This window comes from Manihot esculenta, chromosome 2 (assembly GCF_001659605.2).
Source record: "Manihot esculenta cultivar AM560-2 chromosome 2, M.esculenta_v8, whole genome shotgun sequence".
Taxonomy (NCBI): domain Eukaryota; kingdom Viridiplantae; phylum Streptophyta; class Magnoliopsida; order Malpighiales; family Euphorbiaceae; genus Manihot; species Manihot esculenta.
Window position 1 is genome coordinate 9,043,579 of NC_035162.2, and position 69,070 is coordinate 9,112,648.

At 35.1% G+C, this 69,070-nt stretch overlaps 8 protein-coding genes across 17 annotated transcripts; 4 read left to right on the plus strand and 4 right to left on the minus strand.

Annotated features, from left to right (window-relative positions):
* The first annotated feature begins 889 nt into the window (after positions 1-889).
* Positions 890-11,951, plus strand: LOC110609332. 2 transcript variants are annotated; one of them, XM_021748839.2, is made up of 8 exons: positions 890-1,037; positions 1,114-1,183; positions 1,282-1,512; positions 7,801-8,021; positions 8,132-8,378; positions 8,902-8,987; positions 9,860-9,951; positions 11,418-11,951. In XM_021748839.2, the coding sequence occupies exons 3-8, from the start codon at positions 1,363-1,365 to the stop codon at positions 11,675-11,677; spliced, it is 1,056 nt and encodes a 351-aa protein (XP_021604531.1). In that variant the 5' UTR covers positions 890-1,037; positions 1,114-1,183; positions 1,282-1,362; the 3' UTR covers positions 11,678-11,951. The 2 variants fall into 2 exon arrangements, with proteins under 2 accessions (XP_021604531.1, XP_021604532.1); XM_021748840.2 differs by having other exon boundaries at positions 958-976.
* Positions 11,952-12,702: 751 nt separating this feature from the next.
* LOC110609330 lies at positions 12,703-19,434 on the plus strand. Of its 2 annotated transcripts, XM_021748838.2 has the most exons (8): positions 12,704-13,188; positions 13,306-13,544; positions 13,676-13,911; positions 14,936-15,623; positions 15,799-16,159; positions 16,838-16,932; positions 17,810-18,004; positions 18,577-19,434. In XM_021748838.2, the coding sequence occupies exons 2-8, from the start codon at positions 13,347-13,349 to the stop codon at positions 19,192-19,194; spliced, it is 2,391 nt and encodes a 796-aa protein (XP_021604530.1). In that variant the 5' UTR covers positions 12,704-13,188; positions 13,306-13,346; the 3' UTR covers positions 19,195-19,434. The 2 variants fall into 2 exon arrangements, with proteins under 2 accessions (XP_043810065.1, XP_021604530.1); XM_043954130.1 differs by having other exon boundaries at positions 12,703-13,544.
* A 574-nt stretch (positions 19,435-20,008) lies between these two features.
* On the minus strand, positions 20,009-21,442 carry LOC110609333 (probable aquaporin TIP3-2). The gene is made up of 3 exons (XM_021748841.2): positions 21,054-21,442; positions 20,703-20,953; positions 20,009-20,604 (listed from the first exon to the last, which is right to left on the minus strand). Exons 1-3 carry the CDS (start codon positions 21,184-21,186, stop codon positions 20,212-20,214), a joined length of 777 nt encoding a protein of 258 aa, XP_021604533.1. The 5' UTR covers positions 21,187-21,442; the 3' UTR covers positions 20,009-20,211.
* Positions 21,443-24,818: 3,376 nt separating this feature from the next.
* Positions 24,819-25,535, plus strand: LOC110608732 (PHD finger-like domain-containing protein 5A). Its single transcript, XM_043953773.1, has one exon. It carries the CDS (start codon positions 24,848-24,850, stop codon positions 25,178-25,180), a length of 333 nt encoding a protein of 110 aa, XP_043809708.1. The 5' UTR covers positions 24,819-24,847; the 3' UTR covers positions 25,181-25,535.
* A 16,343-nt stretch (positions 25,536-41,878) lies between these two features.
* Positions 41,879-49,908, plus strand: LOC110609526 (internal alternative NAD(P)H-ubiquinone oxidoreductase A1, mitochondrial). 4 transcript variants are annotated; one of them, XM_021749148.2, is made up of 9 exons: positions 41,892-42,491; positions 43,856-44,069; positions 44,182-44,342; positions 44,542-44,607; positions 44,989-45,152; positions 45,567-45,681; positions 46,054-46,233; positions 46,319-46,483; positions 46,559-46,956. In XM_021749148.2, exons 1-8 carry the CDS (start codon positions 42,036-42,038, stop codon positions 46,469-46,471), a joined length of 1,509 nt encoding a protein of 502 aa, XP_021604840.1. In that variant the 5' UTR covers positions 41,892-42,035; the 3' UTR covers positions 46,472-46,483; positions 46,559-46,956. The 4 variants fall into 4 exon arrangements, 3 of the variants coding, with proteins under 3 accessions (XP_021604840.1, XP_043810068.1, XP_043810067.1); XR_006350005.1 differs by lacking the exons at positions 46,319-46,483; positions 46,559-46,956 and having other exon boundaries at positions 41,879-42,491; positions 45,567-45,896; positions 46,054-46,195; XM_043954133.1 differs by lacking the exons at positions 41,892-42,491; positions 43,856-44,069; positions 44,182-44,342; ... (2 more) ...; positions 45,567-45,681; positions 46,054-46,233 and adding exons at positions 48,438-49,442; positions 49,543-49,908 and having other exon boundaries at positions 46,464-46,483; positions 46,559-48,300.
* A 1,201-nt stretch (positions 49,909-51,109) lies between these two features.
* LOC110609094 (zinc finger CCCH domain-containing protein 66) lies at positions 51,110-54,377 on the minus strand. 2 transcript variants are annotated; one of them, XM_021748434.2, is made up of 2 exons: positions 54,174-54,377; positions 51,110-53,675 (listed from the first exon to the last, which is right to left on the minus strand). In XM_021748434.2, the coding sequence occupies exon 2, from the start codon at positions 53,629-53,631 to the stop codon at positions 51,508-51,510; it is 2,124 nt and encodes a 707-aa protein (XP_021604126.1). In that variant the 5' UTR covers positions 53,632-53,675; positions 54,174-54,377; the 3' UTR covers positions 51,110-51,507. The 2 variants fall into 2 exon arrangements, with proteins under 2 accessions (XP_021604126.1, XP_043810066.1); XM_043954131.1 differs by lacking the exon at positions 54,174-54,377 and adding an exon at positions 53,986-54,165.
* A 4,018-nt stretch (positions 54,378-58,395) lies between these two features.
* Positions 58,396-63,467, minus strand: LOC110608625 (phosphoinositide phospholipase C 2). The gene is made up of 9 exons (XM_021747892.2): positions 62,804-63,467; positions 62,528-62,724; positions 60,209-60,344; positions 59,909-60,109; positions 59,612-59,820; positions 59,393-59,510; positions 59,137-59,289; positions 58,956-59,042; positions 58,396-58,724 (listed from the first exon to the last, which is right to left on the minus strand). The coding sequence occupies exons 1-9, from the start codon at positions 63,113-63,115 to the stop codon at positions 58,431-58,433; spliced, it is 1,707 nt and encodes a 568-aa protein (XP_021603584.1). The 5' UTR covers positions 63,116-63,467; the 3' UTR covers positions 58,396-58,430.
* Positions 63,468-64,863: 1,396 nt separating this feature from the next.
* Positions 64,864-68,974, minus strand: LOC110608574 (phosphoinositide phospholipase C 5). 4 transcript variants are annotated; one of them, XM_021747839.2, is made up of 10 exons: positions 67,340-68,974; positions 67,052-67,248; positions 66,803-66,938; positions 66,469-66,717; positions 66,151-66,386; positions 65,956-66,073; positions 65,864-65,870; positions 65,718-65,776; positions 65,549-65,635; positions 64,864-65,416 (listed from the first exon to the last, which is right to left on the minus strand). In XM_021747839.2, exons 1-10 carry the CDS (start codon positions 67,637-67,639, stop codon positions 65,108-65,110), a joined length of 1,698 nt encoding a protein of 565 aa, XP_021603531.1. In that variant the 5' UTR covers positions 67,640-68,974; the 3' UTR covers positions 64,864-65,107. The 4 variants fall into 4 exon arrangements, with proteins under 4 accessions (XP_021603531.1, XP_021603530.1, XP_043808882.1 ...); XM_021747838.2 differs by having other exon boundaries at positions 65,718-65,870; positions 67,340-67,688; positions 67,779-68,966; XM_043952947.1 differs by having other exon boundaries at positions 65,718-65,870; positions 67,340-67,917; positions 68,305-68,962.
* Between the last annotated feature and the right edge of the window lie 96 nt (positions 68,975-69,070).

The window sequence follows — 69,070 nt, forward strand, 5'->3', positions numbered from 1 at the left end:
AAATATATTAATTTTTTTTATTATTATTATATTTGACATCTCTCACTTTTTAATCTATGTTTTTCTTTTTAAGAGAATTTTTAGAAATTTGATTTAGGTCTAAAACATAAAAATGAGTCTCATCATAAACTCAAACTATAACAAAATGAATTTAATATGATTTTCTTATAGACAGAATTTACATAAATTTTTATTAATTAAAAAATATTTAAAAGTAAATTTTATAAGTTTAATTACAAGCATTAAAAAATAAAATTATTTTTATAAACTGTTCCATTTATAATAATAAAAAATATATATATAAAAAAAACTGTTTTAGCCTTCAAATAGTTTAAGCTATAATTTGACCTACACTAAGTTTTTTAATTAATTTTTCATCTTTTAGTTATATCAAAATTAAACGCTTTATTTGAAAATTCAGTAATTCATTATCTATATTTTATTTTTATCAAATTAAACAACGTTTGATTAATTATCTTTAAAATAATAAAAATATTTTAAAATATAAAGTAATATTTATTTATTTATTTTTTGAAATGGAAAGTAATATTTAATTATTGGTTATATTAAGATTACCGTATATATTATAATTTTTTTAAAAATAATTTAATACTTATATTTCAATTTTATTTAAAAAATTATTTTAATGAAGAATTTTTTTAATTTAGTAGAGTTAAAATATAAAATTAAACTATTTAATTTTAATATTAGAGGAATATATATTATTTTGTATACATATAAAAATAATTTTAATTTTAATTTATGTTTTTAGACAGACCAAAACTGACTAGTTTATTTTAAAAGAAACAATAAATAGAAAGGAATGGATGACGATGAAGAAGAAAACGACAAGAAAATGATGTGAAAGGAACGACAAGCCAAGCCACCTGACATTTTTGCCCCACACGCGGCGAAGTGAACGCCCGAGGCTCCGACACCACTCTTCATTTCGTGGACTCTCTCAATCTCTCCGCCTGTATGGCTCTATATGAATTTTATTTCGTTTTCCCTGAAAGAAATAGACACGAAAACAGAAAGTAAATTGCTTTTGTCCTCTCTTGCGTTTCTGTACCCATTTGCTTATAATGATCCCACCTCTAATTCAACATATAGGAGCTTATAGCGCGAGAAGATCAAGTGTTTGATTGTTTAACAAGCGCAGAAAGGAAAGGAGGCCGTCAAGGTGAGTCGTTGAACTGCTACTATTAGTGTCTCTTATACTCTTCCTTTTGAGGCTGCTTTATTTATTCGTATAATGGAAGCAAAATTTGGGGTTTTTAGGCATGTATGCAACTACACCGTTCAAGAATAACATATTTTGAGAGGAAATAGTGATTGTTTTGCGACTTGCGAGTGAAGTGAATGAATCTGCGATTGAAGAAGAAGAAGGAAAAATTGAAAAAAGAAAAGCAGAGAATAGCGATGTCGTCCCCTTCAACAAGGCTGCAGTCAAATCTGGAACGCTTTCTTCAATGTGTGACTCCAGTTGTTCCTTCCAGGTTCCTTCCTCAGGTACTCTCACTCTCTTTCCATTGTGTTCTCTTAATTTTCATCTTCTCTTTGTTACCAATCTGATCTGATATTACCTTTCTTTTTAGCTTAATTCCTCTTATTTACTGCAAATTTCGCCTTTCTTTAAGAAAGAGAAAAGAAATTTACAGATTTCTTTCCATTATTATTCTGTGGCATTATTGCTTAATTCACTTCTGAGATAGATGTTGTTTGTCTTCAGTTCCGTGGCCATGTGTCACACGTTCTATTTTTTTATTTTTTATTTTTAACTTTAGTTATTAACTTTACTTCAAAAAAAAATAGTTTAGTTATTTAACTAGTCGTTTTGCTGTGAGCGGATTAATTATTATTTCACTTTAATTATATAATTAATATATTCTTTGTAGTTTATTTTTTAAAAAACATGGCTATGGACAAATATGGCTACCGTTATTTGCCCGTCCTCGATGTAGAAAGGAAGAATAAAATAAGTGAAACTAATTAAGTAATTAATGGTGCGCTTGTTTTTTTTTCTTGAAAATTGAAATTGGGTAACAGAACCGAGGCTTATCATATTTATTTTTAAATGCATTTACGAATTGGCTTAGTACAAGGAGCTCTTGTTAATCCCTTACTATATCTATTTTTTGTTTTTTTAAAATTAAAACAGTTATTTAGTTCTTGAAAATTATTTTCTAAAAATTATTCGCATAAAAATAAATTTATATTTTATTGCATAAAAGTAAGTAATAAATTATATTTTTTTTAAATATGATATAAATAATTTTATAAATGATTCCATATAAAAATAAATATTAAATTATTTTTACAAAGTATAGGATATTATAGTACAAAATTACTATTTGGTCCAAAAGCTCATTAGTTAGTCTATCGCCTTTAAAAATATATTAAAATATTCTTAGATTTTAAAAAATAAACTAATTAGTCTTCATTAATTTTAGTTGTTAAGTATTGAAAAAAAAAATTATTTAGTCCATGTGTATATAAAACTTACTAATTAGTCATTTGATTTAGAAAAATACAATAAAATATCATTGAGATTTTAAAAAAATTATTAATTAATTTTTTTATTAATTTTAGCTATTAAGTGTTGTAAAAAAGTTAAAAATACTTTTAAAAAGACTAATTAGGAAATATTTATACAAAACTGAGGGACTAATTAATGAATATTCTCTTACCATAAAGCCAAATTAATAGAATGACTAATTAGTATATTTTTTAATACCTTAGTGATATTTTAATGTATTTTTAAAAATCGAGAGATTAACTAATGATTTTTATCATATTAAATGGACTAAATGGTAAATTTTCTTGCAAAAAGTTTAAAATGCTTTTAATACAAAGAAAATAATTAATAGATATTTTTACAAAACCGAAGGATCAACTACTATATTTTTTCATATTATATAGACCAAATAGTAAAATAAGACCAAATAGTAAAATATTTAAAAATTAAAACTAATAGAAGGATTAATTAATAGATTTGTTAAAACTTCAAGCATGTATTTTTTAAAATCAAGGAGCTAATTAATGAGTTTTCTCATAATATAAGAATTAAATAATAAATTTTTTATAATAATAAAATAAAAATATATTTTATAAATTAATTGAATGAATATAATTTGATTAATGAAGATAAGATTTTGAAATTGTTAATAATAATAATAATCTGATAATAGTTGGAAAGAAATATAATGGTTTGATAGAATATGTAATAATAAAACTAATATATGTGGTTTTCGGTTTTTATTTTTTATTTTTAATTTTAAAAACACTTTCTAACAATTAATAAAAATAAAAACAAAAGTATAACAACCAAACAATTTTTATGTTTATTAAATAAAAAACGAAAAATAAAAAACCACAGCGAAATGAAAATGAATGCACCCTAAGTTTTATGATTTTGAGGGGAAAGGTGGGCTACTTGAGACAGTTGTGTGCTTAGTGCTAAAGTATAAGAAAAACAATCTTTCTCTCTATGCTCAATGCAAAAACAATCTCTCTCTATGCTCAATGCAGAAGTCTAAGGACCATATCTTTGTACTTCATTTTTGGTATAAAGTACATGGTATATATAATCATTAAGAGATAGAGAGATGAAATCTTGTAAATTTAAATGCAAATCAATCTTCAATCTCGTCTCATAATTGTCAACTGCCACCTGATCTAAACCGTTACCTGTGTACATTAGAAAATAGTATGCATACCAGATTACTTCCTTTGCAAATTTTATTAGTTTTTGCCTTTTAAAGTGCTCATTGGATCTAAGACTTAATGGTTTTTTATGTAAATTAATTAGGCTTTAATACGGCTTCCAATACTTCAATCAACATGATTTGTTGTCTCCATTGTTATATATTCACTTCTGCTGAGCATTGTGGTATATATATATATATTTTGAAGAATTTTTTGGAGGAATTTTTTATTCTATTTCAATTGAATTGATCTTTAAAAAATTTTGAGTATTTATACACAAAGAATCAATCTAAAATAGGAATATTTACAATAAAAATAAGATCTTTATAATCAAACCTAATTAGGATTCCAAAGATTTGAATTCTCTTAATTAGAAATCTTTTATGTTGGTCAACACTCTCCCTCGAGTTGGTGCATAGATATCACACATACCCTCGAGTTGGTGCATAGATATTACACATGCTCAACTTGGAAATCAAGGTGTGATAGGTCTTGTTGTTGAGTCATTTGGTAAATATATCAGCTAGTTGTTCATCGGAAGTCACATGATCTAATATCAAGACACTATTATTTAACTTCTATTTAATGAAATGTCGATCAATCTCTATGTAGTATTCGGATTGTGAGCTATATGGCAGCTTTTTTGTCACAGTACAAGAGAAGTTTATCCCTTTCCAATAGTTTCAATTCTTCCAATAATCTCTACACCCACAAGAGTTCAGAAACACCTTGTGCCATTGCTCTATATTCCGCCTGAGTACTTGATTGAGTAATAACACTTTGCTTTTTGCTTCTCCAAGTGTCAAGGTTTCCTCACAAGTGTGCAGTAACCACTAGTCGACCTCTTATCATTAAGGGATCCAGCCCAATATATATCTGCGAATACGTATCTGTGGATACGTGTACCCAGAGATTACCGTGTTTAGAGAATAGGAGACCTTTTCTAGAAGCAGACTTTAAGTATTGTAAAATGCGAAAAACAACTAACATGTGAGACTCATGATAGTCATGCATAAATTGACTAAGTTAACTGCGTATGCTATATCTAGTCGAGTATGCGAAAGATAAATCAGTCTGTCTACCAACCTCTGCCTACCAACCTCTGATATCTGCCAATGTCTACTGATTAACCAATCTCTGCTTATAGCTTGTGATTGCTCTCAATAGGAGTTTTTACTGATTTGCAACCTAACATATCAGTTTCTTCCAAAAGATCCAGAATGTATTCTGTCTGAGAGATAAATAATTCCTTCTTTGACCTGACAACTTCGATTCCTAAAAAATATTGTAGTTTTTCTAGATCTTTAATTTTGAACTCTTGAGCTAAAAACTTTTTCAGCCGAGTCATCTTTTTAGTGTCATAATGTAGATTATGAGAAGAGTAATTTTACCCTTGTGATGTCTGATAAATAAGGTATGATTAACATTGCTTTGTTGATAGGCAAAGGAAATCATAGCTCTGCTGAATCGATCAAACCAAGCTCGGGTGACTACTTCAACCCATACAAAGTCTTCTTTAGCCTGCACACCTTTTCTTGTGTTTTTTCATTAGTAAATCCAGGAGGAATTTCCATATACACTTCCTCCTCTAAGTCTCCGTGGAGGAATGCATTTTTTATATCAAATTGTTATAACTTTCAGTCAAGGTTGGCAGCATAAGATAACAATACTATGATCGAGTTTATTTTGATAACAGGGGCAAATGTCTCCTGGTAATCCACTCCATAGATTTGAGTATATCCCTTGGCAACTAGTCTGGTCTTGAATCTTTCAATTGATTCATCTGTTTTGTGTTTCACAATGAACACTCATTGGCAACCAACTGGTTTTTTTCCAAATGGAAGAGACATCAACTCCCAGATTTCATTTTTAGCCAAGACTTTCATTTCTTCAATCATTGCTCCCTTCCGGTTAGAATCTTTGAGAGTTTTCCTTCCTATTCTGTGGGATAGACACAGAAGAAATAGACAAGGCAAAAACTCTATAAAATGGAGATGAAGAATCATAAGAGATAAAGTTAGAAATAGAGTGTTTTGTGCAAGATCTAACTCCTTTTATTCGAGCAATTAGTTTATTTAGATCATCAATGCACTCCAGATTTAGGGATGACTCACTAGATGGAGAAGAGAAAGATTCATGATATTGAGTAGGCTGTATAATGACTTGTTTTGCTTCTGTTTTGTCTCTTTTTGAGTATCTCCTTAAATTTGGTTTATCCAAACACCCAATTTGGTCACCAATAGTCTTCCCTGTATAGTATTCTCATCTAGAGTAAAACGTTCTAGAGATATAAGATTAGGAATCATCTCTTCTATCTCATTGTCCTCCCCCGAAGAGGTGATGGGGTAGTAATGTTTAGTCTCTCTAAACGTAACATCTATATTAATAAAGTATTTTCTAGATTGAGGGTGATAATATTTGTAACTTTTCTGTGTGGGAGAATACTGAACAAATACACATTTAAGAGCTCTCGGATCAAGTTTTCTGCCTGTCCTAATATGAACAAACACGTGCGTCCAAACACTTTTGGTGGAATAGTATAAGCTTTTTTCTCTTGCAGGAATAGTATAAGCTTTTAAAGGTAAGAATTCTGAAAGACATTCTATTAATGAGATAACCTGTGGCTAAAACTGCATTTCCTCAATAGATTTTTGAAAGATTCATGGTGAAAATGAAAGATCTAGCTACTTTCAACAGGTGCCTATTTTTCCTTATGATAATGTAAGAACTTCTGATAATAGCTACCTTCAACAGTGTCTTGTGAGGGCGCATGAGCCTCACGCGCGTGGCTTTCCAGCGTCGGAGCTGGCCGACGACGGTCCGGCAATCCTGTTGGTGGCGGTAGTGAGATGCAAAAGAAAAAAAGCTCCTAGATAGAGTATTACCAAAAAGGTAGATCTAGGATTTTGGAAACCCTAAAAAGCAAAAATTGAATTTAAACTCTAAAATCAGGAGAAATCTATGATATCATAAAGAATTTTTGGGAGAAATTTTTTATTTTATTCCAATTAAATTGATTTTTACAAGATTTGAGTATTTATACACAAAAAGTCAACTTAAAGTAAAAATATTTACAATAAGAATAAAATCACTGTGTAATCAAATCTAATTAGAATCCAAAAATTTGTATTTTTCTAATTAGGAACTTTTTATATTGGTCAAGTATATATATATATATATTTGTTGAACTTGGGGCTAATTTCTCAATTAGTATTGTAAAGAATCAAAGAATCATTCAATTTAAAGCCTCCATCTACATTTGGGTTTGTGGTTGGAGACCAATTGCTTTTTGGAAATGCTGGTTTCAAATTGCTTTTGGAAAAATCACCTCACCATTTTAGATACTGTTAGAAAAACATTTTGAAAATGTATTTTGCTGTTTTAAAGTTCTTATGTTTAAAATATGCCAAATTTAAACGAAAATGAAAATTTAAAGGTCTTTGATAGAAATAGTTTTTTTTCTCAACAGCATCTCAAACAATAATGGCAAACATACTCTAAGTGATGGTATAGGATTAGGAATTGATGTGATACCCTAAGTGATGGTAAAGGATTAGGAATTGATATGTTGTTTTCATGCCTATGGCTGCTTTTTTAGACTTCTAATTGTCAATTTTATGTAGGAACCTCTCCCAACTGTTCTACAATATTTTAGTGGTTAGAAGGGCTATGTATGTGCAACCCTTCTCCTCCAGACCTTCTTTGAAATGAACAAGACAACAACCTATAGCTCATAATGAACAATACCTTGAAGAAGTTGATTGAATCCGATATGGCATAGAAATCACTGGCAGCTGTTCATGTGTGGAAAATCATCCCTTAAGTCCCTCTTTTCCATCGAGTTGCATATAGACTATTTGTTCTTGTTTTTATTAGAGTATATCACGTCAAGGGACACAACATTCTGTTTAATAACATTACAAGTTGCTAGAGCTGGGAATAATTATTTCAGATGTTCGGTGACAAGTTTCATCTATTAGTTAATGATCCTTGTAAATGTTCTCCTCCCTTGCTGAAATTTTATGGTTTATTGGCAGCACCCTTGACCCTTCTCCTTGACAAAATTTCACTCTTATGTTAAATATTTCGCAGAGCTGTATCCATGATCTAACCAGCTCATGGCAGCCACCTGGTAGTAAAGACATGGTTGAATATTTCACTTTGGGAGATCTGTGGGATTGCTATGATGAATGGAGTGCGTATGGCTCTGGCACCCAAGTACTGTTGAATAAAGGCGAGAGTGTTATGCAATATTATGTCCCTTATCTGTCTGCCATTCAGATCTACAGTAATAAGGCAGCTTTAGCTTTCAGGTCTTTATGTTTCTTAATGTTTTATTTACCAAAAATAGACTCATTTGTTGCTTCTCTTCTGGACCGTTTCTTGGAAGTGATATTCAACTGATCTGCTTTTCATCTTGCAGGAATTTGAATCCAGGAGAACACATTGATGCAGTAGAATTTGAAAGTGATTCTTGGAGTGATGACAGCACAAATGATAAACTGTCAAGATCTCTAAGCAATAACTCCAGCCAGACTTGGGAAACCAGTTCTGAGGATTTAAGCGTTGACCATGAGGGTTCTTTGCTAACAATGGAAAGGTTTGGTTATCTTTACCTACAATACTTTGAAACGTCTTCTCCCTGCTGGAGGATTCCACTCATAGAAAAGGTGAATTTTTTTTTCTCCTATTGATATGTTCGCATCTATTTACAGTGTGTGAGCTAAATTCTAATAAAATCTAGGACTCAAGAAAGCTTCACAGTTGCTAGTTTGTAGGTTAGAATTGCATCAATCAACTAAAGAAGTGCTCCTGAAATGCATCAATCAACTTACTAAGTATAGTTGTGGAAATTTTGTTCGCATTCAATAATAAGGAATATAAACTCAAATAGCAACTGTAATTAAGTGCATGTACTCGTTTATATATGTGTGTATGCATGTGTGTGCATGTATACATACATACATATATACATAAATACATACATGTATATGTGTGTGTATATATATATGGAGTTATGTATATACTTTCCAGCATAACTGTGAAATTACTAAAACAGTCACTTACCTGGATTTTCTTAAGTGTATGTTATCTGCATCATTCCCTGCTCCACTCACCCCATCCTATCTGGAGGCATGCCATTGTAAAAAATGAATATCAAATTTATTTATCTGTGTTGTTCTTCATTCTCAGATAACTGAATTAGCTAGAAATCACCCGGGACTGATGACACTAAAAAATGTGGATCTTTCTCCAGCAAGTTGGATGGCTGTTGCTTGGTAATGCGGATTGTTTACATATTCACACGTGTTTGTCGTGTTTATTTAACTTCTTCCTACTGCTAGTGACTTGTTCTATAACTAGAAATTTTAGGAATATTAGGCATATTATACAACCATTGTTGGGTTTCTTTAACCAACCTCGCAACCCCATCTATTCATTTGCTCCTGCCAGTGTCACATAATAGTTAATAAACTCAGTAAAGTTATCCAAGTCCTGTCATTGTAACATATGACTAAAAGTAAGCATCTCATATACACTGCTAGAAAGTTTCACAAACACTATTCATGTTGACGTATGTGTGAGGTATGATATCTCAATAAAACAGGATTTAGGGAGGTGGAATTACATTTATATTGTGGAAGAGATGAAAATTTTAAGATAGTGCAGAAGACTGGAATTCTGTTTGATGGTCATCTTTGTGCATCTTTTTGGAATTAAGACTAAAAATTGAAGGATAATATGAATGAGCACTTAAAAGTAACATCGAACAAGAACTTCCTATTTATGCCTGAGCACCTACAAATAAAATTACTTCATATGTGCTGTCCTTGATGTCTCCATGATATTACCTAGTAACAAGAAGATTCACTGTCTATTTTTTTTTTTTATATAAATTTTATGAGTATATGATAACCGACATCAATCTTTCTTGGGACTCTGATCACATTAGTAAAAATCCCTTTCCTAGGAGGACATGTGAAATAGGAGACATGGGTCAGTTCAAAGCAGATTAATTCTCTTGGTCAATAATTGGTTTATTTTCCTGCTTTGTTACACTGTTTTTTTTTCCCATTATTTTTATTTATGCTATATTGGAATCTTGAGTTCGACATATTTCAATAATTGCATGTGTTTCATTTTTTATCAGGTACCCTATTTATCATATTCCCACTAAAAGAAATGAGAAGGATTTATCAACAAGTTTCCTCACATACCATACATTGTCATCATCTTTCCAAGGTATCTCTTGTTGCTTTTCATTGTTTTGAGAGTTTTTTTGGCTGATTGTTTATGAATTAAAAAACGTGGAATATTAATAATATTTCTTTCTGAGTATCATTGCTTTAAGTTAATTACTGTGAGGAGTTGAATGATGTTTGATTACAGGCTTCTTGCACTCTATCTTAGGCTCCGTTTAGCAGGGCTTTTAGAAAGTTAAAAGTGGCTTTTCAAATTAATAAACCACTTTTTGAGTGTTTGGATAAAATTTCAAAAGCTCTTTTGGAAGAAGCCACCTCATATTGGCTTCCAATAAAAGCTATTCTAAAAAAAATAAAAAAATGTCATTTATATTCTAAATAAGATATAGTCACTTTTCATATTCTCTTTCATCTATCATTATTTTTCTTATCTAGATTATAATTTGTCTTATCTAATATATAGATTATAATTTGTAAAAGTTATGCGCAGATAAATTTTATGTAATTTATAATTTATAACTATTTTATTTTTATTTAAAAGGTTTCATTTTATGGTATTAATATCATATTTAAAGACATCATGATCTTATTAAATTAGAATATAGCATAATTTTTAATATTGTTGGATGGTTTATATTTATTTATGATGTTTAATTTACTGTATCATCATTAAAATAACTAAAAAATATTTTATTAAGTGATGAGATATTTTAATTTATTTTGATATCTAATTTAATATAATAATTATTATCCATATTATATGAGTTTTAGGTATATTCAATCCAAAGAGACGTAAAAAGCTCTTTGAAATAAAAAGCTCCTTTATATTATACTTCAACATTGAATGGAAAGCTCTAACTTTTACTTCTCTTCTTCTACTGCATAAAAGCTAAACAAGCTCTTAGTTTTCCATGGCTTCCTTTGGTTTTAGAATCTGGATCAAAGGCTGAACAATGTGCAAAACCATCTTTGGTTGCCATAAGCAAATGTGTTATGATTGAAACTCTCAGGATTTACATTAGAACATAATCACAAGCTTCTTGGAAGATAGTTAATGCTTCTCATTACAAACAAAAGATCAGGAACCACAGAAAGATGAATAGAATTGGCGTTCCTTCTCCTTATTAAAGGAACACCCTTTCCTTATCTAAATTAAGGAGGAAGTGAAACGGTACTACATTACCTGTAAATTACTCTTCTGCTATGGAGTTTCACTCAGGTGATTAATTTTATTTTAGTATGTTTAAAGAGAAGCACAAAGAAAACAGTAGAATTCCCCACGTAGCTCCTTGTTTTTGTCAACAATATAGCTATGGAGTGACAACATTGGCAGCATTGACTCATGCTTGTCTATTTGTCCCTTGACCTTGACTACTAACATGAACTTTTTTTTCAAAATGTATTTGGCTAACTTGTGTATGCATCAATGGTGCATCATCTATTTATTTAAAGAGTTTGTAATTGCTACTGGTTTTAAACTCTGCTGTTCTTGGCTTGATGTTGCAGATTGTGGGAATGAGCATGCTGACATGCTAGATTCTATAGAAGCAACAAGAATTAAACCCAAAGATGACAGCAGTGGTGGAATTTCGCTTCCTCCCTTTGGAATGGCTAATTACAAGTTGCAAGGTGATCTTTGGGTGAAGCCTGAAACATCTGACCTTGAAAGAATAATATATCTTCGTAGCGCTGCAGATTCGTGGTTGAAGCAGCTCGATGTGTACCACCATGACTATAACTTTTTTACCTCCCACTCTACCGTGTAAAATGTTGTGTACTCAAACTTGTTCCTTAGATTTTCTTCCAAATGGTCTGATAACTGCCATTAACCCAGTTCCCTCTTTGTAGCAGTTCTGAGCACATTTAGAATCTGAGCGTGATGTCATGGAGTTGATGTAAATTATGTAGCCATGAAACTGAAGAGTGTGTAACCATGTCAATAGCAATGGCTGGATCCAAAACAGTGTCAGAGGGTTGTTTGTTTTCTTCTTCCCTTTTTTCTTGAGAATAAAAGGATGATAGAGGAGTTGGGTGACGGAATCCAAGAGGAAAACTCTACTATAGCTTTGTGGACTCCCAACTCTTTTTTTTAAACTGCAAATAAACATTACATTACAGGGCTGATTGAATGTCAGCATCTAACTTTAGAAAAGAGACCGGTTGACAGGCCAACCAATTGCATGAAAGAGAGTCGGAAAGACACAGCTTAGCAATATTGTCTGCTGCATGATTTGCTACTCTACTGACAAAATGATAGCAGAGACTGGCCCTGATATTCCATTGGCATTCCTTTTGCTTCTTCTTAAGCAAGTCAATAAGGATAGCCGAATCCGACTCTAATAACAAAAGTGGCTCCCATCTTCTTGGCTTGATTCATTGCCTCCAAAACTTCTAAAGCCTTAGCCCACAGTAGACTCCCAACTCTACCAACAACTTTATCCTCTAATAAACAGTGCCATAAAAATATAGTATTTCCCCATATTTGACATAAAACCCCTCGCTGACATACCATTACAATCTTTCACTACACCCTCTTCATAAGCGAGGCCTGGATCAGCCCTCTAAATTTTTTATAAAAATTTAAAATGTAGTTGTCAAGCATATATTTAACCTCCCCCAAATATTAATGCTGCGACTACAAACGGGCTAGAAGGGACCTTTCCTGTTTAGAAAGGGTCAGAATAGTAAGAAATATATGCAGTAGAAATAGAGACTTGAGCTCCGAGAAATAAACAAACGGGAGATAAGTTTCTCTATCACTCCTCTTTTGGCCAAGAGAGAAAATTGAAAAAATAAATATAAAAAATAAAAAAGATAAGAGAAAAGGATAAAAATATAAAATATAGAAGAAAATAATTGAATTGCAGCATTCCGTAAATTTTGGGGCCAAATTGTCAAGTATCAGGATTTATATTTTCGGTTAACATTCTATCTAGCCTTTCAATTTAAGCATGGAGTGGACAGCGCAACAGAAGATTACATCAAATTATCTTAATTTGCCAATTTCAAAACCTTTCAACGAACCTTCAGTTTCGCAATTCATCCTGGCAGCCAATTTAGGCGATCAAAATTAGATAAGGGACAATGGTCGATTGAAGAATTGAGCGACAAAGACGGGCGTTAAGTGCGGCACGGCGGCGGCTCTCTCTCTTCGGTTCATCTTCTCTCCAGTCCATTGGAGCGCCAAAGGTTCAAGTATCACCCGATCAGCAGAATGAAGTCTTGGTTCTTCACATCAATGGAAGAAGCTGGACTACATTCTTGTCCACCGAGATAGGTTATTATGCTTGTAGCGTTGTAATTAATTTCATCTTCTTAGTTCTTCCCTCTTCGTCCAGCTGTGCCGAGCTCGGGCTATTATTAGCTTAACTTAATTTGATCTCGTCTGGGACAGGGTTGAGCTATAATATATTCTAATCCACTGAAAAGAAAGTAATGCATTGGTTACTAGTATTTCTTGCCGGGTTTTCTGTTGGGGCATTCGCCGTTGTTGCCTTGGAAGTTCTGGGCGTCTATGTCTTCTTTAAACGACTGAATCGCAAGATTCCACAAGAGCAGCTTAAATCATCACCTCATTCTTCTCATAAAGATCTCGATCCCCAACAGTCCCTCGATCACTTCTATAACAAGAAGGTGAGTATCTTTCAGTTGCCTTTCTACCCATGTGCTTAAATAGTCGGAAATTTTCCGCTTTTTATCTCAATTCAAGTTAGCTGTATGTGTGCGGCTTTCAGTTGTTGAGCTGATTTGCTTTTTTGACTCAGGGGGTTGTCTGGGTCCTAGAATCAGATAAAGTTCCCAGAAATTGGGTGGTGGAAAATGTGCTAAATGAGCAAAAAAAGAAAAAGGATCTCTTTGAGGTTAATCCTGTTAAGAAATTTGCAAAAATCAAGGATCGAGTTCTAATTTTGACAGATTCAGATGGTTCCCATGCATCTTTTTCGTTAAAGGGTTGCATTGTAGAAGCTGTTTCTGCTTCAGACCTTTCTACAAGAAAATGGTAAATACAGCCTAATAGCCTGTGCCATATTCTTTTTGTTGTGTACTATTGTGTATCCGATTTTTCTGGTTTCTTTGTTTTTGAATTTCATGCTAATCAATCCCTTGCTACCGTAGACGGCTTTTCGTTGTTTACTTAATGTTTGTCATACTACATCTCCCGTTTAAAGCTCCTCTACATCCTCCTCATTTTGTCTCTATTCTTTCCTTATTTCTTTTTAAAAGAAATTGTTGAGGGTGACCATATTCACAGGCCAAGCGAAGCCAAGCCAATCATCGTGCCTTAGAATTCTAACTGGCAAAATTGTTCCTTCGTCTGCATTCCACTTGAAAAATAAAAAAGAAAACTTATTATTTTTTAGGGAATTACTATAAAATACCTGTATCAAAATTACCTATTTAGTATTTTTTTTAAAACTCATTTAAAATGTTCTTATATCTTTTAGGGAAAATCTTAGTCAATTTGTTTTAGTTTTATATATTTATATTGTTTAGTTCCTGTAATTAATTATCCGTTAATGTTCTTATATCTTTTAGGGAAAATCTTAGTCAATTTGTTTTAGTTTTATATATTTATATTGTTTAGTTCCTGTAATTAATTATCCGTTCATGTAATTTTTTAATTATCAATATTGTTTAGTTGCTTTTATAAGCTAAAACAAGTTAACTGATGTTTTCATTGATAAAATTTCTTCAGAATGGCTGAAGAGTTTAATATACAAAATGCATAGGTATTTTAATTAAGTTTGTAAAAATAGTGACCAAGTAGTTAATTTTAATGAACTGAGGACTTGATAGCAATTTACCATTCTTTTAAGACTGAAGCTTCTTCCTAAGCCTTCTCTGTCCACTCATTCTCTTGATTGGCCACAATTAAACGTGCATAGGAAACCTTTTGTTTTCTTATTCTTAGAAAATTTCTTGATTATTTAGTCAAGGGGAATTTAGGTGTTATATAACTTCAAAATTATAAGATATTTGCAGTACTTATCTTTATCAGTGTGCAACTATTTTTGACATTGCAGGGCCAAAAGATTTCCTATAAAAGTGGAAAGCAAAACTTCAATTATATATGATGCAAGTAAAACAGTTTACATTTATCTCGACACGTCTTGGGAGAAGGAGTCATGGTGTAAAGCCCTCCGTCTTGCCTCATGTGATGACAAAGAAAAACTTAACTGGTTCACTAAGTTGAGTAAAGAGTTCCACCGTTATTTGGCATCCTTAAATACAGGATACCCTTCATTTATGAAACCCTCAGCAGGATTCATTGCTGAACCAGTAGATAGGGTGGCTAAGTTTGATGGTTCTGCATCAAAAGTTCGCTCATTTCTGAAAAAGCTTGCTAGAAAAGCTTCAAAGACTAGTATAGAGAATAGGGGATCTTTTTCACTAGGCCATGAACATGAAGAGAAAAAGACTATTGACCAGAGTCATTTATTCCGAGATCCAACCTTAAACAGCAATGTGGTAAAAACTGCTCCAACAACAAAGGCATTGCTGAGTTCTGAGGAAAATATTGGAGTACTTTCATCATCAACTTCTTCTTGCTCCACGAGCCAACACCCTATTTCTGTTGTTTCCGATGTGGATTATGATGACAAGTTAAATGCTGATGAAGGAACACTCTGTTGGAATTTGCTTCTTTCCCGATTTTTTTTTGATGCCAAAAGCAGTCCAAGGATAATCAGTTCATTGCAAGCTCGGATTCAGGTATACTTTATTGTGTTTATTTGCATTTATTTATCATGAAGGACCAAACATTTAGCATCATATGCAGCAGTTGTTCTTTGGTCAAGTATGTCTCTGCATTACTTTTTTATGTTGACTGTCATATTCAGATACGGAGACACTTTTTAATTTCTTTTCCCCCAATTTGGTATAACAGAGAACCTTATCCAATATGAGGACACCCACTTACATAGGTCAAGTTGTATGTACTGACCTAGGCCTCGGAAGTCTACCACCTTATATCCACTGTATAAGAGTACTTCCTACAGACATGAATGAGGTATGGGCATGGGAAGTTGATTTTGAATATCGTGCTGGACTGGTGCTAGATATTGAAACAAGGCTGGAAGTTAAGAATCTGCAAAAGGATATGGTGAATACAAACTCAGAATCAAGTTCAGTTGGGGATGTCTCTACAGACCTTCTTGAAGGTTTTGAATATTTTGGGAAACAGCTGAATCTTTCTGAAGGAACTGCTGATGCACAAGAGTGGGAGAATGAAAGGAATCATAAACTTGGTAAGAATAAAATTATATTGAGTCATAGAATAGAACAGGTTCTTGGAATAATATTTGAATCCATACTTTAACTGTGCTCCCATTTTGGGCTTCCACGCCGATGGAGTGTGTTTGACAACTGCAGTTGTGAAGTAAGACCCAATAAAATGCTATTTAAATTCTGTTTAAAATTGTTTTATTGGGGGCTGCAAAAGTTAGGTAGTACGAGTTAGAAAGACCATGAATGCTCATGTATGGATGTTTTAAGCTTAGAACTATTGTAGAATCTTCTCTTTGCTACTATGTAGAGACTCTAATCGAGACAAAATCTTTTCAGAGTCCATGAGCGTATGAAGCAACAATAATTCTCATGAAGAACATATGAATACCCATTTATCCTAGTAAAGATAGGACATATAACTTGCATGGTTTTGCAATAATCAAAGTCCAGCGTGATTAAATCTTGAATTTGAGATGAAATGGAAATAGATCCTGCAGAAATGCCAGATATGTTCTGAGGTGGATCAACAGAGTAGCAGAGATATATCTAATTTCTCTATCCACTTCTTCCAATAACGCGAAGAAGCAATGCAATTAGTCAGTTACTTTATTGTTGGTTTGGGTTGGAGAAATTGTATTGCATTATCAACTGATGATGGTGGATGATACCAACTTGCTGCTGATCTTTCCTTGTTGCAGATGGGTTAAAGAATTCTACAAGTTATTCATCAACATCAACTAATGTGTCTAGGTGGAAATGCATTCTTAATTCTATTGCAAAACAGGTTTCACAGGTTTGTATAATATATATATGTATAGGGTGCTCTGTTCTATTTATGCACTTCTGTCATGTGTCTTTTTAAATGAAGATTTGTATATTTGATTCAATCTGAGGAAATGTCCTTGCTAGTTAGTTTGACCACATGCATAAATAGGAGCAGGAATCTTTGCCTTTTGAAAAAGTAAACCCTTCTAACAATAAGTTTTAGGAATTCGGTCATGGCTGTTGCTAGTAATTCAATGATCATTTTATCGTTAAGTTTGCTTGGGGGGTATTTAGATATTATGATGTCTAGGGAGTCTTGAGAGGCAACTAGAAAGGACGGTAAGTAATTGGCAATTTTAAGACTGGAGGGAGCATGTTTAATATAGTTGTTGGGTGCTCAATGTACATCTTTCCTAGACCTGTCATTGGGCTTTCCTGTCTGAGCTCTGAGGTGAAAAATGAAATCATATTGCTAAAGTCCTCTTATATTGTACTTGATGTGACACTATTTTCTCACAAGCAACTTGTATTTATTCTTATATTCTTTCTTTTGTGGTTTGTCTTCTGAAAATCTTGTTTGTATGGACATATTTTATTTTGACAGGCAACATATGCCACTGCAATAACTGAAATAGATTTTCATTTAAATTATTTTGAGTTAATATGACAGCACGGAAAGAAATTTTTTTTTTTTTTTTTTTTTTTTGCTTTTTATAAAGGAAAAGAAGAAAAGACAAAATCTGTAATGGTCATTTTAGGTTGACATCTTACCTAAGGTTACAAAAATTGGTATGCTTTACCTCCGTGATATAAAATGGTATTATATTGATGGTCCTTTGGTTGAAAGCAAAAATGAAAGCTGAAGCTTCCTTGGTTTTTCCCCAACTAATGAAGTTTCAATTAAGGTACCTCTCTCTTTGTCGATAAGGGTTGCATCACTCCGTGGAACACTGCGTTTACATATAAAGCCACCTCCTTCTGATCAATTGTGGTATGGATTTACATCTATGCCTGATATAGAGTTTGACTTGGAGTCATCTATTGGGGAACACAAGATTACGAATGGGCATGTTGCTTTGTTCTTGATCAATCGGTTTAAGGTATGGAATTTCTTTTATCACATGCTAGTTTATTCTTCACAAGTTCTTCTTCTGTTCCTCAAGTAACACTATCAGAGAAGAGTTCTTTTTGTACCCATTAGATGAATTACTGTGTTGCATGATTTCTTGCTGAGCATACTGCTCTAACTTGCTTCATATTATCTTTCTCTGCTTGATTTTATTCGCCCAAGGAACTGATGCAGAACATCTCGACTTAACCACCGAACCCTTTCTCTAAGCTATATGTGTGCGCCACCTTATTATTTAAAGCTTTGTTCATCAATAGCCAATTAGATCAGTCTTATTAGAAATGTAATTAATGACAGCATAGCCCAGCCCATCCAGAAATACGGAAAAGTTAGTTGTAACTTGTAAAATTATACACCGTTCTCGTCTAAACAGACATGTAATTGACACTCAAACAACTGCAGTTTAGATACCCTTACTGAGATTGTATACCTGCAGTGTGATTATTTCCATTAGAAGAGTTTATGTTTAGCCATTTTCCTGGAAATAGAATAGGAGAAATTGTTATGCTTATGGTTTCAGCAAATGCTGTCTGACTTGTGCAGGCTTCCATGAGAGAGACTATGGTTCTTCCAAACTGTGAAAGCCTGTACATTCCCTGGATGTTAGCTGAAAAGGATGACTGGATACCTCGGAAAGTTGCTCCTTTTATGTGGCTTAGTCGAGAAGCCACTAGTGATCATGCCACTGCACGCGAAGTTGATGGTTCCCAACCCGACAAAGCAAAATCTGAGGCAGCGCCTCACAGGAGAGCTTCTAAAAATGATCCAGAAAATAAGCATTTAAAAGCTGAATGTTCTCAACAATCATTTTCTGATTATTCTGATGCTGTGGAGAGCTCATTGAGCTCCACCAAGCCATCAACACAAAGCAGCAATTTTTCGCAAGAACTAACAGATCCTTTATTGGCAAGCTATGAACCACAAGCAATTTCACAACAAAGTAAAGGTATGTCAGAGCGTCAATCACCATCTAGGTCTCTTGTAGATGCTGAAAAACAGAATCACAGTGCTGTTGAAGAAGACGATTCAAAACTAAAGAGGATGGGAAGAAGGGCGAGGATGCTTGATCTGGGGAAGAAGATGGGTGACAAACTTGAAGAGAAGAGACGCCACATTGAAGAAAAGGGCAGGAGCATTGTTGAGAAGATGCGAGGACCATGAAACTGCCAAAACAAGGAATGCTTGGACATACATAAATCTGGTAGCCAATGCCATTCATGGATGGAGGAGTGCAGCACCCATTAATTTGGATTTGTGTAATATTTTAGGTGCTATACTTCTTTTTTACATAGACTACTACTGAGACACTATTCAATTAACCCAATTAGGGTTTCCATTATAGGGTTTGGTGAAAACCTGTATAACAAAATAGTTAAAAAAAGCAGATGACAAATTTGTCAACAGCGGCCAAAAAGTCATTAATTATGAGTTGCATTGCTTTTTCATTGTCAAAATCAAGGTTAGGAAACAGGAAAAGGGCCGACCAAGCTTGCGCATCTCTTGCGTTTTTATTCGTTGAGCAGCGGTTTTGTTTTTAAGAAGAAAATTCTTTATATCTTCTACAGTGCCATTAATGATTTTTCCACCCAAAGTTCTTACCAGCTCAATACTGAGAACTTACAGGTTCAACACCATACAATTGAAGAATAAAGGCTTAGTAAATAAACCTCAAAAACTTCATGGGCTTTAGGATGTCAATTCACCAACTATTCTAGCCGACTTTAGTGCTTCAGCAAAACTAAAATCTATAGAACAGAAACTCATGGGCTTCTGCTTGGATCTATTTATGTCGACTTGCGAAACATTAACACAAAACAATTTCAAGATTTTTAATTCATCTCGTTGAATAAGAATGTGAGAATCGTAGCATAGTTTTCCATGTTTCACTGAGAAATATATCTTTCAACTCTCACATCAACATGATACTTGATATGTTATCATTTGTTCTGGTATGAGTAAAAAATAAAGGAACGAATACAGTAAAAAGGATTCCGGCATACTTAATTTATTTCCACCATTATCCACAACCAAAGTAGCTAGCACATGATAAGACACCAGCAGAAGAGAACAAGCAAATTTCAAAAGACACAATCAGATAAACATGTATCCAGACAACCAAGAAGAAGAAAATCATTGCCTAAAACTAGCTATGAACTTAATTTCAAATTAATTAATGAACTAGTAATCTTCTGGAGCCAAAGGTTGATGATGAGTATGATGAGGTAATGGCTCTGTAGGGATGACCATGTACTCGTATATCAGCGCTGCCAAGCCGCCTCCAACGAAAGGACCCAGCCAGTAGATCCAATGGTTTCTCCATCTCCACCCAACTAGGGCAGGCCCAAAAGCTCTTGCTGGATTCATTGACGCTCCATCAAAAGGACCACCAACTAAAATGTTGGCCCCAACAATGAGCCCGATGGCTAGAGGGGCAATAATCCCCAAGCTTCCCCTTTTGGGATCAACGGCTGTCGCATATACTGTGTATACCAGTCCAAATGTCAGTACCATTTCCAGTATCAGGCCATGCACCACTCCAACCCCTGATGCTACATAGAATCCCACTGGTCTCTGCAAAAAATCAATATCATATTTTATATATATTACCTGCAAATTCTTAAAACACAATATGCCATCATATATATATGATAGATAAAAGTATTGTATACCATCCCATTAGTGACAAGCCTCAACAAAAGAGAAGCGACAATAGAACCAAGAAGCTGAGCAACCCAGTAATAGAAAGCGCGAAGGACTGAGATCCTTCCTCCAACGAGAGCTCCGAAGGTAACAGCAGGATTCACATGGCCACCTGATATGTTGATGCTGGCTGAAACAGCAGAAAACAATGCCAATGCATGTGCAAGCGCAACCATCACCAACCCAGAAGCCGGAGACCCTGTTTCTGTGTACAATTTGTCTGCACAGGAAGATCATAAAAAAATACTCTTTCACTTTTTACCTTTTAGAGAGAAAAGAGAGCCGTTCAAAGATAATAAAAGAGATGGCAGGAAATATACCAAGAGCAAGAACGGAGCCTTCACCGGCGAAGACGAAGATAAGAGTGGAGACGAATTCAGCTAATGAGGCTCTCAATGAGTCAGGATGGATGGCCTCTTCTGCCCTCCCAAATGCATATGTCCTAGTAGACATGGCTGGCTAGATATTGAAGTTGGTTCTTCTCCTTGATCAACTTGATTCTGAAACTGAGAATATATAGTATGTCAGAGCAAGCCCTACAAACAAGGGATTTCGAAGCTGTTGACCGGTGAGAGCTTTGTTATTAGAGAAGGAAAATATAGAAAGAAAGAGTTGAGAAAATGGAGATAGGGTTCCTGCATGGATGAGAAGTGTTGGCGTTATAGCCTTCAACTAGCCAAAGAGGGGTTGGAGGGTTGTGGACACTTGGGAGACGTTAATGCATGAAGCTTGACACGTATAATGGCTTTTGACTCCAACTGGAGCACACACAGCTGCTTCTGATCTCTTATCCCTTCACTCTTAAGTCTCCAATGGAACTTCTGATTCAAATATATAAATATAAAAGTTAATTTAAAATTATTATTTTTTACTTGGGTATTCTGCACCGACTTCAGTCTTGATAAGAATGAGCTCTGCCTCCGGCGGCAGTAACGATTTCAGCATAATCTGATTTAATAATGGATGCCGGATAATCTTTTTAGTATTGTCTGATGTTTCATCTTTTTAGACATTTTTATTATTATTGTTATAATAAAATAATAATAAAATTTATATTAATTATAATAAAATTTATATATGTGGATATAATTTAGACGTCAATTTTTCTTTATAATACACTCGCATTTTTTTTTAATTTAATTTCTTATTTTTCTTTTCTATGACATATTATCTGTGTAAATTGATTATCAATAAAAAAAAATATATTATTATTCCTATTAAGAATTTCAGAAATATTTTGATGGTCATTTATAATTTCTGTATGGTGGAATGTTTTTCACATACAATCCAATTAATTTTCAGAATATGCAGACATTTTTAGCAGATTTATGATGATAATTATCAGACAGTTATTGTATTAAAAGATTTATTTTCTAGTTATAAATCGAATATTTTATTTTTGATGAAAATAAAAACTCTTAATTTTGGTATAAAATTTTTTCATAATTTTTTACATTTTGATAGTTGTTTCTCGGTTAATAGACAAAAATTGAGAGGAGACCTTTTCGTTAGTGTGGAAGAGTTACGAATCTGTTTCTGTGGTTGGCTTTTCTTCAAATTTTATTGATTCGATGGTTTCGAAATATAATATTCAATGGAGATTTACTAGTTATTATGGGTTTCTGAAATCGCAACGACGACGTCAGTCTTGGGATCTTATTCGAGTTTTATCTCATAGAAACTCTTTTCCGTAACTTTATTTGAGAGATTTTAATGATTTATACTCAAGAGATGAGAAAGAAAAGAGAGTATCTTTATCAAATTATATTATGCAGAGATTTAGATAGACACTTAAAAAGTATTTTTACTAAATTATTTTATGCAGAGATTTAATTTTAAATGATTATAAATTTTTATTAGATTTTAAAATTAATATTTCTGTTAGATGGGCTCGCCGTAATGTTACCTAACTGCTCATAATTTGGCTAAAGAATTTATTACGAAAAATTGTCTCTATGTTTGAAATAATATTTCTCTTTATTTGATAAAATTTTATTAATACAATCGGTGGGTTTATTTAAAAAAAATAAAATTTATATATAAAATTTATTATAATTAATAATTATAATATAATGATTATACTTATAAGGATTGTATAAAAAATGAAAAATAAAAATTTAGAAAGGACGGACTTCGCTATGTGCATGAAGTTAAAGACGCACATTTTGGTTAGGGGGACAGGTACGAGGCCAGGATAGAATTGGGCCACTTCCTAAAGAAGCAAGTCCAAGTGGTGGCTGAATTGGACGAGTTACTATTCCTTACTCCTTTTAGTCCCAGCGACGTCTCTGGAGAGTTCTTGTGGACTCCCGCCCGAGCCCATATATATGGTTTCCGCTGTTAAGAGTCGCCTCTGGTCCTCACCTGTGCGGTTTCCCTCCATTTCTGAGTTTGGCAAACCACAAATCTGCATTCTGCAATCTCTCAAAAGAAGTTAGATAGAAGGCAACCATCCAAGCTTTCATCCATCCCTCAACCCTATACCTGCAGGTTAGTCCTGTTGAACTTCTTTATTACTTTCTCTCTGTTTCTTATTTCCTTCGTCAATAGGTACCTGTTCAAGTAAAAAACCACTATTATAGGGTGCTTTTCATCCATAATTATAGAACCCTAAAATCTTGGATCGGTACGTAATGTGTTCTTTTCCTTTTTCCGTTATGTATGTTTCATCTCTATTTCCATATATTGATTGTGCTATTTGCCTCAAGGCTGCGTATCCATTAAAATTTTAGAAAAGGAAAAAATTGGTAAAAGAATTTGATGTCAGGAATTGATCCAATGCCAACATGAGATTGGGAATCTATTATTTTTGAGGTTTTCTGTTTGTATAGGTCTCTGCCCAACAGGAATAACTACATAAACTTCCGTAATGTCTGACTATAACATGCCCAAAACTTGGTAAGATAACCGGAAGAGTGTTGTCTAATGCAACTACTAAGATAGAAGTCCTGAATTTTGGCGTAGACAGCAGCTGTGTTTTTGGGAATTACTGTGCAGATCTCGCTAGAGTATGAGGTTCCCTTTTTTGCTTTCGTGCTATTGGATTATTATATCAGTCTATGGTATATTGCAATAGCAGTGTCCCTTTTGAAGATTGTGGTCTCTATTTTTAAGCTAGGTAAACAACAATGGACCTGGAATTGCATGAAAAGATAGTGACGTCCCGGAGAGAGTGAGAGAGCTAGTTCATGGATGAATTGCAGCACCAGTGTATAGGCTCTATATGACTATATCTGTTGTTCGTGGAATATGTGCTCTTGTGGTGTGTATTATTGTGAGAATATCCTTTTTTATATATAACTTTAGTTAATTAAAGGTAAAGTACATCAGCAAAACAATTATACAGTATACACCTTTAAAAACCAAAAAATGCTAACCCAGAGTTAAATATAAGAGGAATCATAAACTTGCATTTCAAACAGAAAATCTACTGCTACTCATGGTGCTGTCTTTTAAAGTTTACAGCACAAAAGGTCTAAATTCTGTTGCTACTGCTAGTTCCAAAGATCTTGTTTATCCTACTTGGAGCCCAAAAATCATGCTGCTAGTAATCAAGAAGTTATATATACAAATCTTGTCAAACAAAAGGCTTAAATTTAGCAATATCCACAACAGATAATAAGAGTAAAGTATTGCATTGCGATTGTGATTCTGTCTATTATTCCGTTATCCCCATGCTTCTCAAAAACAAAACCCTCCCGGTTGCTTTGGGAGTATATTACACTATAATGAAATGTGATACAATGGACTATGTTTCCTTGTATTGCGAGAAGAGAAGAGATGAAAATTGTTGAGTTATAGAAAGCAATATTATTTTTTAGTTTTAATTTCGATTTTTTTGGGTCATAAAGCGATGAAAACTACCACAATAAGTTCTGTTCCATAAGATTTTGTGTTGTCTGTCTCTCCACAACTCCTTACTGGCCACTGCAAAGTGTTAATTCAGGCCATTTCTTATAGATTAAATTATTGATCTCTATGTAAATATTTCCCATTGTCATATTTTAAAATAAAAACAAACAGGTCTATTGTTAAATGTTTGCCTTGTAAGCATACAAATTAACCTCTCCAGTTTCACTCTGCAGATTAGAGGCATAGACAAGGAACTTGAAGCATGGCCAAGCATCATCCTGATTTAATTATGTGCCGAAAGCAGCCAGGAATTGCCATTGGACGACTTTGTGAGAAATGTGATGGGAAATGTGTAATATGTGACTCGTATGTGCGTCCTTGCACACTTGTGCGTGTTTGTGACGAATGCAATTATGGATCCTTCCAAGGTAGGTGTGTTATTTGTGGAGGAGTGGGTATTTCGGATGCCTACTATTGCAAAGAGTGCACGCAGCAAGAGAAAGATAGGGATGGGTGCCCAAAAATTGTTAATTTAGGGAGTGCCAAAACAGATCTGTTCTACGAACGCAAGAAATATGGATTTAAGAAAAGATGATGAGGCTATGGGCTGTGCTCCTTGTATGCCCTTGTTTACTAGACTAGAAAAGGCCCTATTTAAACTGTTGTAACAATCTCTTGAGGGTAGAGTAAAAATTGACCCAGTCACAAGTTATGATGAACCGCCATTGATTACTGAACTGTTATGACATGGATGTTTAACTGAACTGACAGTATTGCTTGTAATCCAATGTTCTTGGATTGCTTTTGAGGAATGTTGTACTTAAACTTCTTTGATGTTGAGACTTTCGCAGGCTAGTTTTATACGCCTGAGCTCTTCTCGTTGTGGACCTTACAATTAGGAAAAATGTCTTAATACAAAAATGCGAGACTGCACCACATTAAGTTTTTAACCCATCGTTACCGGCTCAGGATCTCAAGATCCTCCATTTTACCTTTTAATTTGATTTCATGATTCTGTTTGTTTGCCTTTTTTCAGACCGAGTCTACAATATCGTTGGTTGGTCCCTACGTATAGCTTATTTGGTTATATTAAATTTCTAGATGGTTTTTTGTCGAAAGCATGGTTTTTGTTAATGTAATAATTGGACCTGAATAGATATATGCTAATAATGTGAAATGGCGGATTCGGAGCCTTTTAGTTCAAATAAGGGATTAGATCACAAAATGTCATGTTGGAGAGATACGGTTGCACCGAATTACTTTGAAGGACACTTGTGGAAGTCATAATAGTTATCTTTAATGTAGAATTGTATTAGTAATTTAGATTTCAGTCTAATCTTGGAAATTGCCGTTGGTGAACCTTATGATTGTGAAAATACTTGGCAGGTAAAATTGTTGAGGGACGTGGTTAGATATGTATATAGTCTGCTGTCTGAATTTTTAGAGAGGAAACATTCAGGTTTGATATTAGAGTTATTGTTTGTTTTATTTTATGATTTGAGTTATAGGCATCCAGATTTAAGTTTTACTCTTTCAGTTTTGCTTTCCTTTAATTTTAATAAAAAAAATTGCAAATAAGCAAGGTGTAGATAAAACTTTCATTCGTAAAAATAAATAAATAAATAAAAATCAAGAGAAATAGAATCAGTTATAAAAAGAGAAAAGAGTGATAATAAAAGGTCGGAAAAAGATTTAGTTATCGGTGTACAGAGGGCTCTGTTGCCTTTTAGCAGCGATAGCACCTGTTTGCATTTTAAGAATCGTAGATAAAAGCAGCATTTTGCTTTTTTTTAGCTGTACGGCATAAGGTTGGAGTCGGTGATAACCGACGCCAGTGTCTCGTGTTTAGACTCCTTTAAGTAGTTCCATGATTATATTAAACTGAAATTACTATGGGCTGATTTCTAGTTCAGCGAATTGCGCCACTGTATACAGATAATGCTCTCATTTGTTCTGCTCGCCCTTTCTAGATTGTGGAGTTGGTTATTCTCTTACTGGTTTGCTGTGTTAGGAGTATGTTTGATTTCCTCTTGTGGGCTTTTGATGCATGTCGCCTTTTTTCTGTATACTATTAGTTTTTTTTCTAATATCCTTTCTGATTTGGTCATCGACGTGAGCTCTCCGAGCAATCGTCGGCAAATTTCAAGACAGTCGGAAGATGTTTATGTGGCGGTGTGGTCGGTTGGGATTTAACTCGATTTTTTTTTTTTTTTTTTAAATAGGAGTTGGGGGAGTCGAACCTAAAACCTCTAAAAACTACAAGGATGTACTTTCCACCAGGCTAAGTCTCGGGGTGCGAATTTAACTCGATTTTACATGTTGGACATGATACCATCCACCTGTTGATTGCACAATTCACTTTGTTGGGTTTGACTGATTTGATTGATTTGTCAGGTGGCTTTTTGTAGTTGATTTATGTATTGTATATTTAACCTAATCTAAGATCAAATAATCTTTTATGATCAAAATAAATAAATAAAAGTGCCAGATTGCAAAACGGGAGGCAATTCTTGGACACAAGTCAAAGTCATAGAAATGCTTTCACAAAATTTGCCACTTATAACTAATGATTATTATGACATGCAACATATCATTTTTACTAGATTTTTTTTTAAAAAAATTATCTATTAAAATCTTATCTTATAACAATAATTATCTAACCTTTTTTACTATAATTACATATAAAATTATATTAATTTCACTATTTAAAAATTATTCATTTTAACATTTAATTATAAAAATTACAAATTTATTATTAATAAATGTTATGAATTTAAAATATGAAATATAAAAAAATAACTTACATTATCAAAATAAAACAATAAATAACTTACGCTATACACAGTTTAAAGATATTTTTGATAATTTTATTATTTCTGTTTTTCTATAAATGTTTTTAACAATTAATTACACAAATAAAGTATATCTCCTCTGTTGGCATAGGTTCCTCACAATAGATTTCCTGTCTCAGCAAAAAATTGCACGTGTTCTACCGAACTGAACTAAGAGCGGCCGAACGGTCACGCTTTACAGCTTAATCTTGGGTTTTTGGCACCCTCGATTTTTGCAAGTTAAAAAAAAAAACATTAGTAACATGTCTACAAACTAAAGCTGTGAAAGGTAAAGCAAGAACAAAAATGGTGATGTGTGTCATGGAACAGTGACGTGAACAGTAACATCAACAGTGACAGATTGTAAAACTCTGAGTCGCAATAGTTTAGTTTTCACTGTTGGCTTTAGCCCTACTAGTTTTTGTTTCGGTTTTCGTCTACATGGCTTCTCATCAGCTTATTGCTATGACGGACTCTCTGTGCTGTGATGACTCAGTTCTTGAGTTGGATTTCTCAGTTACAATTGGTGATGAGACTACCTCTCGTAAGTTGCTGCTCAAGGTTCTTGGCATCAAGAAGTATACCCCATGGTTTATCAAGTCTCGGCTGCTTAAGGTCTAGTAGTTTGTTGATGAGTTCCAAGTGAAACGAGGTCCACCAGGTTTTTTTTATCTTGATCTTTCCTTTTGATGAGCAGCTTCATTTTGTTCTTGACGGTGGTCCTTGGAATCTGGACTATAATCTTCTGTTCTTTCAGCGCTGGTCCCCTGATGTCTCTATCCATGCGGTTGAGTTTCCTACCACGGCCTTTTGGATTCGTTTGTATATGGTTTACCCCCACGTACATAGACACATGCTAATGCTCAACGTATAGCTTCATTGTTTGATGGTTTACTCTTTGTTTCTTCATCAGATGGGTTGGACGTGGGCAGGCTTTATTTTCGCATCCGGGTTCACTTCCAGGTTTCATTGCAGCTGCCTGGGTCATGTGTTCCATTTGTGCTCTTCAGCCCCAGCATCTCCGGTTGATGAGCTTTCCAGTTTTAAACTTGGTATGTGGCTCTCTGCTCGATCGATGCCTTCCTGCCAATCCATAACTGGTACTCAACGAGTTCCTGCTACCTTGTTAGTGCTTCTGGAGCAACTGAGCCCTTCATCAGCTTCGGTTCCCTTTCTTCTTCCCAGTGACTTTGCTGGCCTTGCAGTCATTTCCAATGTACCCACTATTTTCCCATTGCATGGCTGCCCCGTCCCTGCCTTTTTGATCCACGACTATGTTTCCTCGTGCTCACATGATCGGCTGCTGTCTGATGTTTCCATGTAAGCTTCCATGCAGCCACGTGATGTGCAGTGTTTTTCTTTTCCACTGCTTACTGTTGTTTCTCCTCTGGACACTTATGCCTCCTTGCTTTCGGCGTGGTAGAATTTGCAAGGCTCAGCCTCTCATTCAGTGCCACTGCCACTCTCTCAATCTGTGCTCCAAAGGTTCTCCTCTTTTGATGTTTTTGCCTCGTCTTGGCCTCTACTTACGATGCCAATTTGTGCTGCCATGTATTCTTCCATTGGCTATGGAGAGCAGATTTAAGCACCCACTGCATGTTCCCCTCTTTCAATTGGTTTGGTTGGACAGAAACGACAGTTTGATGATCTTGATTTTTGTGACCCACCTATCTCTCGTACTGGCTCTATTCCTCTTATGGATCATTGCTTGGCTTTTTCAACAACTTTACATCCAATCATGACGAAACAAAAGGCTTTGGACTTTGCTCTTCTTGATCTTCACCCTTTTGATTGTTCTGAAACTATTATAGCTGGTCCTTCTAGTTCTCAAATTGAGCGGCTATTGCATATTATAAGCTCTTCACCTATGTTTTCATGGATCCCTATGCCTTCTTTGGCTGCTAGGACCCTCGATACTGAGTCTAGGTCTATCCATCCTTGCTCTTGGCAGCGATGTCTTTGGAGCATTGTGGCTATTCCAAGTTCTCCTTCGAGTGCTTTTCTCTTTGATGCTATTATTACCTCTACCTGTGTGGTTAGTTCTTCTATGGCTACGATGGCTGGCCTTGAGCCACTTGCGATGCCATGACGTTGCTGGTTTGGAACTGTCATGGACTTGGCAAATCTTTGACAGTTATAGCTCTACAAGGGCTCTTATGTAAATACAAGCCGTCCATAGTAGTCCTTATGGAAACTAAACAACATTGTACATAAATGCAACGTTTGCAGCGTCGGTGTGGTTTTTATTTTTTCCTTTTTATTGAACCGATGAGTAGGGCAAGAGGCTTATCTCTATGGTGGAATGAGCCTGTCTATCTCTCCCCTTCCTTGGTTACTCAACATTTTGTTAACTGTATTGTACAAATGGATACTACTAATATCCAATGTCATCTTACTTTTGTTTATGATTATTCGGTCCTAAGTTCTCGGGATTTTCAGTGGAATGATTTGATGCGTTTGTCCACTTCTTCTTCTCTCCCTTGGTACTGTATCGGTGATTTTAATGCTATTCGTGGTCAAGAGAATAAGATTGATGGTTGCCCTGTTCGTTCATCACAGGTGGCAGGATTTGAGGCCTTTATAATTTTATGTGCTTTACTTGATCTTCCTTATAAAGGACCCTCTTATATTTGGTTTAACAAAAGATTTAGAACACGAGCTATTTAATAACGTTTGGATCATGGTTTGGTTTCACCTAATTAGCTCGTGAGTTTCCCTCGAGCTCAACTGCTCCACGAGGATTTGCTTGCCTTTGACCATCGGCCTCTGCTGTTGTCTCTTTCAGGTGGTCTACCTTGGACATCCTTTGTCTTTCATTTTGAAAGTAAGTGGTTATTACATCCTCAATGTTCTCAAGTAATTCAGCGGCCCTAGAACACTACTTTTCATGGTTCAGCCATGTTCTCGTTGATGCGTGGCCTACAATCTTGTAAATCTTGCTTAAGTTTCTAGCATCATCATGTTTTTCAAAAGGGAAAATTACTTTTTAGTTCCTAAGATTTAACGTAATTAATACTTTTGTCCCTCTATTTTGACGACCCAACACTTAAGTCCATCACTTTCTCTTCCGTCTAAATTCGTAGTTTTTCCGTCTAAAATAACCGTTTGGGACACGTGAATTGACAAAATTGACCCTCACCAAAAGTCCCTATACTTCAAAATTACGAAACCCTATCGCTCTTTCTTCTCCCTCTTTCTTCTCTCTCTCTCTCTCTCATGCTCTCTCTGTCTTTGTCTAAACTTCTCTCTCTCTCAGCTTTGTCCCTTTCTCTCGCGCTCTCTCTATCTCTCTCTCTATCGAAACTAAACTCCTCTATCTCTATCAAAACTTATCCCTCTCTCTTGCGCTTTGTCTGTCTCTGTTGAAGTCTTGTCCCTCTCTCACGCACTCTGTCTCTTTCTTTATTAAAAATTCTCTCTATGGTCCCATTGTCCCTTATTTCCTTAATCTTTTCAAGAAACACTGAATCCACCATATTTCGAAGGTAGAATTAGTGCTCATATAAGCAGAATAAAACGAAATCGTGGTGCACTTCAAAAATACGAAAATCCCTTTTGTTTTACAGTGAAAACAAATTCGTTGCTTTATTGTTTAGATTTTTTGAGTTACAATTAATAATTATTTTTTTTTTTAGGGTTTACTGTTAAAATAAGGGGTTTAATGATTTGGAAATTAATTATGTAATTTTTTTTTTATTTTTGCAGATAGCAATGGATAAATCTAAGAGGTGTGCAGGTTGTGAGTTTTTTGTTGGATATATTAGATATGCAACATGTTTTTTCTTTTTTACAGATTTGGTGAGTTTTAACTTAGTACAAATTGGATGAAATTGTGATTTTTTTGGGAATAATTAGCATGCAGCTTTTGATGTTTGTTTTTTTTTTTTTACAGATTTCATTTGTAGGTTTTTATTTTTTTTTTTACAGATTTTATTTGCAGGTTTTAAACATGTATTGGTCTTCTTGAAATCTTTTGATGTGCAGCTATTTTGGATATATACTGGTCATTTCAGATATGCAGATATTGTAAAGCTATTTTGAACAACTTTGGAGAATTTAGATAGATTTTTTGTATATATTTTGTGATGTAATGGAAAAAATTTTATTTGTAATGTAATGAACTTGATCAGTGGAATGATAAGGCTGATGTTGTCATTCAAATGATCAAGCTTTTATATGAATGAATATTCAGTTTTTTTACATTCTGTGTATACGTTTACATTTCTTGTTGACTATTTTTTTATAACATTTTTATATGTAAATAAGGATAAAGTATTTTGTAACAAAATAATATATCTGTGAAGGATACTGTCATATAATTAACTAAAAGTTTACAACACTATAATCCTCATACATTTAAATATTCAAACACTATAATCCTTATATTTTTAAATTTGCAGACACTTTAGTCCTCATATGTTTAGTTTTTTATACTTATGTCATCATAAAATTAAATATTCAAACACTTTAGTCCATCATACTACTGTAAATTCAAAATATATATTCACAGTAAAAAATGTAGTTTCTATTATCTAAATTTTTTGTTCTTCCTTCGTCTTCTTCAAATCATTCTTCATCTTTACAATATTTTCTATTACATTCTCTAGCATGTGAGGGAGAAGAAAGATACGAGAGAGTAGAAAGATAGAGAAGATGTGAGAGAAAAGAAAGATGGAAATGAGAAAAAAAAAGTGTAATACCCGGCTAGACTCCGGTATCGGAATTCCTACCGTCCGGTGGAATCTCGGGTGTCGAAAGTCTCTAGTAGGGTAGAAACACGTTTTCATAAAATGTTTTAATATATTTCATGGTTTTAAGTTAAAAAAAGAAAATGAGTTTTTGCATGAAAACAACCTTGGAGGAAAACTCAGGTTCGGCCGCCGAACCTCAAGTTCGGCCGCCGAACATGCATGCGTTTCGGGTGTGCCTTAGGCCCCCGAAAGCATAAGTGAGGAAAACCAGGTTCGGCCGCCGAACCTTATATTCGGCCGCCAAACATGGCATGCATGCGGAGGCACTTTCGGCTCCCGAACGTGGCCTGGCCAGCCACCTATAAAGGGGTCCCTTAGCCGAAAACAGGCGAGCTTTTCTCCCCATTTTCGGCCAAGGTGAGCTCTCCGCCATCCCTCGCCGGTTTTGAGTTCCTTCCTTCAAATCTTTCTCGATTTTCATTAGTTTTACCCTTATTTTGAAGATTTTGAGCATTTGAGCAAGTTTTGGAGCTTGGAGGTTCAAGGAACTCTCTCTCTCCCATTTTCCGAGCTAGGGTCGTTCTCCTCTCGGTCTTCAAGAGGTAAGGGCCGATCTTGAGCTTATGGCATGTTTTAAGTAAGTTTTAAGTTGATCTATGGGGTAGAAATGCATGTTTAGATTTTTGGTTGGTTTAAGGGTTATGTTAAGTTTTTGAGCAATGTATGATGCTTGTGGTTGTTTGATGTGTTGTAGATGGGGTTTAGGATAGTTTGAAGCCCTTAGGAGCTGATGTATGTATCTATGTATGTTTTGAGTGAGTTGTATGCTTGATCTAAAAGGTTGGGAGGCAACTGTGCATGAGGAACCAAGTTTCTGCCCTTTGGCAGAAACCAGGTTCGGCAGCCGAAGGACTTTCGGCCGCCGAACCTGCTTGGGAGGCAAGCCTTTCGGCTGCCGAAGCCTGCCCCCGAAGGAGGACTTTCGTCTCTGGAGGGTAGTTTCGATCGCCGAAAGTGCCGCCGAACATGCATGAGTTTCGTCTCATTCTGGGAGTTTCAGCCGCCGAACCTGCCTGACTTTCGGCTCTGGAGGGACTTTCGGCCGCCGAACCTGCCGCCGAAAGTGCCCTGTTCAGCCTTCCTTTTCATGCTTCCCATGGATGTTTTGAGGTGTTTTAAGGGGGTTTTGGGGAATGTTTTAGAGTCATGTTCTAGTATGTTTGGTCCCTCATTTAAGTCCACCTTTGTAGGTTCGGACCCGAGGAACCGAGGACCCCAGCAGTGACAGCTGCTTCAGAGTCTTGTCAGAGTCAGCCAGAGGTGAGTAGAATAAACTCTTATCTTTTAATAAATGAAAATTTTAGCATGAATCATGCATCATAAATGCCATGTGATATCCTAGGTTGCTTGCATTAGAATTCACGAATATGTTGCATTGCATATCTTGATGTTGATGTGGATGGATGTTGGATGACCCATTGGTCCTCAGTATGATGAGACATGATATGATATGATATGGAAGTCCAGGTGTGGCCTGCACTACGCCCCTGGCACTATGTAAGTGAAAGTCCGGGTGTGGCCTGCACTACGCCCCCGGCACAGTTGGACATGTATGTTATGAGATATGTAAGGGAAAGACCAGGTGTGGCCTGCACTACGCCCTTGGCACAGTTGGACTATGTAGAGGACCCTTGGTGACAAGTCCATCCTTGATGTGATATGGTTGTGATGTGATGCATTACATGATAGCATGTGATTTAATTGTTATTATTTTGCTCACTGGACTCTTGTAGCTCACCCCTCTCCCTTATCCCCCAGGTTTGCAGGTACAAGGTAGACTAGGAGGTCAGCAGGAGTAAAGTCTGTTTTTATGTAATAGTTAGGAGTTGTGGACATGATGAAATTGTAATGTAATGTTTTATGTAGTCATGATATGTAAAATGATATTGAGGATTAGAGGTTGTGCTTGACCCTATATGTATGGTATTCCCTTTTAATGCATGATCACTATTATTATTGATGAGATGTGTAATCAAGCTTAATGTATGTTATTGATACCCCATTGGAGCATGTGATGAGGGCTCCAGTGTGAGGTTTATGGTTATGTTAGTGTGCATGCACAGGTTAAGCTTGATTTATGAAAGAAAAAGTTTACATGTTTATGTATTTGTATGATCATGTATGGGATTACACAGGTTTACAGGTTGTATGTTAGACTTGCTACGGGTCCCGGCGGCCTTAAGCCGATCTGGATCCTAGCGCCGATAGCGGTCCGGTTTCCGGGTCGTTACAAAAAGAATCAACAATGACCAAAAGAAAATAGAGAAGATATGAGGGAGAATAAAGATACGAGAGAGTAGAAAGATATGAGTGAGAATAAAGATGGAAAAGAGAAAAAAAAAAAAAAAAGAATCAACCATGGCCAAAAAGAAATAAAAAAGATATGAGGGAAAAGAAGGATGGAGGGATTGCTGGAATGAAAGGGGTTTTAACAAGTTCATTAAGGACATTTTTTGTAAAAAATCTTACCTCTCACCTTAGACTCTTTGACCAAACGGCTATTTTGGACGAAATGATTACGAATTCGGACAGAAGAGAAAGTAAGAGACTTAAGTGTTGGGTTGTCAAAATAGAGGGACAGAAGTGTTAATTACGTTAAATCTTAGGGACTAAAAAGTAATTTTTCCTTTTCGAAATGCAGTTACTTAGGCGCATCATTTACAATGCCAACTGCAGGTGTTGTACAATCAGCCTTTTGCTTGTTCCAATGCTCATATCGAAGTGTCTTTATTATCTCAGCTCCACTCTCTGCTATAGAGTGAGGAATGACATTGGTGGCAACATTCTCGAATTCACTAGCTCAAAGAAGGGGATCGCAATTCCAAATTTTTTCATGTTTCTACACTTTATCGTCGTCAGTACAGCTATATTGCCCGACTTCAGGATGAGTCTAGTTGATGGCTTGATCAGGATCTTGTTCTTAGGCCTTTTATTCGTAATTACTTTTGTCGACTTTTTTCTGCTGGTTCTTTGCTGCATTGTGATCATGTTCTCGTTGTTGTACCTACATTGGTTACGCCGGCTATTAATGAGACCTTACTAAGACCCATCACTCATGCGGAGATTCATCAAGTTCTGTTTCAGTTAGGAGGTGATAAGGCCCCCGACCCGGATGGCTTCTCTAGTATTTTCTATCAGCGCCATTGGGACATGGTTAGGCCTTCGTTATGTCTGGTAGTTTGATGCTTTTATGAGACTGGTTTTTTACTTTATGAGATGAACATAACTAATATTGTCCTCATCCCAAAGTGTCATAACCCGATTGGTGTTCATTAGTTTTGACCTATCAGCCTTTGTAATTTTGCTTACAAGGTCATTTCTAAGACAATAGTGAATCGGCTGAAATCGTGGATCTCTACTTTAATCCCACCTTACTAGGCTGCTTTTATTCCATCCCGGATAATTCAAGATAATATTTTAATTGCACATGAGGTGTTTCACCACCTTCGAATGTTGACCAGCAAACTTCACTCCTTGGCTTTAAAATTGGACATGCATAAGGCCTATGGTCAAGTGGATTGGCTTTTTTTCTGTAAAGTCCTCACTCATATGGGTTTTGCTTCCCATTGGGTTCAAATGATCATGCAGTGCGTTACTATAGTTAGTTTTTTAGTTTTGGTTAATGGTGTTCCTATTGCTCCTTTTCAGCCTTCCCGAGGTATTAAACAGGGGGATCTATTATCTTCTTACTTGTTTCTGTCTGTTTCTCAGTTGCTCTCTTATTTATTATCTTCATGTTAGTGTATATGCCCAAGACCATTATCTTGGACCTTTTTGTATGTCGTTTTGGTTATTAATAAAAGAGGTTTCTATTATTATTCTTTGTTTGCATGTTACATAATAATGATTATCATCCCTGGTTACTTATTATTATGTTAATAATAATAAAATATACCTAGTATGATTATTGATTGATAATCATGAGATGATTATGTATATGTTGATATAATTCAATAATCATAGATACTTGTTAGAGAACAAAGTATTGGATGGACCCGCATTGAGATCACTACATGGGTTATTGTCATAAGTGAATCTCAAAATAGTTATGTCTTAATCATTTGACTTGAGATTGTCATAGTTTCCAACATAAGGACTATTATGTTTCGAAATAACCAAATATGGTCTTTAATCGGACAATCATAAAGGTTATGATTAAGCATAATGGAAATTATGTAGAGAATAATGAACAATCAAGATAGGATTTGTCCCTCTCTCTGAGAGAGATATCTTCTGGGCCCCTCGATAAGTGAGACTGAGAAATGCATAGCCGTGCTCAAATGAATTGATAGTGTGATCAATATCATTTGAATTTATCAGTCTACTTAGAGATCGAGAAATCATAAGTTTGAACATTATAAGTTTGACATTGACTATGACTTATGTTCAAACTAGATATCGTGTGACAAAAGGATTAATACATGTTCTATTTATTAGGCTTTATCGGACTATTAATCCTCATATTAGTTGGGTAGTCATAATGTCTTGCTAGAGATCACTTATGACTTATGGGCCTTATGGGACTGGGCCTATTGCCAATTAATGTGAGCCTATTGGGTCACACACAAAAGAACGTTGTTGATGTGCTACGACATATTAATGGGCTAAAAGCCCAAAGCCCATTAATATAATTAATAATAATAAAGTGTTATTATTATTAATCATTTATTATTATGAGATAATAATATTTAAAAGATCTGCAGTCTATCTGTAACTGTTACAGATAAAGGACTCTATCACATAAAATATTTGAGTATCTGTGAGATTGTGATAGTGGGTTATGAAAACAACTCCTTTTAGAAAAAGGAGTTGTGGAAAAAATAAAAGACTGAAACATATAAATACTCCTTCTATGAATTATGGAAGGATGATGTTAATTTTTGGAAAAAATTCAGTCTAACAGTTGTAGATTGTGGAGCACATAATCTATCCATCTTTGAGAGAGTTAGCACTCTCGAAGGATAGAAGACGTTCGTGTGGATCCATAGAGGATGTTCGTTTGAAAAAGCAGCACCATCAGTCCGCTGTTGTATCTTTTGGACGAGATTAACAGGTTAGTCTCATATTCTTCTTATGAAATAAACGAAGTACTATGATTCTGGAAAAGGAAATTCGAGATTTTATTTTTCCGATGCGCAATTTCGGTTGCAATAATCTCGGGATTTCCCAATACTTCAACCAATGCTCATAGGCTTATCAAGGGTATTAAGATTGCGTGGTACGCTCCTTTGATCCACGATGTTCTTTTCGTTGATGATACTCTATTATTTGCCCATGCTTCTCGACAAGAAAAAAGTACTCTTTTTGGTCTTCTCCAATCTTATACCTTAGCTACAGGATAAATTATTAACTATCAGAAGTCCCATATTTTCTTTAATAAACATACGCCTCTTGATCTCAAAGGTGATGTTTTACGGTAGTACGGAATGCAAGAGATTTCTTCGTCCTGTCAATATTTAGGCCTTCCAGTTCTCATAAGTCGATCTCGTCAACAGGTTCTCTCATTTGTTCTGGATAGGGTTCGTTTGAAAACTCAATCTTGGAAACATAAATTGCTCTCTCAGGCTGGCCGTGCTACTATGATTCAATCTGTGTTATATGTCAATCCTTCCTACACAATGACTATTTTTTATTTTCTAAAGAAGTGTCATCCCAACTGAATAGTCTCCTTTCTAACTTTTGGTGGGGGAATGATGTCCATAGCCATAAGATGCACTGGATTAGTTGGCAACGGTCTTATACTTCAAAGTTTTTTAGTGAACTTGGTTTTAGAGATTTTGAAAATTTTAATCTTGCCTATTTGGTAAAACAGTGTTGGCGATTGCTTCACAACTAGGATAGTTTGTGGGCCCATCTTCTAAAGACTATTTACTTTCCTCGCTCATGCTTCTGGCATGCAACTCCTAAGCGAGGCAGTTCTTGGATGTGGCAAAGCTTGCTTGCAGGTTGTGATGTTCTTTGCCTTGGTACTCGCTTAAATATTGGTGATGGACTGTCCACTTCCCTCTAGTCTGATCCTTGGATTCCTTTGGCATCCTAGTTTTTTATTCCACAGCCTATTTTTTGCCCTCCTAACATCACGAAGGTGGTTGACTTAATTTATCATCGTTCTTTAACTTGGCATCCGTGACTAGTACATCTGCTCTTTGATGCCCCTCTAGTCCCTATTATCTTGGCCATTCCAGTTGCTCCTCTTGGTATAGCCGATTCCTAGGTTTGACATTTCACATCCAATTGGCAGTACACAGTTAGATCTAGTTATCGTCTCCTGATAAATTGTGCTCTTGATTCTGATCGCTCTTTGCATTTGTCTAGCCATTTGTGAAAAAGTGTTTAGACTGCTCAAGTCACGTCTAAATTATGTATCTTTCTTTGGCGATGCTTTCATGGGGCTTTACTGTGTTTACTAATTTGCTCCATCAACATTTAGTGTCTTCCTCTCTCTGCCCAGTATGTCAATCTCAATCTGAGACCATTGGATATTTATTTTTCTTTTGTAATTTTTCCAGAGTAGTTTGGTTTCTCAGCCCATCTGGCTATAGGCATTCTTTTGTTGGTTTTCCTACTTTTGTTCAATGGTGGGCGTACTTGTTGAACACTTCGCTTTTTCAATCTTCTGGCCCTTATCTCCTTACAGTGGTTATTGTCACTTTATGACATATTTGGAAAGCGAGGAATAACTTTGTTTTTAATAAGATGCAGTCTGATCCTCACGCTATATCTCGCCAAATTTCTTATGATCTTCATCAATTTCAACTTAGTAATATATTTCTAATCGTTCCTCTTCGTCGGCCGCCTCCTTGGGAGTGCCTCTAGATTTGGCTTAGCATCCTCCCTCTTTTGGTATTGTTATACTTAATTGTAATATAGTTTGGACCAATCAATTTTCTTTGACTGTTATAACTGTTATTGTATTTGACAAGCTTGGACTAATCATGTAACGATCCGAAAATCGGACCGCTACCGGCGCTAGGATCCGGATCGGCTTAAGGCCGCCGGGACCCGTAGCAAGCCAAACATTTATCCTGTAAACCTGCTTAATCCCATACATGATCAACACATACATAAAAATTTTGAACTTTTCTTTCCATTCAATCACCAAACTCAACCTGTGCATGCACTATTCATAAACATTAACATTAACCCCACCCTGGAGTCCTCATCAAAACTCTAATAGGGTGACATAACATAAATTAAGTTTGGTTTACAATAATCATCATTAGACATTAAGATCATGTACTAGAAAGGGATTAACATAATACTATGGTCAAGCACAACTCTAAACTTTCATAAGCATCATTACATAACATTTCTATATCATACTTTTACATTACATTATATCCATGTCCACATCTAGCTATTTCATAACACATGACTCTACTCCTGCTGACCTCTTGGTCTACCCTGTACCTGCAAACCTGAGGGTTAAGGGAGAGGGGTGAGCTATAAAGTCCAGTGAGAAGAATAGTAAAACATTCAATTTATCTTTCATGCTTTCATGAAATGCAACACAGCACAAACAATTCACATCAAGGATGAACTTGTCACCAATAACCCACTACTCATTCCAATAGTGCCAGGGGCGTAGACTGGGCATCACTGGTCTTTCTCTTACATTACATTCATAACATAACATTCCAATATGCCAGGGGCGTAGAATGGGCCTCACTGGTCTTTCTCTTACATAGTGCCAGGGGCGTAGAATGGGCCTCACTGGTCTTCCGTACCGTATCACATCATATCATAACGTAGTGCGGCTAAAGGATCATCCAATATTCATCCACATCAACAACATATTATGCAATGCAACATATTCGTGAATTCTAATGCAAGTGCCCTAGTATATCTCATGGCATTCATGATGCGTGTATCATGCTCAGAATTTATTTATTTACTTTGAAACAAAATAAGGTATTCCACTCACCTCTGGCTGAAGCTCTAATAGACTCAGAAGCAGCTGAACTCACTGCTGGGGTCCTCGGTTCCTCGGGTCTGAACCTACACAGGTGGACTCAAGTGAGGGACCTAACATACATAAACATGACTCTAAAATACTCCCCAAAAACCCCCTAAAACACCTTAAAACAATCACATAAATCATGCAAAAGAGGGCTGAACAGGGCACTTTCGGCGGCAGGTTCGGCGGCCGAAAGGCCCTCTAGAGCCGAAAGTCATGCACCTTCGGCGGCACTTTCGGCGGCCGAAGGTTCCCTCCAGAGACGAAACTCATGCATGTTCGGCGGCACCTTCGGCGGCCGAAACTCCCTTCCAGAGCCGAAAGTCCACTTTCGAGGGCAGGGTTCGGCAGCCGATACATGCTACCACAGGCAGGTTCGGCGGCCGAAAGAACCTTCGGCTGTCGAAAGAACCTCCGGCTGCCGAACCTGAGTTCTTCCCAAAAGGGCAGAAACTCAGCTCAACATGCATAAACGCCTCCAAACTCATTCAATTATGCATTTTCCTATTCTACAACATGCATACAAGCTCCTAGGGGCTTCAAACTATCCTAAACCCCATCTACAACACATCAAACATGCATATCCAACATACATTGTTCATAAACGCACAGTAAACCCATAAACTCCACATAAACCTACACATGCATTTCTACCCTAAGAAACTTCATAAAACTTACTTAAAATATTAAAGGAACTATGGATCTACTCTTACCTCTTGAAGAACGAGAGGAGAGACGATCCAACTTGGAGATGGGAGAGATCTCGACTCTTTGGTCTCCAAGCTTACAAACTCGCTCTTTTGTTCAAATATCTACAAATCAACATAAAGCTTGTTAAAACGTGAAAGATCGGAGGAAAAACATCTAAAATGAACCATGGGAGAGTAAGAACTCACCGTGGCCGAAAATGGGGAGAAAACTCGCCCGTTTCGGCCATGGAGCTCTTATATAGGGCTGGCAGACCACCTTTCGGCAGCCTAAAGTGCCTCCAAAACTCATGCAAGTTCGGCGGCCGAACCTTTGAAACTTTCGGAAGCCTAACTTGCCCCCTGAACCATCCCACGTTCGGCGGCCGAACTTGAAGTTCGGCGGCCGAACTTGAAGTTCGGCGGCCGAACCTGAAAATGTCTGCTTGATCTTTTTCTTTTAAAACTCAATTTCCTTTTTGCTTAAAACCATAAGATACATTAAAACATTTTATAAAAACATGATTTTACCCTTCTAGAGGTTTCCGACATCCGAGATTCTATCGGACGGTAGGAATTCCGATACCAGAGTCTAGCCGAGTATTACAAATTATTTTTCTTTTGCTATTATAGTTGTTATTGTATTTGACAATATAGACACTATTATTTTTGGATTCACTAAAAAATTTTAGTGTTCGATTATTGATGCCGGTGAAATTTAGACCGTTTTGAATGGGCTATTATGAACACTGAATATAGATTGTCAAGGCTATTGAGTGTGACATATATTCTTCCACTCTTCGTGTAGCACTCGGTGGTACTCATTCTTTTTTTCTTGGGACTAATTCTACGGTATTGATGATTCTTTATTTTCATTTTTACTTTTAACACCTCTAACTCTCATACGTGGCTCGTACAATTAATTATTTTGTAAATTTAGCCGCTAAACTTTATTTATGAAATTTATTAGGCTGGAGCTAGTTTTTATATAATTTTTTGAAGCTATCTATAGTCATTACCGGTGTAATACATTGTTTTGCATGAAAAAAAAAAAACGCTGTCATCCGACTGCCACGTTGATTCTAGTGCTGACTCGTCAGCTAATCCAGTCAAAATCGGCAATGTTTTTTTATTCTTTTTTTCCAAAACATTGGCAATGGTAGTTTATAGATATTTTGCTGGTCTTTTGAATCCGATCGTCTTCTATCTTCGGTAGAGCACAGCCATGGCTTGGTTTGGAAACCTAATTCGATTCTCAACTACCAAATCAGCATCTTCTTCATCCATCACAACCAAACCCCTCATTTTAAATACCCTTTTCTCCCATTTCACCACCGACGCCTCCCTTCACAATCACAGCCACTCATCACCACCGCCGACACAGTTTGCTGGCCTAGGCCCCACCAAACACAATGAGAAACCACGGATTGTGGTGTTGGGGTCCGGCTGGGCTGGCTGCCGCCTTATGAAGGGCATAGACACCAAGTTATATGATGTCGTTTGCGTATCCCCCCGGAACCACATGGTCTTTACCCCTCTGTTGGCTTCCACTTGCGTCGGCACTCTCGAATTCAGGTCAGTGGCTGAGCCCATCGCTCGAATCCAGCCTGCCATTTCTAAGGAACCTGGCTCCTACTTCTTTCTCGCCAACTGCACTGGTCTCGATACTCATAACCATTTGGTAATGCTTCTTTTTTATCTGAAATTCTCTTTCTTATTGCTTCAAGCTTTTGTTAAAGTCTGTAGCTGTATCTGTGAATTGATTCGGTTGGGATTCATTATCGACTTTGCTAGTTGCTTTGACCCGTCTTTTGTTTGTAAGTGCATAACGAGAATTATTTGGATCGAAAATTCCCTTTTCCATTTCTTCTCCTGTGTTTTGCTTGAGAAGGCATAGGTACTTTAAAGTAAGGATTCTTATAGTTATTGAATTTTTATAGGAAAGTATATTTTAAAAATATTTAGAAATCGTAATTAGAAATTTCTCAATTGAAAAAGTGGAAGTTTTTGGTAGTTAACAAAATGTTTAAAGAATTTTATTTTGAAACGTATTTGTTTTTCTAAATATATAATTAAGATTTTGAAACTTTGAAGAAACTCACTTTGCTTTAATTGATATTTTTAGTTTAGCTTCTTCTTGTAATCTTTCCTCGGCATGTCAGGAAAGTTTTCTTTTAGAAAAAAAGAAAAAAAGAAAAAAAATTTCCCCAGGCCTAAAAGTTTTGGCTGGGAAAGTAAAAGTTGTTGTTTATACCTTCCACACGCCACAAGACTTCTATTCCACTACTTTGCCTTTATTTTACATCTTAAACAGGATTTTTTTTTCTTTATTTGTGAGTTAATCACTTAATTAGAGGTTCCAATTTACATCTCGGGCTTCGGAAAGCTTAGGGTATGCTTACGAAAACTCTTTTCCATTTTAAAAAAAAAAACTCTAATTTTAGAAGATATATGGAGTATGCGTTTACTTGCAATAATAAAAAATCGTAATTAAAAAATAAATCATCTAAAAATATTTTTAAAAATTTAGTTGTTTTACTTTTAAAATTTTTACCTTGTATTATTTATTTTATAATAATATAATGATAATTCAGTATTTTTTAATAGTTATTTAATTTTAATTATAAAAATGTTATCTATCTATATATATATATATATATATATATATATATATATATTTTACAGAAAAAATTATGGTTTTCCTTTGGAAAATAGTTAGAAAACGAAATTATTGTTATAAAGCAAAAGAGTGGAGAACAACTTAAAACTATTTTTCAAATCTTAGCTAAATTTTGGGAAACTTGAAAACTTGTTTTTCAGTTTCCAATTTAGAAAGCTGGCACATTTCTAGTTCTCTTAGAAAACTTTTCCAGAAATCACTCCACTTTTCTGCAAGTGAACAGACCCTTTACCTTTTTCCCTCGTTTCTAACAGTTTTTTCTGCTAGACAATTAGCATACCCATTTTGTCTTTCTTATCTTAAATTTCTGAGATTTCAATTCTGCAATGTCATAGTCTTAAAGAATTTGGAATTATTTATTGAAGGTGCATTGTCACACCGTTACTGATGGAGCAAACACCGTGGATCCATGGAAGTTCAGTATATCATATGACAAACTGGTAATTGCGTTAGGAGCAGAAGCCTCAACATTTGGGATCCAAGGTGTCAAAGAACATGCGGTTTTTCTTCGAGAAGTTCACCATGCTCAGGAAATTCGGAGAAAGCTACTCCTAAACCTGATGCTTTCTGATGTACCTGGTATGGAAATTGCAACCACCATTTTTCCCACCAACCTTTTTTTTGTACAGTAAGTTCATGGTATATATGTGCTTTCACTAGTATTTTACTTTTTGCTTTGTTTGGGTTGCAGGTATTTCAGAAGAAGAGAAGAGAAGCTTGTTACATTGTGTTGTTGTTGGAGGTGGCCCCACTGGAGTTGAATTTAGTGGTGAACTTAGTGATTTTATCATGAGAGATGTTCGTCAAAGATATACCCATGTGAAAGATTATATCCATGTTACATTGATTGAGGTTGGTTCATTAAGGATTTTAAGCTACAAGTTGTTTTTATGCTATCTTATATGAAAGGAATGCTATCCCTGCTAACATTTTTGGTGGAAAACGTTCTACGGTTGCTATTAGCGCATTAGGATTTTTCTTTCACTCGGTTCCATTTGGCCGTTGTCAATAACGTGTCGCAGAATCAGCTAAATTGTTCTCATATTCACAGGCAAATGAGATATTATCGTCCTTCGATGATCGCCTCCGTCGCTATGCTACTAAGCAGTTGACAAAGGTTAGAGATATATTTTACTGTTATAGAGGTTGCCTTTTCCTATCTGAATGATTAATTCACTCGGATACAGAGACTGCTCATTGTATCAATTTTATATTTTAAGTTATATATTAAAGAACAGAAGTCAATTCCCATTTATTTGAGGATTTGAAACTTCATATAAAATATGTCGACTTCGTTTATTGTCAGATGAGTAACAAGTTAAGCCGTGTTGATATCAACACGGGTCCATTTACTCTCAGAGCATACACTTTCTAAATCTACTTTACAAACGCTATATAATGTATAGATAGATAGGCCCATTGACTGATTGTTGATTGTTGGAACCTACTTGTCATTTCCCATTGTTAAGGGACTTATCTTAATCCCTTTTTTCTGCAGTCAGGAGTCCGTCTTGTCCGTGGGATTGTCAAAGATGTTAAGCCTCAGAAGCTAATTCTCAATGATGGCTCAGAGGTTCCCTATGGTCTATTGGTGTGGTCTACTGGTGTTGGACCCTCACTTTTTGTAAAATCTCTGGACCTTCCTAAATCTCCTGGTGGGAGGTAAGTTATTTACTTACTTCTAATGATGCATTAAGTGCATACTTGGTTTACTGTAATGTAATGGAATGAATCTTGAGTTCATTATTTTATTAAAATATTATATTATCACATTCCATTTTGCTTCTATTTCAAATAAAAAATCGTTTATCCTACTATCTAAAACCACTAACTGATGTAAATACTGGAAGCAGAATTGTAACATCTCTTTTCAGAGAACACATACTTATATGGAGTACTTGCAAGTGAGAAAATGTCTTCAAGAACTAATATGTCTAATTTATGGGGTTTTCTCAACTTGCATTATAGTTGCTTTCCTGCATTCAATCGTGATGTTTTCTCTTTAAGAGCCGGTGTCTATTCTTCAGGTATGTTGGACAGGGTTTAACTTGCTCTAATAGTTACATTTAATTACAGAATTGGTATTGATGAGTGGCTGCGGGTCCCTGCTGTGCAAGATGTGTTTGCTATTGGTGACTGCAGTGGGTTTCTTGAAAGTACTGGTAAAACAGTTCTTCCTGCTTTGGCTCAGGTGAACTCTGATCAATGTGAACTATTTCCATCTTAATTTTTTAAGAGTCAGGCTGTTGAACTTCGAAATCTCAAGTTGTTAATAAAGAATCAGAGATTTTTATATTGGCTATTATGCATTGTGCAGTTGCATCAAGTGTTCGATTTTATTCTTTTTCATATCTGAAGGTTGTCTTTTCAATGAAAATGGCTCAAAATGACTTACAATTCCAGGAAGTAAATTGTTTTTTTTTCCTGTCTTGATAGTTTGATCATGCGTTGGATTAAAGCATCACATTTCTCATCTTGTTGCTAACACCTTTCTGCCATTCTTGTCATGGCGGTTCTCTTCATTTTTGAAAATTAACACTTCACTTTAATAAATCTGAAACAGGTTGCTGAACGGCAAGGAAAATATCTTGCAAGTCTCTTGAACAAAATTGGTAGGGCTGGTGGAGGGCATGCAAATGCTGCTAAAGATGTAGAATTGGGTGATCCATTTGTTTACAAACATCTTGGAAGCATGGCAACTATCGGCAGCTACAAGGCTCTGGTTGATCTTAGACAGAGCAAAGTGAGCATCTATTCCCTTCCAGGCCATTTAGCTCCGAGTTATGAAGACAAAATTTTGTGACCCACTTATGTATCATTTTCCACAGGAGGCCAAAGGGATTTCTCTGGCAGGGTTTATCAGTTGGTTTGTATGGCGCTCTGCATATCTAACGCGTGTAGTAAGCTGGAGGAATAGATTCTATGTGGCTATTAACTGGGCCACAACTTTTGTGTTTGGTCGAGATATAAGCAGAATATAGATCTCATAAGAGGTATGCCTTTTACGTTACCGGAAGCTTTTTCTTTTTTCCGTATTTTTGTTTTTACCTAAAAGTGTTGGATTCCAGGACGCGGGCATGTAATCTGATTACAGTTGCCATTGGACTTTACTATTTGATCGTTATGTGAACGCCATTGGATTGTGAAGGACACTGAATAAGGGTAGGCTTCCTCGCGGAATTAGACTCAAAAAGTATAAGAGTAAGCTTGTCCCTTAGGTGCAAATTTCATTCCTTTATGTTATCGTCGTATAATAGCTACCCATTGGTTTGTATTTGTAGTTTCTTTTTCCCACGTGGCTGGTTTCTTTGACTGGTTGTCAGCACACCCCATATCCCCTCTGTTCTTTCTTTCTAAATTTGTTATGGGTTTTGCTGTCGTGTAATTTATGAACACGATTTGTCAACACAATTGAAATTTAATCCGTAATGGATAGACAAGGATAGAAATTTTTTCTAATGTCCAATTGATAATGTTAAACTTCATGCCCCAAAGCTTTCAGGTTTCTGCTTTGCCATGTATTTTGGGCGATTAACTGTTTGCTTCCTAACTATCAAATTGATAAAAAATAACAATAATAATACATGTCACATGAATTTGATTAAAATTATATTAAAATGAAAATGTTAGATTAATTAAAATTAAAATAATTAAATTAAAAATATAAATACGTGCTTGGGTATTTAAAAATAATTGTCTTTCAAATTTATTTTTATTTATATAATTAAATTAAAATTATAAAGTAATAGCATATAAAGTTGGAGAGCATTTACAAGTTTAGTCTGGTGAGTTCATTTGAGTATATTTTTTTAATTTTTAATTCTCATTTAAAAAAAAACTATAATTTTTATTTTAAAAAAAAATCATAGGAAAAAAATTCACTCTCTAAGTGGGACTGGACAACAAAGGAGTAGGAGAAAAATCAAAACCATAAAGTAGAAAAAAAATCCACTCTCAAGTGGGATAACAAAGCTCTCAAAGGAGTAGGAGAAAAATGGAGAAAAAATTTCTGTATAAATTTTAGAGAGAGAATAATGGGTCTAAACTAGTCTCTCGCTTAGTTTAGCAAAGGGATTGAACATTTTATGTTAATTTGCAAAGTAAATACCCAATTACTTAATTTCAAGCAACGTACAAAGAGAATCCCAATAAAAGTAGCTTGTAAGTTCTTTATTAGAGAGAAAAAGGAATGGTTTTCTGTGGAAGAGAGCAGTGATATCTTTTAGTACTTCTGCCATAAATATGTAGGGTAGGGTTCTAAATTTTGTTGTTGCAGGTTAAAAGTAAAAAAAATTAAGGATTTCCAAAAACGATCCTAGGTCTCGTAACATATGAAAAGAAACAAGAGTCTGCCTTATGGCAATCAAGCACCAATTCTTAACAAAAACCTTAATAACAATTCCCCACATTCGTGGAGCCCATTGTATTGTGAGAGAGCCTGATCTAGGCCCACTGAAATTCCATTGATCATTACTGGCCCCAATTGACATTCTTTCCCATTTCAATGCTATTGGAGTGCCCAATTTCTAAACATTCTCTCGTTTCCTCGAAAAATTTTCTTTTATTTATTTTTGGTAATTCTTATTTATATCTGGTGCACTATAGATAGAAAACAAATATATGTGTATCTCTTTATATAAAAATTATATAGAATTTTTGTTTGGACAGTGTGGTACAAAATTGCATAAATTGACTTGTCAACGCGTGGGGAAACATATTCCTGAGTGAATTCTCTATCAACTTTACCGCATTTCAAATACAAAGCCCGCCAACGTCATCCCTTCATCCTTCTCTTTTCCTCCAATCACAAGTACATTTATTCAAATCTTACTTTTTCTTTTTCATTCTCTTTCCCTGCTTTTCTTCCAAGCCTTCATTCTCCTACAACACTCTCATTCTTCTCTTACACCACCTCTTTACTGAATTTTCTTCTTATTTGCTTTATAGTCTTCCAGATGAAGCTGTTGCCATCTCCTTCCATTTCATCTTCCTCCACTTCTACCTCTTTCCATTCAAATATGTGCACTTCAAGAAGTGCCACTGCAAGTTGCCTTGCAGGTATTCTTCGTCGACTTTTCTGCTCTAGCAGCCTCCCTACCCACCCATCTGATCCAATTATAGACACCACTTCAGTACTATCTCACAGTAAGCAACAAGACTTCATCAACTCTACTGACACGAGTGAGTCTGCAGCTACTGCTCCAGGGATTGTGGCTCGGCTAATGGGCTTGGAATCTTTCCAGGATGATATGCAGGTGAATGGCTGTTCAATATCAAGGAGCCGATCCATGAATTCTGTAGAAGTTATTAATGATCAAAAGCGAGGCCGGTATAAACGTGCTAAGAGTACATTATCCTTCTGTGAAATGCCTATTTTTCTAGAGCTGGAAAACGAGGAGTTCTTAGTCCTTAGCTTCGAAGAAACAGGCGAGAGGAAAGAAACTAGATCGAGAGGAAGGAAATATGAAGTGGGTTTTGAAGAATTTAGGGAGAAAACAAGAGAGAAATGTAAAAGTAAGGGAAGCACCAATGACAACGTACAGGTACTATTAAAGAAAAAGAAGATAAAGAAGAAGAAAAATAAGGATGACGAAGCGATCATCAACAAAATGGTTTTGAAAATTCTCAATGAGGAACAGCTAAGTAAGGGATCATCAGACACGGATGCACAAGAAATTGCCAAAATTGAAGATTCACATAAGAGAACTCTGCCTTTGAAAGACTCCTGTGAGAAAACAAATGCTGCCTCTGTCTTGCAAGAAGCGAAGGAATCACATTGGAAAAATGATAAAGACGTTCAAAGTGGACCACAATTGACGAAGAAAAAGAAGAAAATAAATCGGTGTGAACTGAAGAATGAAGAACGCGAGGAGTGCAGCTCAGAAGATTGGAGCCCTGTTTCTGTTCTTGAATTCGATCAATTCATGGTTGATCATGAACTTCTTTTATCAGGTTTTTCTTCTTTTCTCAGTTGAAATTCTTAGACATTTAGTAGTTTATGATCCATAATCCACTTGTTTAAAATGGTTGCTTATTGTTCTCGTACTAACAGAGGAAGATTCTTCAAGAAGGAAACTATCATCGAGGCTTCATGATCACTTCTCCGAGCAGAATGAAGATAACAATTTCACTGGAAATGATCATCCAAATTCAAAGCCAAAGGAAGAAACCTGTGAAGAATTGAGGAACAAGATTAGGAATGATCAGCATTACATGAACATGTGGAGTGAAATTTTCAAGCTGGCTGATGCTCAATTTTTCAAGCCGAATTCGAAGGTCGAAAAGATTTGGAAATACAAAGATGTTGAAGACATTAGTGTAGAATTTAGTTTTCTAATTTTGGATCAATTGTTAGAAGAGCTTGTAGATCAACTTTCCTTGCCAGGGAAAAATTGAACTTGTAAGAAGATTACTTTTGTAAATTCTAGCATTAACAGTAATATCTTAATCTCTCTTTTCACTGCCCTAAGAGAACCTAGCCTAGTGACAATAAGATTCAAACGTCACGTATTTCTGAGGAAAAATAACTTGATCGAATTAAGGGAACATTAACTTCTCAGAAAAGGAATATAGAAAATTAAAGAAGTAAAATTTTAACATTTTTCTGAGAAATCAAGTAAAAATTTTAATTTGAAATCTTTTGTACTTCTTAACATAATGGCGAAGTAAACTAGACAATGTAATGATTGGAATTGTTATAAAGGCAACAGGCCCCAGCATTGGCCGTTACCTTGCCTCTTGCCTCCGAACTTTGCTCTTTATTATGACAATGATAAGATTCCAAAACAACATCTATGTTTAAATTAATACCAATGACTTGCTTCACCAACCAGTTATGTTCCTAAAACTCTGCGCATCAAGCACTTAGGTTTTTTTTAGTACTTGGTTTGGTCCACGCCAACCTAAATTTTATTACTTTAAATATGGATTTTACATGCAGCAGACAAGGAAGAATGTCTTGTTTCTCATCATTTAAATAATCCAATAAAATAAGCAGGCATCATCAACCGAATTAAATATTCTCCATGATGCAGCTCAGCAAAGCCGACCACCTCAAAAAGAAGTTCCAATGTGGTGTTGAAATTCCTCTCCTTTTTGTTTAATTGATATGTTGAAAAGAAAAACTCAACAGCCATTTTAATGGTAATACCAAACGGACACTAAGAAAGTTGGATGAAAAGATATCAGGATTGGCTTTTCTTTGTGCTCAACAATCTCCCCAATCTGAGAATCATGGAGGCGGAGCCAATAAGCCTTCTGCTTTTGAACGCCGAAAGTAATAATGCAGAATTCAAAAAGGTCATAGGTGAACAAAATTGACAAAGCATAAAAAGAAAGCCTAAAACAAGGGAGGCCAATGGTATTGGAAGCTGGCATCTGCTTGATATAGAGAGCTGAACGCCAATGTCTATTCATTCCTTTTGCAGCCATAGGGCTCTATGGATAGAGTTCTTGAATACCAACATTAACATCCACTAGCATAACTTCCAGCTTTAGAATGCTTTTACGACCTCCACGCAAAGAAAAACAAAATGGGGCGGTGATGTGAAAGCATTTTTATCCTTTTCCATACAGAAACCAGGCAAATGCATCATAAACATAACTGAAAAGTATAGACATTCTGAAATTTGAAACATGTTTTATTCAGTAATTAATGTAACAGTTTTCTAGTACATGCTGATGTATATAAACATATAAAAGATAAAATAATCCAACAAATAGGCCACCTGGTAAACTGAAATTAGGTACTTTGCTCTCTCATCAGCACAAGAATATGCTTCAGAACAATATATCATGTCTACAGTCATGAGCAGATACCCTTCATCCTGCTCAACTTCTTTGTTTTTTTCCTCTTGGACCTTTTCTTTCTTTCTTTCTTCTTTTTTTTTTTTCCTTCCTTTCTTTAATTTCTTTACCCTAGATGTAAGTTGAAACTGGTAAATATTTAAAAAAAGAAAAAAAAAATAATAACCAGCTAAAATGTTAAATTAGCAGCCAACTGGGGGCTTCTGATATTTTAAGCCACCATCTGCTCTTGCTCAATGTACAATTGCTCCATCCAAGCTGGAAGCATTTCTGAACTTCCAGTGTTAGTATGGCACTGCTGTTGCTGCTGTTCCTCAAAACCCAAGTGCCCAGATTTCAAAGGAGAAGTATCCTTTACCAGGGACTGAACCCATGACACATCTGGCTCATCAAGAGTTGCAGGCAATGAGACTGCGGCTGCTGCCAAACTGCTGGCATTGCTTCGAATGCCAAATGAAGCAGACTTGCGCAGCTTATTAAGCTCCTCTCCTTGGATACCCCAGTCTAATTTGCCATCGGGGGAACCCCAATCTGAAATATTAGAAGGCATTACGGTTGCTGAAGAAGTTGGTGAAGAAAACCCAGGATGACGGTTCACAGCACTTCGTTCAATGAAACTCTGGCTTCGCTTTGCAAAGGCAGCAGCCCTTGAATTCAAAACCGCTGCTGCCGCTGCCGCTGCCCCTGATGGATCAATCCCAAAGGATGATGTCCTCACAGGAGAAGATGAGAAGTTGGTAGGGTAACCTGAGCGGAGCTTCTGGTTAATGTTCTGGTGCATCTGAATTCCTGTTGGAGATTGTAATTGGGATGCAGAGGCATCCACCGAAAGACCCTGCAATTGAGGCAAAATTGAAGGATCAAGAGATCCAAAAATATCTTCAAGGTTAGTTGGCTTCACTCCTCCAATCCTATTCAACTCTGCAGTTCGATCACCAGAAACAGCAAATGCTGAACCAGTGGACAAACCATTATTCCAATTGGAGGGTGAGGAGAGACCAGATATCTCATCCATCAATTGTTGTTGCCAGCGATGGTGATTATCAAGCCCAAGCAACTCCATGTCTAAGTCCATATCTCTAGCACATAGTGCAGATTTCAACCTGCTACCAGGAAGATGCAAGGTTGGGGGTACAATATTAGACTGGTTTGGCCATCCACCCATAGGAGATGAGGACCCAGAGGGAGTCAACGGTGGTGTTGATGTGGCTGGTATCAAGACAGCTGGAGACCCAAGAGCAAGTGGGCTGACAGAACCTATGTCCAGTGCTGAACCATTGGCTGAGAAAGATCTAGGTGAAGGCACAGCTGAACCTGTTGAGGCATACAAGGGGCGAAGCTCTTCAGGCTTGTGGGCAAAGAAACAAACCCTTCTTGTGCAATTAATCTCATCTTTGCAGAGCCGTGTTCGATATTGAGCGGGGTGAAGCCAGCACTCAAAAATACCATGTGCATACTCACAAGCGTCACCCTGCCTGCATGACCCCTTTCGAAACTCAGGGCATGGAACGCAGCTATAATGGTATTTCCTTGGATCTCGCCGCCTAGCATTTTCACCAGGGTGAACAAATGGGCACTCCGTCCAATCATGGGAATACGCCCTTGAGCAAGGCTTCACCTTAAATGTATACATTCTAAATTCATCAGTACCATATATACCATTCTTGATGTCTGGAAGGGTGACATCAACAGGATACTCTTTCTTTTCAGTCCCATCTTTTGATAAAATGGGGGTTGAAACTTCCTGTTTATCTTGCCCATCCATTTCATTAGGATTCTGATCAACCACAACACAAGATTCATCATTAGCACAACCACCCTTTAGCACGAGCTCCAGTGCCTTTCCCCTTGAATTAGAATCAGAACCAACAAATGGAACAAGTAAGTCACTAGCATGATTTCCATCTGCATCAACAGTGTTAGGATCAGCAGAGGCATCAAGCAAGAGCTTAACAACCTCAAGAGAAGAAGCAGAGCCACCTGCAGCAGCACAATGAAGCGCCGTGGCCCCATCAGACCCACAACTCCTATTAACATCAACACAACCCATTTCCAAGATATAATTCAAGACATCTTTGCTTCCATATAAGGCAGCAATCATGAGGGGTGTCCTCTCCTCAAAACCCATCCTTTTTGAACCAATTCTCCTTCCATACCACAAGCCTCGCTCATCAATATCACGACCTCCTTCAATTTCTCTCTTAAACCCAATCAGATCATTTGAGGCAGACAATTCGAGCAGAACAGAGAGATCACAGAAAAAGCCATCTCGCTTTTGAAATTCATTCTCCATGGTGAAACCAGTGTGAGTTATCTTCTTTGACCCACTGCACATCGAAATAGTTCTCCTTTATCAGGCCTTGTTAGAATCCCTTTATCCTACAAAATTGCGACAAAGAACATTGAAAACCACTTTTTCAATTTCAAACATTTAATACAAGAATGAAAGAAACATGGATTTGTTTAATATAAGCAATTTTTGGGAGGAAGAGATAAGAAACGCCGATATTTCAACTTGAAAGAAGTTGTAACAAAACTTCCATCAAAATTAATAAGAGCATGGAACTTACAGAAGAATTCTGAACCTTTAAACAAGCAACCACAAAAAAGAATTTGCAGAACTAAAACAAATATATGAAACTGAAAGCAGTTACAATCTTAACAAACATAACTACGCCATCTAACCCACCCTGTATCTAGTTCTCGAGCATAAATTCCACTTTCCACAAATACCGAGGCAGGCACTAAAACCCACAGCTCAAGTTCCCTACGCTTAAAAACCAACCCAAAAGAACATCATCCATGATAGCTCATCACCGGAATGAACCCAAAAATTAGAAATTCCAGCAAACATTGAAAGGATCAGAAAGAACATACCTTTTTCTAAATGCGAAAATGAGAGCGCCAGGCGAAAGCTAAACCCAGAACTAGTCCGCTCTCGCTTATTAAAGTTCTTGAGTTTTACCCTTTACCTTTATGTTTTAACTACAAAAAAACAGAGGGAGAGACTTTTGGGGTCAAAAAGACATTACTATGGTAGAGCTGCTTCATTCTATGGCTCCTCCTCATGAGCCTACCCATTGCTTTTTTTTTTTTAATTATTATCTGTATTTTTATCCCATAAAAATAAGTTAATGGAGTAATTATTTTTGCATAAATTAACAATATGTTTAAATTTAAAATATAATTAATTTAACTAAATTAAGTAAATTTTATATTTTGACACATTTTTCTCCATTTCAGTGGAATGCATAATATTTTTTTTTATAGTGCATTAGATAAATTTAGATAAATGTATATTTCATTCATTTAAAAAACAAAATTTATTATATTTTTACTCATATTATTTCAAAATTAGCAAATTTTTTAAATTAGAAGTTTTATTTTAAATATATATTAAACAGAAATTATAAAAAATAATAAATAAAATATTATCTAAAAATAGAATAATTATTAATTTAAAATAATAATAAATAAAAATCTTATTAGTTTAAATATGATATTTTTTTGAAAGTTACTTTAAAAAAATAATTTAACAAGTTAATTTGAGAAGAAAAATTTTAAAAATATTAATTAAATAAAAATAACTTTCATATTTTATAAGAATTTTAAATTTTTTAGCTTAATTATGTAGGGAAAGAATATTTATTTTTATACTTTTTCAGCAGAAGAAAAGGTGAGGAAAAAAGAAAAAAGAAAAAAGAAACAAAAGGCAAAATGAAAGGCAAATTCAAATGAAATTTAGAATAGAGAATACTGGCCCACTATATTCCTAATATCTAACCTCCATCCAGTGATGAGCCGCCACGTTTTCATTGTCCTGTACTCTGTAGAAACGGCCTCACCAAAGAGATGACTGTATCCAGATACCGGATAATCACACTTTACGCGTTTTCGGCCTCTGGTGGATGACGTGGACGAAGCTGCACCGTCACTGTATTTCAATCCTTTTATATAAAAGAATATTTTTTATTGATAATTAAATCTTGATACTCTCACTGTCAGTCGTTTGCATCTACATAACCAGCTGATTCTAATGGCAAAACCAAAAGGCAAACAGCATTATTGTTGGGCTGTTACATACCATAAACCGAACGTGTTGTCGTTCTACTAAATCTCTTAGTTGGATATTGTTGCGCAATGCGCACTTTGAAACCATCGACGAATAGCAGCGTTCGATGGTTTCCAGAAAGCTCTGTTTGTCTGTTTTTGAATCCCTCTCAACAGTTCCCCCCTCAAAAAAACTCTTTGAATAGTCATCGTTAAATTATTTAATAAGAAAAAAAAATAAATTATAACTAATACAAAATATTTTTTTATTTTCTATTGTTGGAAATATTGAGCAAAATTGATTAATAAAAACATATTTTTCTAATTAAATAAAATTAAGTTATTTTAAAAAATAATACTTTATTTTTTTTAGAAAATAAAATTATTTTTTATACTTTAACAATATTGTTAATAATATTATAGGTAAATTTATTAATATAGTTATCTTTAAAATTAAAATTAAATTATAAAATAAATTATTTTATTAAAAAATATTTTATAAAAAACTATTTTTAAATATAAATTATTTTCTCAAGTATAAGAAAACTAAAGTAGTAATAATACAAGATGCTTGCATAGAGATATACATATTTTACGTGGCTTTTTTTAATTAAAAAGGTGATTTTTTTTATTCATTCCCAAAGCTTTTTTCTATTTGTATCCAGCAAATAAATAAAAAAGAAAATTCTGATTTTATTTTTGCTCTTTTTGCAATGATAAATTATTTCTTTCAAATTAAGTTTTTTTTTTTTTAAATGATGAATTTCAGGTTAAGTCTATTAGTGCTTCTTTCAAACTAAAATTTAAATCTTGTTATTTAAAAAAAAATAAAAATAATTATTCAATATTTATAATAAGATATTTTAAATTTTAAAGCTTTTCTCTTTTTTTTTTTTTAATTATCTCATTTTTCTCTAGTAAGTATATAGAAAAATATTATAGTTAATTGGAATTGTAGTATCATTTTAATTATATTTTTAAATAATTAAAATATATTATAAGATATTTTAAATATTCAGTATGCCGTTGGAAATTGAATAGAGAAAAGTCCAATGTCTGCCTAAAAATATGGAGACACCACCAAAAACATAAAACGAAATGGACCATGAAAGATGAAAACAACCCAAGCGTCTCACAACTATTCATTTTCTTTTGTACTACTCCCAACTACCCTAATCTATCACTTTCCATCCTTAATTATTCTTCCAGGAAAAAATTGGAATTGGAATTGGATTCCTCATTTTATTTTTAATATTTTTTACTTACCTTTTTAAAATACTAATTACATTTATTGTATTTGTATAAATCTTTTAATTGAAGGTAATATAGTGTTTTTATTTATATTTTTATTAAAATTTAATATATTTTTTTCTCAATGTCAGCTAATAGAATATATTCATATTAACATTATTAAGAAAATAATTTCCAAAAATATAACAAATAGGAAAATGAGACGAAGACTGGAGAAGTCAATTTGCATGGGCTAATGATTTAATTGTTTTCAGAAAAAAAAAAATATAAAATATTGAATAAGACTTTAAAGTGTGGACTATCACATATAACATCACTGCTTACTTCAGCAATCCTGGAGGGCTTGGCCTTTTCCTGTGGAAACGTCGCAGACCTTTGCTTCTGTCAACTTTCCAAGTGGCGTACTTTGTGTGGGTGGACCACCTTACCTTTGCAACGTCACTGTTACCTGAACCCTTGTCAAAGATACTAGCCGCCCCCCTCCGGAACGAAAATGATATGTTTTTTTTAAAAAAAAGGAAAATGATATGTTATTGGTTAGAATGTAATAACGAACTAATAAAATATAAATATATAAATAAAAATAATTTTCATTGAATAACAACTTATTTCTAAGAAAATTCCTACATTTATTTAGAAAAAAAAAAGCTACACCCATAATTTCTCCGCCAATCGTTGTTATCAACCGAGTCCGATGGAAGGCTCGATTTAAAAAAAAAGCACAAAATTAATGAGTTGACGGTTCAATTGTGCTTTAATTCTAAATTGTATGCAAGTATTTAAATGTTGTAATGTATAAAAAAAGTTTATAAATCTTTAATGTCTTTTAATATTTATCAAATATTAATTGCAAAGTAAAATATAAATAAATGGCTATACTAATAATGTTGTAAATATATCAGTTGACATTATGAAATTTTTTAAAAGTGAGTAATTTTAAAATTTAATATATACAAATTTCATATCATCCAAAAAATAAGATAATAAAAGTATAAATTTATATTTAATAAAAATTATGGATACAGCTTCTATTATTTAATCTTTTTATATTTTTTATTTTTCTAATCACCTATTTGGTTTAATGGTTAAATAGTATTAATGATTATGGCCGGCTAATTATAACTGATAATTAATTATAATTAATATATTTTAAGTGTTTGATAAATTGTGTATAATTGTTATTATTGTCATGTAAATTAATTAATAATATATTTTATTAATTTATTATATTAATAAAACAAATATAAAAGCACGAAATATAATTATATTTTAAATAATTTATAATAACCAATAGTATAATTTATATCATCTGAGTATCAATTGTCAGTTATTTTTTAACTTTCAACTGCCAACAACTAAATCAAACAGCAGTTAATTAATTTAGTTTTTCCTTGGGCTTTATTATCATGTAGAATTCTCGGGCCCAGGGAAATTGAAACAGAAACAAGCCGACAGCTACATGTCTGTTCCTGCCATGTCATCCAGTACTGGAAAAACAAAAAGAGATAAATGGCTCCACTCATGGTAGCTCTGGCATTTGGGATTCTAGTCTGAAAGCTTCATCCCTTCTTATTTATTAATTAATCAACTGCTTCGTGAAGAAATAGGGGGCAGATTTTTATAATCATGTTGTGATAGGGCAATCTTTATATCTTTTGCTTTGCTTGTCCTGCAGACAGTTTCTGCAGTCTGATAATGAATATACATACAATAGATGGATATCTGTTTTCTGAATATTAGAGAAGCTGTTGTTTTCAAAATGCAAATTTGCAATGTGTAAAAGCAATAAAAGCATATCTGCAACATGAAAGATCATATGGTATTACATTAGGATCAAGCAAATTCAAATTGCATCAGGAGCTTTACATTCTTGTATAATTCTCCTCTACGACTGTATAATGGAACTGATCGAATCCCAGTTCTTAATTCTGATACAGGATAGCATGTTTGGCCTCCAAAGTCATGGTTTCCTGATGTGTCATACTCAATGACTTCAATCCTGAGCACTGCCAATTCAGGAACAGTCAGTGGGAACTGGAACATCTCATTCCATTCTGGTAGCCAGTCATCTTCTATTACCCTTGTTTTCTTCTTAGCTTTATCTTCTGGGGCTCCAGCTATTGCAAGCTGCAACACAGATCAATTACTCCTCAGTAACATTTTCTCCATGTTCATATTCTCCAAGATTAGATCAAGTTCAAATGGAAATCAAGAATCTGCATTATGAGTAGGGTATGAAAAAATTTTTGTAGTTTATTTGGGAATCTCTGCAAGTTTACAAAGGTATTCATACAACTACACATAGTAATTTGCAGGAGGACTACAATTGCAATAGCAGATTGCCATAGATATTCTTACTTTGACAAAGAAGTCTGGTGGGGAATATAGATCAAAATGTGTTCGACGAAAGTCCAAATCCCACCCCTCACCCATGAATACTTTCACCTGTTAACATGATGGTAAACTGGGACGAATTCAGTATTAAAGAAATGAAAAATAGTGAAGCTAAACCACTGGAATACTGTCATAGTCCACACACCTGCAAAATTGTTTTTACAGGTAATTTCTCTGTGGGATCAAAAACCTTGTTATTTGGCCCAAGTTGCAATAAGAAATCAGGTTTTCTCACATAACCACACCCACCATTGGCTTTAAACATCCCCTGCATAACCCAGAGGTGTTTCCCATAGCCCTGTCAAGAAGGGAAATGGTAAAGATAGCCATATTACATAAAGTGTGAGAAAGATAAAATTTTGGAGGCATTGATGTGAAGCCCCCTCAGGGAGAAGATTAACCTGCATATTGAATGCAACCATCTGAGCTCCATGCATCCAACCAACATGAGGATTGTAATTGGAGGAATCAAGACGAACCCCTTTTGGGTATACCCGCAGCAAATTTCGCTGAGTAAACCTTAGAGTAGGAAGTCATATGATTTGATAATTGCTATGGCCAAACAATAATCACCTGAGATGATAGGCTGAATACTGATTAGCGAGTATGATTTTATTTACCTGACAATATCGGTTCCATTTGTTCTCGCAGCATTTTCAAGTTCTTGCTCACTCAAGCTGAGACGTCTAACTTTGTCTGAATCAATGTGTAACCAGTTTTCTAATGAACCTTTCAGCTTCCCTGCATGAATGGCAATTAAATTCCTGTATTCAGGAACTGTCTTCTCTTCATCTTCATCTGGAATGTGTTCTTCCTGATGTGGGAGGTCCTGCGTATTAAAGGACCAGCAAGCAATTAAGAAAGCAAATTGAGTACCATTATGAGCAGAAGCAGCAAGCATTTTACCGCAGATGCACCTTATCGTTCTCATCCTCACGGTAATCTTTCTTTGATGGTTTCCTTGACTCATTTTCCTTGCTATTCTTAGTTTCAAGATACTCTTTCGGTGGTTTAGTGGATATCATAACTCTTTTCTTCAATGATTCAGGTGAAGGAAATTCTTTCATTTGATCTGATTTGAGACAGAACAACATGTCTCCAAATGTTTTAATGATCATCTACTGGCAAACAGATCTCGGTCAAACTAGAGTTACACTAAAAAAGCCTTACAAAATGGTTAAAGTTCCATGGAAATATTGTAATTCTCAGTTGCTCACCTTGGCTACCTTGGACTGAAGATCTGGAGTTAAATGGTCCTCAAAAGTTATCACAACAGGATATTCAGATGCACAGAAGGCATTTTCTTTAATGGCAAGTAAACACTTGGCGAGGTCTACTGGGGAAGTGAGTGTCCTGCATTCATTAAAAACACTTTCAATGCTTGGGGTAGTGCCAAATTTGAATCAAAACTGGTCCAACATCTTGACCAATCTTTGCAAGAGACTATATTGAGTAATTTTAGTCGTCTTCTTTATTTTTATTTTCAAGTTAATTATGCAATGCAGTTTTATGTGGCTATACTAGTGATGCTTCCATGAGGAAAAGTAGTAGAAACTAGCATGATCTGAATTATGAAGATTATGATTTGAAGCAATATTTGAATAACAGATATAATCCTTGTGAACTGCACTAATGCAAACAAAAATACTCTCACTGATCATATACTTCTTTTCTTTTTTATCTATCCTAAATTATAGGATATTTTCTTTTTTAAAAATGATAATTTATCTACTAGTTTGCTAATATGCCCTTATTTTTTTGAAATTAAAATATATGCCCATATTTAATTTAATATACATTAAAAAATAAATTTATTATTCTTAATATTAGTGGCGCTGCTTCAAGTAATGGATTTGCAAAATAACTGCAAAATAACAACAAACACAGCTGTTTTGGTGGGCAAAATCTCTGATACTTAAGTCAATAAGAGATCTAAAGTGAATTTAGATAAAAGATTCGATCACCAGGGATTAGATTAATATTAAGATATATTAAATCCGAATTTTAATGGCCCAAATCACATAAACTATATAAACATCCTATAACTAAGAATAAAGTGTTAGAATCCTAATCATAGTAGGTATTCTTATTAGAATATTATACTCATTAGATAGGATTGTAAATCTATTTTATTTAGGACTCTAAATTATATTTGTATCTACGATAATGTATCATATCTGATGAATTGAGATCCGATGGGGTTTCAAGATGTGGACACTTGGACAATGGCTCAATTCGATGGGTTGATCGCTAATTTGGTTTGATGAGGGGTGGATGACTTAGAGATTCCGTACTAGGTCCCTCCATATTCAATCTTAAAGTAAGGATATGCAAAATATGAAAAGATGGTTAGGGGTCTATCGGGATGTCCCGGTGGAAACCCTTCGATGCTCAATTTAGATTTAGAATTACTCGTGCCAAGAGAAATAAAATAAACAATTATTGAGTATTGAAGAGAAGGAGGAAATTCTAGAGAATATGCTTGAGAGTACGAGGAGAGAGAGCACGAGAGAGAGCCCCCGTTTTTGGGCAGGTTCTGGATATATATACACGATCACTCTGACGACTTCTAGCTCTAAGTTCCATCAGATCGGATGTGAACACTTTTGACAGGTATATCAAGCGACTTATAAATGCATGCAGTATGGATTAGCCCATATCCTATATTGTGTATGTACGTCTGTCTGATTTATCGGATGCACATTTAAAACTTCGGAGGGACTAGAGGGGCCGACTATTTGCTATGGTTTCACCAGGTTGTGCTCGGCTCACCTGACCAATATAAAAATGGATCCCTTTCGATTGTTGAGGTCGGCTGCGCCTGCATTGAGGTCGGCTGTGCCTACATTCAATACCTCATAGTATTATAGGCTTTGAAGAAGTTTGTCCATCCGATCTGGGTTTTGGCAGGGTCAAGACTGTTGACCATCTTTACTAAAAGGTTTGTATTTATCCTTGGATTATATCAAATCATGCTTAGCCTTTAATGAGATTCGGTCCTCTTCAGTTGCTAAGACCTAGTCGAACTGTGAGCACGTATCTTAATGGGTCTTATCTCCAATCGTCAATTTTATAATTTACTTATCACCCATATTAACTCATCATCCGTTCATAATTTTTGTTTATTTTATTTTTTACACATATTAAAAAATATAATTTTTTATTAATTTTTTAATTATATTTATTTTAAAAATATTAAATTTTATTAAATACTTAGAGATGTTTTAATAATTAATGAGAGTTGTTTTAAAAATAAAATAAAATTAAATAAGTACATTAATCATTTCTAAACAAGAGAGTTGAAAATAATTTTGGAATAATAAAAAGAAAAAATCACAAGAAAATTATGGAACTAAGAAGTATACAACTATATTAACTAAATCTATAATAAAACTAAGCATGTTTTGATGAGATTAATGGATAATACTTTTCCTTCTAATTTCTTATCCTTTATAATTTTAGCGATCTTTTGTGTGTATTAAGGGATGTGAGATTATGATGAAATTATAACAAAAATAACTGAGAATTAAATATACCCTCCATGGCGAACTTCAACATCGTCTTTTTTGGAATTTGGCCATAAATCCAACTCAATTACTCTCACACCTCTTTTTAGAGCATTTATGATGGGTTCAACACTGCTGTCACTGCTGAGTTGATTTCCAGTCAAGTAGGAGTTATGGCCTGTGAACATGAAATAATGAGCCAGTGGAGCATTCATGTCCTGGTGCACCTGGAATCAAAGCCATTACTGTTAGGAGATAAAAACACTCGGATTTTTCTTTTTGAAAAAAAAATGTTAATAAGATTACCCCAGTGGATGGAGAGAGAGCAGCATTGAGATCGCTCATGAGATATCGGAAGAAGGCTTCCAACTGGAGACCTCTTCTTTGGAAGATGTTGAGATGCTTGAGGCTATTGAAGATGGCTTGCGCATCATTCTTTGTGGCGTTTTCTTCCCCTTGAAATTCAATCAGAAACCTGAGCAGGTCGTCCAGACTCATGGTGCCATTCTGTGAGTATTGATCGAACAAGTTTTTGACATCTCTAGGAGGCTCAAGCACCCTGAGCTTGAATATTCTTCTGAAACAGAAGCATACCCTGAAAGACTGCTTGGTCGACATCGTCAGCTCCAGGCAAAGAAATGGGAAGCTCAAGTTCTAGAGTTGTTTAGGTTTCCATATCTGTATCTTCCCTTTTAAATTCAGAAAGAAAGATAGAGAACTTAAATGGCTACATATTCTCAACAATGACGTTAATGCAAAGTGAGAATCTGTACTCATGCACATATTGTAAGAAAGCTATATGTATTTTTTATTCCTAGCTTGTCCTTCATCTTCAAATGAGTGCGAGAAGCAAGTTGCTGTAATAGCTAAGTAATTCCATGAATATATCAAAGGACACATTTTCTTGATAAGAAGGGAAATAGATTTCTTGTTATTGGTGTGAACTATGAAGTGAAGAAAGGGAATTCTCACTCTTCTTCCTTCTGGAAGCACAGATGGGATGGAGCGCAGTCGATTTCTGTGTCCACTCAAGCTGTAAAGAGCAGTCTTCAATCACAAGAGAATATATAAATAGTCTCCGATATATTCTCTTTTTCTTTTTAATATTCTCATCCAAGAAGGCAAGTTTCCATTATTTTGCTTTCTGATTCTGCATTTGTATGTATTTTTTTCTCCTCCTACGTAGGCCGGTTTGAACGGTGAACCAGACCAGTCAACTGGACCTTGAATTAGGAAAGTCGGTTGCAGTCATCTCTCTCCTAAATTAAAATCGAAATTAGAATCGGACAATTCAAATAAGTTCAGTTTTGATTTGATTTTTTGATTTTTAAAATAAATCATTTTTATAAAATTATGACAATTAAAATTATCAAATAACTTTTGCTCGTAAAATATTTAAAGGTAATGTTATTTTATTTTTTTATTATGTAAATGGGTACACTTTATGCCATTTACTTATTTAATTAAATATACATTCAATAAGATTTATATTTATTTCTTTATATTTTATTTACTTTTAATTTTTTTCAAATAAAAAATAAATTGACTACTTAATATTTAGATTTAATTGGAACATAATCAGAACCGTAAAAAACAGTAATCTTAACCACTATAAAATTATATTGAAACATCAAAAAAACCATTTTTGAATCGTCATAGATTAGATTAGTCCTGATTCAATCCATAAATCGAATAAAACCGCTGATTCCAATTCAGAACCAGCCCTCGGCCTAGTCTAACCATAGGTAGAATTCCTTTCTGCTTTTCCTTTTTTTTTTTTTTTTGTTTCTTTGCATTTGCAAAAGCCCAATAAAAAGGCAAAGAATACATATTGAAGGAAGAGCTAACCCTACCAAGCCTGGACTTCCATGTAAACGCATTGTCCTATTGTTGAGGGTGCAGAGTAGCACTCTGATGAAATACCTATTCCCATAGAAGATCATAATCTATTTAGCTATGAGCATTCATTATTATTTATGATAGATGTAGTTAATTTAAAAGCCTCCTTATTTTTAGTAGATATAGTTAAGGAATTTCTGCTTTGTGGTCTGGTGGATATTTGGTAACTTGTAAAGGCTTTCTTCACTTGTAAAAAGGAAGAATTGTTGCTGGAAAAGTAAGAGTTGGAAGCTAAGAAAATGAGAAAGAAAACAAAAACAAATTTCATTTTTAGGAATGAAATTTGACTTAATCTTTTCTTCAACCTTTTCTTTTGTAAAAGCCAAAAATCCAGCTTTTCCTCACTTGTTTGTCCTATTGCACATTTTGTATTCTACAAAAATTATGGCTTTTATCTTATATTCCATTTAAAAATGTCTATTTTCTAATTTTAGAAATTTATTTTTTATTCTACATCCAACCATTTAGAAGCTACAAACTTGCAGTCACTTATTCCACTTGATCATCAATTTCACGCGTGTTTACAGCCATTTACCCACTTGATTGAAGTCGGTCAGAAATCTGTCACTAATATCAGCAGCTTTTGAACTATCAGCGATGAAAATACTTGTTGCTGATAGTTTGTTTTTTCAGTGGTGTACATCTTATATGAATTGTAATCTATACACACTAGGCCTAAAAAAATGGGTTATCATCTATACGTTGATCAAACTAAAACTTGGCACTTCCTGGAAACTCAAACCCCATTAGCAGTCTCATTGAACTGAACTTATTTCCCTTCCGATTGAAGAGGGGGACTGCACGGATGCCTGGCCTTAATTGAGAAACAGGCAAACAGGTTTGACCTGCAAAATCATCTTTCTCAGGCATGATACGGTCATGAACTTCAACACGAAGCAAAGCCAATTCTGGAACAGTCAATGGAAATGTGAACTCTTCATCCCAAATTGGTGTCCAATTGTTCTCCCTTTTTTTTGTTTTCTTCATTGTCTTGTCAGCTTGCGCTCCTGCTATGCCAACCTTCTCTCCATAGGTTTACAAGTAATGCAAGAGGTCCACAACCAAAGGCCAAAAGAATTTTAAATTTTAGCAAGCAGAGATATAGTAGATTATTTTTTTAAATACCATCCTTGCAGTAAACTCTTAACTTACCCTGATATAGAAATCTGGTGAAGAAAATAAAGTAAATTGTGCTCGCTTAAAATCTAAATGCCATCCGTCTCCCATATAAACTTTAACCTGCCAACAAAAAAGTAATAAAATCACTTAGAAGGAAGATAATGAGATGAGATTTTTATCTTACAGCAAATTCAGTACTCACCTTTAGTGTTTTCTTCACTGGCAATTTAGCTCTAGGATCAAATGTCTGATTTTCTGGACCTGTATTCATAAAAAAATCAGGTTTTTTTACATAACCACACCCTCCATTTGATCTAAACATCCCATGCATCAACCATAGTGATTTACCATATCCCTGCCATTAGCCAGAAACTTGTTAGTCTCAGAACCATGAAATTACTGTCAGTTAGGCAATTCAACAAGCAGGACAGAGGCTAAACCTGCATGTTAAGTGCAACCATTTGAGCTCCATGCAGCCAACCATTCATTGGCTTGTAGTTGGAGGAGTCGATCCTAATACCCTTAGGATATATCCTCAAAATGTTCTTCTGAGTGAATCTGAATATAATGCTTGTGTTAGATTAATCTGGTCTTGATAATTGGAAATAGTTCATGACAAATTAACCAGTTGATACCTGACGACATCTGTTCCATGGGTTGCAACAACCTTCTCAAACTTCTGCTCACTCAGGCTAATGCGTATAACATTATCAAATTCAAGCTTTAATGCGGCCTTTAACCCACCCTTGGGCTTTCCAGCATTAATGGAAATTAGATGCTTGTATGCAGGTGCTTCTCGTGGCCGCAGTTCATGATTACAGACATTCTTGTACTCATCACCCTGATTCTGCTCACTTGTATCTCCATCACTCTGCAGGCCATTCAAGCAAAAGCTGAACCAAGCACACAGCAAAATCTTAGTGAAATAATTAAATCAAAGAGTTGCAGCACACCTTCCCATCCTCTTCCTGGTGAGATGAAATGGGTGATAGGTCCTTCCCCCATATATCTTCACTAGAATCTCTTTCCTTCAGTAGATCAACTCCGTTTCCCTTCATGCATTTAGCTTCAAGATCCCCTTTCACTTTTGGGGGTTTGGCTGATATAATTATCTTATACTTCAGTTCCTCTGGCGAAGGGAATTCTTTCAAACATTCAGTTTCAGGATAAAATAGCATGTCTCCAAATGTCTCGGCAATCATCTAAAAATAATAGAAATATGCAGGGGTGTTTAAAGAATTCTGAACAGGAGTGAAGTTTAAAACTTATGGAGAAAATGGTGAATACCTGCGCTACTTTAGCTTGTAGATTCTCAGTGAGGTGATCTTCAAGGGTTATTATCACAGGGTATGGAGATGAAGAGAAGGCATGCTCTTTAATGGACTTCAAACACGTAATTAGCTTCACAGGAGTTGTAAGGGTCCTACATTTATAAATTCATCAGCAAAAAATTGAAAAATTCCATCAAAGAAGCATTCAAAAAGGAAAATGAATGTTGATTTCTTCTTCCTCCCCCTCATAATAGCTGCTGCATACCATCCATGGAGAACAAGTACATCATCTTTTGCTGAATTGGGCCATACATCAAGTTCCACAGCTCTCACACCTCTTTTCAGCGCCTTTTCAATAGGGACATCACTACAATCACTGCTGATTTGATTTCCTGTCAAATATGAATTGTGCCCTGTATATATGAAATAATTGGACAAAGGTGCTGTCATATCTTGCTCAACCTGAAAGTGAAAAAGATTAAAGAAAAAAAAGTTAAAGAAGGCATTCATGGAGGCCAAACTAGAGTGCTAGGAAAGAAGTGAAAATCTATACCTGGTTACTTATGGGTGGATTGAGATCTGTTGAGAAAAGGAAATGGTGAAAATCATCAAGAGTGAGACAGCTCCTTACACACTTTGTGATATGATGACGCTTCTGCAAAATCTGATCCACTATCATCTCTGCATCAGAGACTGAAGCGCCACCTTCACTCTGAACTTCTACCATGAACCGCTGCAGCTGTTCTGCCGTCATGTAGTTCTTGCCTTCCGTGTACTTCACGAATGCTTCCTTCACATCCGACGGTGGTTCTGTCTCTGTGATCCTAAACTTCCCACTAAAGCACGTTCTCATCTTGCTTGGTCCAAACAGACACGCAATGCCTGTGCAATCTTTATGATCCCTGGGATCAAGAAATGTAAATGGTGTCTGCTTAATTAGGACAAGATTTGATGTCAAGATTTGTGATGAACTTTTGAGTTCTTTGATACACCTTTGGAGTTGTTAGAGGTCTAAATCTCTCTTCATATCTCTGCTGTTCTCAGCATTTAATCTTCCAGCTTCATAAATGTGTACAGAACATGATATGATAATGATGGTCCAGGCTTGCTTTATAGTAAGTGTATGCACCACTGCAAGTCAACAGCATCATGAATAATTTTCAGCCTTTTCATATTTGGTTGTTACATTTTCCTTATTTCTTTCGTTCTCTTTTCCCTGAAGAAAGGTTGTTGTACTGATAACGGGAATATTTTTGGGTCACTAAAAGCATTTAGATGAAAAGCTTTCAAGACCAAATAACGCATAATCGAATCCTAAACCTACACCTTTTAAAAAAAATCAAATAAAATAGGAAGAGGGAAAAAAAATAAGAAAAAGAAGATTTCTTTGCAGTTCAATTAAAATGACAGAATTGAAGAACATATTCCTGACAGAAGAAGAACAATTCTGTACGCGGAATTATGATTTGAGATTTAACAATGAAATTAAAAACAGAAACGAAACCTGTAATTATTGACCTGAATCTTCCTCTTATACTGACTTTGATTGACGAGGCACCAGCAGCTACGGCTGGGTGCTCCATAAAATTAAAAGTTCAGATTACTATATATCTCCATATTACCCCCACAACGTAGAAATTAACATACACAAGAATAACGAGAAAAGCAAAATAATTAAATTAAATAACAAAAGAGATCCATATCTGTTGGTCCAGAGACCACACACGGCAGGCAAAAGGAAAGAGAGGCCGAGCAGAAAGCACCGTGGACATTATTCATTGAAAAAACAAAAGGAAAGAAAAGAATTATTCGTCTAGAAATTAGAAATGGTTATTTTGTGTTCATCTTTGTTGAACTTCTCAAGACAATCTTTTGTCCTTTGCCAACCAAATCCAGAATAATAGCTAAACGAACCATTGGCACAATCCATAAGCTAATAAGAAGGCCCCACTTTCTTTCACTAGGCTAAATGAATTAGAATGGTTCTTGTCCCCATGTTGCAAGCCACGGAGACATGTAGCCTCTTCGTTAATTTACTTGAACAAGCAGCAACCTTGTACAATTATACTAAAGAATTTGTATTTTGAAATGTTAAGCAACTATGTTAATTAACTGGGTAACCTCAAACCACCCTCTGTAGGGCTTTTCTATTGCAGACTATATCTGCAAACCATTCAGGGTTTCATTACAATTTAAATATCTGTAAGTGGCTTTATTTAGTAACTGGACTGCTTATCTATAAAAAGAATCCCAACCCACCATCACCCCCATCCACCCACCACCC

Coding starts and splice junctions, on each gene's coding strand:
- LOC110609332 (XM_021748839.2), top strand. CDS start 1,363: ATGAATCTGCGATTGAAGAAGAAGAAGGAAAAATTGAAAAAAGAAAAG. Junction 1,513..7,800: donor CTTCCAGGTTCCTTCCTCAG/GTACTCTCACTC, acceptor AATATTTCGCAG/AGCTGTATCCATGATCTAAC. Junction 8,379..8,901: donor GGATTCCACTCATAGAAAAG/GTGAATTTTTTT, acceptor CTTCATTCTCAG/ATAACTGAATTAGCTAGAAA.
- LOC110609330 (XM_043954130.1), top strand. CDS start 13,347: ATGCATTGGTTACTAGTATTTCTTGCCGGGTTTTCTGTTGGGGCATTC. Junction 16,933..17,809: donor TTGCAAAACAGGTTTCACAG/GTTTGTATAATA, acceptor GTTTCAATTAAG/GTACCTCTCTCTTTGTCGAT. Junction 18,005..18,576: donor TCTTGATCAATCGGTTTAAG/GTATGGAATTTC, acceptor TGACTTGTGCAG/GCTTCCATGAGAGAGACTAT.
- LOC110609333 (XM_021748841.2), bottom strand. CDS start 21,186: ATGTCTACTAGGACATATGCATTTGGGAGGGCAGAAGAGGCCATCCAT. Junction 20,954..21,053: donor AGGCTCCGTTCTTGCTCTTG/GTATATTTCCTG, acceptor CTTCCTGTGCAG/ACAAATTGTACACAGAAACA. Junction 20,605..20,702: donor GGCTTGTCACTAATGGGATG/GTATACAATACT, acceptor GATTTTTTGCAG/AGACCAGTGGGATTCTATGT.
- LOC110608732 (XM_043953773.1), top strand. CDS start 24,848: ATGGCCAAGCATCATCCTGATTTAATTATGTGCCGAAAGCAGCCAGGA.
- LOC110609526 (XM_021749148.2), top strand. CDS start 42,036: ATGGCTTGGTTTGGAAACCTAATTCGATTCTCAACTACCAAATCAGCA. Junction 45,153..45,566: donor CCTAAATCTCCTGGTGGGAG/GTAAGTTATTTA, acceptor ATTTAATTACAG/AATTGGTATTGATGAGTGGC. Junction 46,234..46,318: donor TTGATCTTAGACAGAGCAAA/GTGAGCATCTAT, acceptor CATTTTCCACAG/GAGGCCAAAGGGATTTCTCT.
- LOC110609094 (XM_021748434.2), bottom strand. CDS start 53,631: ATGTGCAGTGGGTCAAAGAAGATAACTCACACTGGTTTCACCATGGAG.
- LOC110608625 (XM_021747892.2), bottom strand. CDS start 63,115: ATGTCGACCAAGCAGTCTTTCAGGGTATGCTTCTGTTTCAGAAGAATA. Junction 59,511..59,611: donor AATGGAACCGATATTGTCAG/GTAAATAAAATC, acceptor TCCTACTCTAAG/GTTTACTCAGCGAAATTTGC. Junction 59,043..59,136: donor CTGTAAAAACAATTTTGCAG/GTGTGTGGACTA, acceptor TCATGTTAACAG/GTGAAAGTATTCATGGGTGA.
- LOC110608574 (XM_021747838.2), bottom strand. CDS start 67,639: ATGAGAACGTGCTTTAGTGGGAAGTTTAGGATCACAGAGACAGAACCA. Junction 66,387..66,468: donor ACCAGGAAGAGGATGGGAAG/GTGTGCTGCAAC, acceptor AATGGCCTGCAG/AGTGATGGAGATACAAGTGA. Junction 65,871..65,955: donor TGGTTGCACTTAACATGCAG/GTTTAGCCTCTG, acceptor GGCTAATGGCAG/GGATATGGTAAATCACTATG.